The sequence below is a fragment of the Eubalaena glacialis genome, chromosome 7 (genome assembly GCF_028564815.1).
Source record: "Eubalaena glacialis isolate mEubGla1 chromosome 7, mEubGla1.1.hap2.+ XY, whole genome shotgun sequence".
Classification (NCBI taxonomy): Eukaryota; Metazoa; Chordata; class Mammalia; order Artiodactyla; family Balaenidae; genus Eubalaena; species Eubalaena glacialis.
In genome coordinates this window covers 35,032,827-35,104,915 of record NC_083722.1, presented here as the reverse complement: position 1 = coordinate 35,104,915, position 72,089 = coordinate 35,032,827, and the positions used below count along the sequence as shown (strand labels likewise).

At 48.0% G+C, this 72,089-nt stretch overlaps 1 protein-coding gene across 1 annotated transcript; it reads left to right on the top strand.

The window, feature by feature from the left end:
- Positions 1-31,158: 31,158 nt before the first annotated feature.
- Positions 31,159-47,195, top strand: LOC133095706 (GMP synthase [glutamine-hydrolyzing]-like). The gene is given in 4 exon segments (XM_061197442.1): positions 31,159-31,235; positions 43,468-43,496; positions 45,635-47,028; positions 47,031-47,195. Coding segments are annotated over 4 exon segments (1,665 nt in total).
- Positions 47,196-72,089: the final 24,894 nt, after the last annotated feature.

The following is a 72,089-nucleotide window of genomic DNA, read 5'->3' as shown; positions in this document are numbered from 1 at the left end:
GCAGCCTATGATAGTTTTACTTGACTTATGTTAAGTAGAAAAGCTTTAAGTATGGTAACAGAAGCCTAACCTAAATTACCAGGATGGAGAGTTCCAGTTCCTCAACCAATTCTCAGATTTGAACCAATTCATAGATCCAGAACGTCTGGAATGAAGAGGCCAAGTCCCCTTGAGGAAGGACTTGTGACTATGTGATGGGAAAGGGAAATAATCAGACTTTTCAGGGATTAATATTAGCATTAGTTCCTAGATTCCAGCTACCCCTGTGGAGCAGGGGCTCATGGCGGTGAGGTGATCACAGTGGGTCCAGTGGGTCCCCAAGTCCACCCTGTAGGTATTTCAAGAATGTATAACTGGAATAAACATGGAAGCTGGAAGAGTCCCCCACATTGGTTTCTGATCTGGGGAGTGAGGGCTGTCCTTGTAGGAAAAACCAAGTGGAATAGTCATTTGAAGATTTGGTTACTGCTCTAGCTGGGTGGCAACACCTTACAGGGCAGAGGCAATGCTCTCCAGGATGTAGAATATGCTTTAAATCACTAACTGATATATTTTACCTATAGAACGATTTATGGGGACAGGAATCCAGCAGTAGAGATGAGAGTGGCTTCTTTCACTGTTACCCCCAGTGAGTCACTAGTGAAATGTTTGCTTTCTCATCCCCATCCCTTTGAGCTCTGTTGCCAAGAGGAAAATGCTTATGCCAGGGACACAACTATGGTTCCATTAAACTGGAAGTTGGGACGGCGACCTGGCCACTCTGGGCTCTTCATGCCAGTGACTCAACAGACAAAGAAGGGGGGTTAGCTGGGGTGATGAATCCTGACTTACAAGGGGAAATCGGGTGCTACACAAGGTGGGTATGGAGGAGCTTATGGAATGCAGGCAATCTCCTGGGCTGCCTCATAATATACTCCCACGTCCTGTGATTAAATGGAAAATGACAACAACCCAATGACCCAGAATCTAAAGTTCTGAGTCACTCCACCAGGCAAAGAACCATGACCATTTGAGGCACTTACTAAGGGGCAGGGAATGTAAAATGAATCATGGAAGAAGGTAAGTTATAAATACCAGCTAAAACTACATAACCAGATTCAGAAAAGAAGATGCAAGGAGTTATGAATATTTTTCCTTATTTTGATATGAATATATTTTGTATATATTAACCCATTTTCCCTCCTCTCATTCTCATTCATTAAAATGTATTAATAGTAGTTAATTATATATCTTGGTGCTTGAGTTATACAATATCAAAGAGAAGATATGACACAGGCTGAAGGGAGTTAACATAACCCAAAACTGGGTAAAAGAGTGGTGTCTCCCCTTTTGAGGAGAGGGTTGGTGTGTTTTCATTTGAAGGATAGAGTTGCCTCATATTAGGCAGAAGCTTGACTTTGCTATAGTCTATATTTGGAAAGTCAGTATAGTTTAAAGAGCTGTGTATCCCAATGCCCTAATTTCCTTATATATACCTGATAGACTTGTTGTAAAGGTTAAAACGATGTGACTTAAGACATACAGGAGGCATTCAATTAATGGAATCTTATTTTTATTAGTCATAGTATATTGGGATCAAATGTGATCATGTATAGAAAAACACTTTGTCAACTGTTAGACATTATAAATAAAATGTGCTGATGTGTTTATGATTGAAAGAGAGAGAGAGAGAGACAGACAGACAGACAGAGATGTGTATTGATTGTCAAGTCCTTACGGTGTGGACTGTGGTGGCTTTGTCCTGTGTTAACTTAGCTGTGCTGAAAGTGCATTTCCTGGAATGTGTGGTTTCAGGCTAGAGTTGGCCGCAAGAGAAATTGAGTCAGGTTTGCAAGGCAAGTAGTCCTGCTTCCTCTCTGAAGGTCAGTGTAGGTGGATCTGCTTCTTTGGTTGAATCCTGACTGGTAAGAGTCCCTCTCTGTAACATCTAGCATATTTTTCTCTGTGGACAGGACAGGGGGTGGATTTTTCCTCCTCATTTCCATAAAGGAGACTCTCACTTTATTCTCCAAGATGACTGCATGTTGGAATGACGACAGTTTGTCTTTCTTCCCTTCATCCTGTTTAGTCCCCGCCCCCATGTAGAGGAGCAGCCAATCTGATTGGTGAGCACCAGACATCCTTTGACCAGAGTCCCACTGCTGGGTGAGGTCACTGTCAAAGGCCACTGCTCACATGGGGCACATTCTCTTACCCTCTCAGACAAACACACTCTTAGACTAAAGATACCCTTCTCCTCCTCTTCATGTTCCCGTTTGGTGTCGGTTACCAAAAGGGAGTTTCCAGGTGTAATTTTGTGAGGAAGGTTAAGAGATTCAGCCCCCTCATCCAACATAACAGTTACTGGAGAGGGAGGGAGGGAGGGAGGGATGGAGAGAGAGAGGGAGAGAGAAAGAGGGAGAGAAAAAGTGTGTGGTATGTGTATGTGTATGTGTGTGTGTGTGTGTGTGTGTGTGAATGGACATTTGTTTAGCAGTTAATAAATATAAAAGGTAATCAACAAAATTAAAAAGCATTCCATTTTGTCTAGGTTTCAAAACAGCAAATATCAGCTTATTTTTTTTTTTAAAAATCTCTTCTGCTACAGCAGGAAGAGAACAGTGAGCTGTTCATCTTAACCTTTTGGAGTTTTCATTGAGCTTTTTTTAGTATTGAAAATAATGCAACTTCAGAAAGAAGCTTAGGAAGCCTGACTGCTGGTTTATTTATATCAAGTGATAGATTTTTTAAATTGTGAAATGGATCTTCATACAGAAGAGTATAAATACATAGTTACTATAATACTATAAACCAACTATACTTCAATAACAAATAAAATAAAATGTCTAAAGAGTATAGTTTAAAAAACCACAGTTACAGTTTAAAGAATCATTATGAGGTTATTTAATGTTAAGAAATGCCAGTACCTTAGAAGCCCCTGTGAGTTACTCCCCAATTGCATAATCCCTCACCCACAGAGGTAACCATTATACTGTTTTGTTTTAATCATTCTTTGTTTTTACTTTTCACCACTCATGCATCTATCCCTAAACTAGTGTCAGGCACAAACCTAGCTATATAAGGACAGGGCAATGTGGCTCCTGTTAGATGAAAGCTCCCAAGGGAAACCAAGCTGAACTGAGTCTTTCGGTCAGAGTCTGGGAGCAGTTAACTGGGCACACAGTTAACACAAGCCTAGAGCAGAGGAGAAGCTGGGCCAAACTTGCCGGAAAAATCCCATCTGTAGATTAAAAAAAATAAGGTAGGCAGCTGGGATCCTTACGCATAAGTCTTCAACATATCATGAGTCACACGTATCTGGACCAAATGCCCTCTATGTCTGTTGTGCAGCTGTCATCACAGGACCTTCATCTATTATATTTGCCTCTGTGATGGGTCCCCTCTTGTATTTCATATCTTCCTCTTTCTGGATCTATTCTCTCATTTTTAGTGAAGCACACCCCAAAGCACATCGTTGAGAAAGGGTGCAAGGGAAGTACATTTTTTGATACTCTGAATATCTGAAAATATCTTATTCTGCCCTTACTCTTGGGTGATAGTTTGGCTGGGAATAGAATTCCACATTGAAGATAATTTTCCTTCAGCATCTTTAAGACCCTGCTTCATTGCCTTTTAGCTTCCAGCTGCCGTTGAGAAGTCAAAAGCCATTGTGATTCCTGAAACTTTATAAGTGATTTGCATTTTCTTTGGAAGCTCTTGGAATCTTCTCTTTGTCCCTAGTGTTCTGAAATTTCACAATGATATATTTCACCCTGAGTCTATTTTGAACTATTATGCTAGGCATCTGGTTATTTTTTTTTTTTCCAATCTGGAAACACAAATCCTTTACCTGATAATTTTGAACCATCAACTGAGAATAAAAATGAAGCTTCTACATACCTAGAAAAAGGCTGACTTTATAAAACCAGTTTAAATCTGTTTGATTAATCAGTGACAAATTGCCTCAGTCTTATATCAATGATAACTTGCTTCATTGAGCACACTTCTAAAAACCAACCAACCCGTGATAGCCACTGAAGGTTAGTCAATCAGTAGCCAACTTACTCTAGTGAAGTGTTGCCTAAGTAAGCACACTTCCAAGGCTAACATAGCCTACCCCCACCTCTAAAACCATGACAATCCCCACATTATCCCTGACTCCAAAACTTTACATAAATACTGCCGTCTGCTTTGCTTGGTGAGATTGCTCCTAACTAGCATGTCTTTTCATTACTTAAGCTAATAATGAAGCAAGCCCCTGTGTATAACTCCCTAATCATATATTCACTCACCCCCATTTGTCACTATTATTTTTTGTTTTAATCTTTTTTTAAACTGTTTACCACCTATGTGTGTACCCCTAAACTGAGTATCTGGCACCAACCTAGCTGTGTAAGGAAAAACTAACACAGCATCTATTATATGAAGACTCCCAGAAGTTGAGCTGGGGTGGAGTCTCTTGGCCGTAGCTTTCTGTCTCAACTGTTAAGTGGCAGCCTTTTTCTTATACATAACTATGGGTTTGAAAAACAATGACCAAGTGCTCACTCACACTTAAGATCATTCTCACATCAGACACTGATGTGGGTATGGATGTGTTACTGTTTACAACTTATGTTGGACATTTCAGGTACCATTTGTGGTTCTACACCTCCAGAGTCCCTGGATTGCTTGCCCCAGTCTTGGTTCTCCTCAGCTTAAAACTCCCCGCCAACATCATGCCAAATCTAATAACGCCTTCTGGAAGACATCCACCTCTTCATGGGACAAGAGCAATCAGTTATCCAAAGAGAAAGAGCGCTGAATTGGGTAATCAGGACACTTGGGTTCAAGTCCCAGTTCAGCAAATAATCAGTGAAGTGACCTTAAGCACATGTCCTCATGTTCCTAACTGTGCTTCTGTTTTCCTGTGAAATAAAGCTTGAACTAAATCAATAGCTCTCCACCTTGGTTGCACATGAGAATCATCTGGAAATTATTTTAAAATACTGACTCCTGAGCCATACCCTAACCAATTAAATCAAATCTCTGAGGGTGAGGCCTGGGCTTCAGTATTTAAATCTCCCACATGATTCTAATGTACATCCAGGGTTGAGAGCTTGGACCAGATGACTTCTGAGGGACCATTCAGGGCTTATACTTGGAATTCTAGGAAGTATTGTGATACATAACTGAATAAGTTGGAAATTATGTTGGTAGGACTCTGTTTGTTGGGTTTCAAAGAGAATAAGAAGCATGTAAAAGGCACAACACAAGAACATCTATGATGCAATTTGTCTATATGACAGTTGATGAGCAGTATGCATAATGGAAGCTTGTAGAAATCAATGAACACAAAGTGCAGACTGTAATCTTTTCTCAAGCATGCCTGTAACTGGTGACTGTAGTTGTGAGTGATAAACATGGTGGGTAACATCCATTAATCACCCTCTAGCTTACTGAGGCTCTATGTGTTGGGAGAAGGGGTAGCTCCAGCTTGTCAGAACCTCAGTCTAAGCGGCTGAAAGGCACGGTGACCACATCTCCAGGGTCTGGGGTCCCTTCTGAAGCAAAGGTTGAACCCAGACTTGGACATCATTAAAGACATCATCCTTGTAGTCGACACTAATTGAGGTGGCTTCCAAGTGCTCCCCAATGTCTGGCTCTGACACCCAAGAGGGGGCAGGCCTCCAGGGGCCATGTCTGAACTCTGTGATTTTGCCCTCCAGGAATCATTTTTCCAAAAGTGGTTTCTTGGGAGAAAGTCCACTCTTCCATGGCCTCCAGGGGCCATGTCTGAACGCTGTGATTTTTCCCTCCAGGAATCTTTTTTCCAAAAGTGGTTTCTTGGGAGAAAGTCCACTCTTCCTGTTTCTGAGATCCTTGAAGTGGTTCTGTCATGTGCCCGTCTTGTATCCAGGTTGTTTGGCTATTCCTTTGATTTTTGTGAGCCATCCCAGTATCCTTCAGACAAAGCTCCTTTTTCATTTAACTTAGTTTCTATTGCTTGCAACCAAAAGAATCTTAACTATTACAGGCCCCATCCTCAAATAATACTAACTTCCACTTATTGACTATCTGGTATTCACCAGGTACTTAAATATATTATTGCTAATTCTAAAAACAACCATATGTCCCAAGGTTGCCCAAATAAGAAAATTGAGTTTTGAGTAATTTGCTCAAAAACATAAAGCTAGTAAGCAGCAGAGCCAGGATTTGAATTTACTGCTAACTGAAAATGCTATTTTTTCCTGCTATTCCATGCTAAAAAATTTTTTTATTATCTAATGACTAGTCTTTCTACTACCAACTTCTACCCATATCCAAACTCACTCATACTAGTCTCTGAGTAAATCTCACAGAGAGGATGCGGAAGGGCATGGGAGATTAATCTGTGCCCCACATACACCTGTCCTTTCTCTTGATGACAGGAGCTTGTTGGGGTCAGAGCCAGGCTCTCAGCACCAAGGGCTTGTGGGTGCTTAGTCAATACTAATTAATGGAGATGATAGGAACAAAATTCATGTCCCAAACTTCAGCAAATGAAGATTCAGCATCAGGAAACTTGCAACTTGCATGGACATCCCAGAATAGATGTAGATGAGGATCCTGTGATTGATGAAGAATATTGCTGGAAAGGACCACAGGAGTTGTTTCCTTTTAACTCCTGGTTTTGTTTTGTTTTTTTCCGGTTGGGAGAACTGAGGTCCAGGAAGAGGGGGACTGAGAAGGAAAGGGTAGTCAGCTTGTCCTCAACGTGGTGGCTAAAGCAGTCAGACCTCTACATCTATGGTTTTTTCCCACTGGCTTATCCCCCATCGTTTGTCACCTTAATATCCCTATTTCTGATGGCAATGCTGCTTTTGAAAGGGAGTCAGATTTAGAAATTGGCCTATCTTTATCCTTTATCTTTGACCTGACTGTGTACATTTGTACCAGGTTTTGTCCTCAAGGCACCCTGGCTCTGAGAAGGAAGTCCTCATCTTCCCACATAGAGATCCTGTAATCATCTCTTTCTCTCTGGGGATCCTTATTTTCTTATTAGATTTCTGAAATGCAGGTGTTCAGAAGTGAGAGAAAACTGATGTAGTGGCATCTGAGAGACAAGAATCCCAGAAGGATTTGGATTTCAGATGGACACCCTCTGTGTCACAGGTGATGTTCCCCTGATGACCACATGCTGGCCATGCTGCTCGGGGAACCCAGCCCATCAGTCTCTCTGCCTCAGATGTTGGGAGACATGGAAGCTCCCTGTTGTCGTCCTGAGACCTGAGGGTGTACAAACTTCTCACTGGTGAAACCACCCAGTGCTTCCTTCAAAGGGTCACTGCAGATTGAAGGGGGTTCCCAGACTTGGGAAGATGTGACACACGCCCGCTCACCGTGCCTCCCATCACTGATTTCAGCATGTCTGTGGCAGACAGAGTCTTGTCTCAGGGTACAAAGGAAGCCTCTGCTTTTCTGCCTCCCGGCTTTCTCCGGGGCGGCAGGACTTAGTCCACACCTAGGCGCAGCCAGGAAATGCTGGAGAGTTAATAACCGAAAGGGCAATTCCCGACTACTGGGGGACATAAGCCAGTGGACAAATATCTCAGGCTTCCATCCTTCAAAGGGACAATTCTGAGGTATATTCTATATGGTTCCCTAGGGTGGTCCTTGCAGGATTGAACCTCAGTTTCCCACTGTGGTCCCCAGCTCACTCAATAATGCACTCTTTAAAAAAAATTACAGCAAATTATATATACACACATATATATGTATATATACTTTAAAATGGTTAAAATGGCATATTCTGTTTATACATATACATTTATATTATATATTTTAATATTTTATATTGTTTATATATTTTATATTATATATTTCAATATATGATAAACATGCCATTTTAACCATTTTAAGTGTACAATTCAGTGGTATTAATTTCATTCACAATGTTGTGCCACCATCACCACTATTGATTTCCAAACCATTTTCATAATAACCCTGTACACCTTAAGCAAGATATCCCTCATTCCCTCCTACCCCCAGCCCCTGGTAACCTCTCATCTACTTTCTGTCACTATGACTTTGCCTTTTTAAGATATTTCATATAAGTGGATTCAGGTAATATTTGTCCTTTTGTGTCTGGCTTATTTCACTTAGCATAAGGTTTTCAAGATTTATCCATGTTGTAGCATGGATCAGAACTTCATTCTTTTTTATAGCTGAATAATATTCCATTTGTATGTGCAGACCACATTTTGTTTAGCCAGGTATCTGTTGATGGACACGGCTGTTTCCACCTTTTGGCTATAGTGAATAATGCTGCTTGAGTCTCTCTTCTTAACTCTTTTAGGTATATATCCAGGAGTGAAATTCCTGGGTCATACAGTAACTCTGTATTTAACTTTCTGAAGAACTGCCAAACTATTTTCCATAGCAGCTGAACCATTTTGTATTTCCACCAACAATGTTTGAGTTCCAATTTTCCACATTTTTGTATTATTATTGTTATTACTGTCATCCTAGTAGGTGAGAAGTGGTATATCATTGCGGTTTTTATTTGTATTTCCCTAATAACTAATGATGTTGAGCATCTTCTCGTTGGCTTATCGGCCATTTGTATATCACCTTTAGAAAAATGTCTAAGTCTTTTGCTCATTTTTAATTGGGTTGTCTTTTTTTGTTGTGTTTAGGAGTTATTTATATATTTTGGATATTAAACACTTATCCAATATATGGTTTGCAAATATTTTTTTCTCATTCTGTAAGCTGTGTTTTCACTTTGATAATGTCCTTTGCACAAAAGTTTTTAGTTTTGATGAAGTCCAATTTACATACCTTTTTCCTTTGTTGCTCATGCTTTTGGTATCATGTCTGAGAATCGATCATGAAATCCAGGGTCATGAAGATTCACCCCTTTCTCCTTCTCTAAGAGTTTTATGGTTTTAACTCTTATATTTAGGTTACTGATCCATTTTGAGTTAATTTTTATATAGTGTGAGGTAGGAGTCAAACTTCACTCTTTGGCATTTGGAAATCCAGTTTTCCCAGCACCATTTGTTGAATTGACTATTCTTTCCCCTTGAATGGACTTGTTACCCTTGTTGAAAATCAACTGACTATAGATTTATGGGTTTATTTCTGCACTCTCAATTCTATTTCATTGGTCTCTATGTCTTTCTTACACCAATACCACTGTTTTAATTACTGTAGCTTTGCAGTAAATTTTGAAATTGGGAAGTGTGTCTTCCAACTCTGTTCTTTTTTTAAGATTGTTTTGGCTACTCAGGGTCCCTTGCAATTCTATATAAATTTGAGGATCAGCTTTTCTATTTCTGCCAAAAAAGACTTGGAATTCTGATAGTGATTGTGTTGAATCTTTACACTGCCATCTTGACAATACTAAATCTTCCAAGCCCTGAACAAGGGATGTCTTTACATTCATTTAGGTCTTAATTTTTTTCAGCAACTTTTTATAGTTTTCAGTGTATAAGACTTTCATCTCCTTGGTTAAATTATTCCTTGGTATTTTATTCTTTTAGATACTATTGTAAATGAAATTGCTTTCTTTTCAGATTGTTCATTGCTGGAATATAGAAACACAACTGATTTTGGTGTGTTGATTTTATTTCCTATAGACTTACTGAATTTGTTTATTGCTTCTAATAGCTTTCTTATTGTTTCTTTGGGGTTTTCTATATATAAGATATGTCATCTGTGAATAGGGATAATTTTACTTCTTCCTTACCAGTTTTGATGCTTTATATTTCTTTTTCTTGTCTAATTGCTCTGGCTAGAACTTCCAGTACAATGTTAAAAGTGGTGAAAGCAGGCATTCTTTTCTTCTTCCTGATCTTAGAACACTTTCAATCTTTTTACCATTGAGTATGATGTTAGCTGTGAGTTTTTCATAAATGCTGTTTATCGTGTCGAGGAAGCTCCTTTTCATTTCTAGTTTTCTGAGTTTTTATCATGAAAGGATATTGGATTTTGTTAAATGTATTTTCTGCATCAATTCAGGTGATTTGGGGTTTCTTCCCCTTCATTCTATTAACGTGGTTTATTACATTGATTATCTTATGTTAAACCACCCTTGCATTCCTGGGATAAATCACACTTGGTCATAGTGTATCATTTTTTTAATATGCTGTTGGATTTGGATTGCTAACATTTTGTTGAGGATCCCTGCATCTATAGAAGATATAGATCTATAATTTTGTTGTGTGTGATGAACCTTTATGTGGCTCTGTTATCATGGTAATGCTAGCCTCAAAAATGAATTAGGAAGTATTCCCTCTTTATATATTTTGGGAGATTTTGAGAAGGATTGGTGTTAATTCTTCTCTAAATGTTTGGTAGAACTCACCACTGAAGCCATCAGGTCCTAGACTAATAGTATATTCTTTATTACTTTTCTCTTATTCCAGTTTTTCTCTCCCTGTTCCCTCACTTCTTCATCCAGGGATCACCTTCCAAACAAACTCACTGCACCCAAATCTTGCTTCAGCCTCTGCTTTCAGGGGAATCCAAACTACAAAATATATATAATATAAATGAGAGATTTTATCAATATATGAAAAGGTAAATGTTGTGTGAAAGAACATTAACTCATTGGACAATCCAGGGAGATGGAGAGAAGGGGAGAGGGGTTTTCTACCCAACACTGGTGAACTAGGTATCATTATGATGGTAGAGATGGAGATTGACGGAGAGTCAAGAGAGAGAATGCTGAGACTTCCAGGAAAACTGGATGCAACAAGATGAGAAATAGCTGGATGTGCTACTTAAGAGTGGAAGAGCTGGAGAAGGGGTCAGAGCCCATTAAAAAGAAAAAAAGTAGACCACACAAGAGGAAGAAATTTCGGGGAAATGAAGAACACACTGGTCAAGATGGAAGACTTAGTCTCCAGCCACTGAACAAGGCAAAGGGTAAAGGCTAGTGGAGGAATTTCTATGGGAAGAGAAAAGGATGAGCTGGTAGATATGGTTGGGAGCCGCGGCAGACCTGAGAATATGCCCAGCAGACCTCCAACTGCAGGGAACTTAGTTGTCCAAGGGCCCCCACCACTGTGCTCTGAAATCCAATATCATGTTTGCACCAGGGCAATGCTGCATGTTTCAACAGGCTGCTCCCAACCCATGACTGAGTGCAGCAGGGATACTAAGGTAAGCAAGTCCCGAGAGACGCAGACTCCTCTGACAGGGGACTTTGGCTTGAGAACAACAGCCTTGCCAAACCCCCTTTAGAGTGCGTGAAGGCCTAGGGTGTTTCCAGCCAACCTTCCTTCTCTCTCTCCTTCATTCGGGGCCAGTCTTACTTTGCAGTCTGATAGCTCTCCTGGCCTCTCCTAGTTTCCCTCCTCATCTTCTCCTTTAGTAGGTGTCCCCCCTATACTAAAACCCTTGCACATTTAATTCTATCCTAGCATCTGTTTTTTAAAGGACCTGAACTAGACATTGTCTGAGACATGTCCATTTTGACCCAAAGTTAAGGAGGTGGACCTGGCGTCCAGGCAGAAAGAGGCCTTGGTTCATTAGACATCATGGGGAGCAAGGAGACTCTGCTGGCCTGGGACAGGAGAGGGGTGATCCAGCAAGAGAGGGCAGTGGGAGGACAGTCCCAAGGACAGACAGAGAGAGAGAGAGAGAGCCAGTGACTGGGAGGACTCTGGAAACAGCACAGCTGAGACAAGCCCACTGAATGCATGAACTGGTGCTAAGTCACCTGGGTGAGGTGTTTCATGCTCCTTATCTCTGTTTTGCATGGTTGGTGCCCTGAAGTCACCCACACTGTATTAAAAATAGCTGTGTATACTCCAGCGGCTGATCACACTCCTGTCCATCTTTCCATTTTTTTCAGGTGGTGGCCGCAGGCATTTACAAAGAGCAGAAATGCCAGGCACCCGGCCTAAGGGACACCTCCAAACCCCACCCATCTGCCTCAGGGATGCTTCAGGAACGTCTCAGACTTCTTCCCACCTCTTCCCTGAAGCGTTTTAGATCAGCCCTGTCTCTCTGTGCCTCTTTCTTTAGGTTGGCGGGAGATCACCCTCCATGGAAAAGTATTTTTTAGATCTCCAAGAAACACAAAGTCAGTGGAAGGCTTTTCAGATGCCCTTGAAGCCATTCCTTTCAACTTCTGAGGGTCAGGCTAGGCTGAGCATCCTTTGGAAAGATGTCTCCACAGGGGAATCGGGCTCCTAACCAGGCAGGGAGGGTTTGGCTTCTGAGGGCTCAGATGGGAGAGCTGACACCCTGCCGTTTTCCAGGGTTAGAAAGCAGGACATGGGACTTCCCCTGGGAGCTTCCTGTCTCCTCAGAAAGCCTTCTGGATCTCAATATACCCAGAAGGAAAAGGGTTACCTGATTAAGCATCTGAGGCTTTCTCAAGACTGACAAAACCATCCAATATGTCCACGAGACAGAACATTTTTATTTGTGAACAGGTGCAGATAACTTTGTAGAAATCACTGAGCCAAAGTGATAAATTGAGCAGGGTGCTAAACCAAGACTCAGCGCTGTTGGTGGAGTGAGCATTCTTGTTTGAAAGGGAGAGTCCTCATTGGACATGTGTAGAAGGGGGTTGGTGGCTCAGGGACAGAGGTTGGCGAAGGAACGTGTATCAGCCGGGTTCTGTGCAAGAGATGGAAAGGGATCGAACACATGGGATTAGGTGCCTAAACATCTCAGGAAGGGCTGGAACCATATGGGCTTCAGTCTGGGTGCAGGACCCTGGAGCTGACCTATCAGTGGAACTGTCCCGAGGCCACCACTGTTGGTCCCAGTTGAGTTCAAGATCACACCCACAGCTGTGAGGCAGGGTCCAGGAATCCAGATTAGGGAAGCCAGCCCTGCAGCTGTGCCCGTGTCATGAACCACTCTCGATGCTGGTAATCAGGTCTGCAATGTGGTTTTTCAGCCACTGTGTCCACCACAGCTGCTTCTCAACACCCAAGAACATGAAGAATGGGCATTTGAGTGCTGCTGCAGGGGGAAAAGTCACATCTCCACAACCTCCTTTTCCAGCAGGAAAACAGCCAAAAGCAGCAGCAAGGCAGCCTCCACCTCACCTTTGTCCCCCCAAGTCTTGGGCAAGAACACTGAATTAGAGAACTTAATTCACATGCAGAATAATAGCTACAGAGAAATCTAAGGAATGTAATTTTTAGCTTTCCAGCCTTTGCAGTGCAGGGAGACACCCTAGGAGTAGGGCTGAATGGGGGGTGGACAAGCTGCTCCACAGTGCCCCCCCCCCGCCCCCGACAGGAGGCCTCCTGCATTAGGAGGAGGCTGTGCGCATGTGTAAAGCCCCCTTGGGGGCTGCCCATTCTCTCACGCCTTCTCCATTCTCCTCTCAGAAAGGCTCATGGAGACCCAATATGGCTGGATCCAGTATGCCTCATGTCATATCAAAACCCACTGGACAATAAATTGTATACAGATTTGATTTAGTAATTTTATGGGGGGTGTGTGTGTGTGTGTGTGTGTGAAAGAGAGAGAAGGAGAGAGAAGAGACACAGACACTGGCATTTTTGTTCTCTGGAGTAATGTTGATATTCAACTGTTCAAATAATTTCATGTCCCCAAGATAACAGAGGTTTTGGATACACACAGACCTGGGTTTAAATCCCAGGTCTACCACTATGTGACTAGTTGCTTGTCTTTTCTGAGCTGAATTTTTTCATCTGTAAAGTGGGACTAGTGATATTGACCTCACAGGGTTATAGCGAGGGATAAAGAGATAAACCTTGGAAAGTTCCTGGCGCAGTGCCCCGCACACGCACACAGGGGCTCTAATGACTACCCTGTTGTCCCAGTTAATACATTTGGCAGGAATTGCCAATGCCTATGCCAGGAAATTGACTGTCCCTCTGATAAATATCAATTGTCTCACGGTGTTTGAGAAGGAGACGTGATGAGATTTCTTCCCTCGTGCTTCAGGGAGCCCTCCATAGACCCTCATCACCTGGTGTCCTAGGTGGCACACCTTTCCAGAGATCACCTCTTCCAAACAGAAGGGGTCACATGTGCAGCACAGTGAGGAGGCAGGGCAGTAAGAGGTTCTCATACAATCGTCAGGAGCCGTGTTTGTTTAAACTGTAGGTCAAGACCCGTTAGTGAGGAACAGAGGAGCATTGGTGGTTCAGTGGTAGAATTCTCACCTCTCATTAGTGAGAAGCAAAACCAGTTCAGTGGGTTGTGACCAGTATTTTTTCCAAATGGAAGAGGATGGAAGGAAAATAAAAAGAGAAAAGAGGAGATAAGAAGAGAGAATGTGGACATGCATCTTAATAAGAGCGCTGTTTGGAGAAACCGTTCAGTTCATAGATGAATGTGTGTGTGTGTGTGTGTGCGCTCACGCGCGCGAGCACCAGGTCACAATGTGAAATATACATTATTTGGATCTGAATCACGGCTAACAAGGTTGTGAAATAGTAGTCAAGAGAGCCAGCCCCTTACTTTGGAGTGGGGACAACATCGATAACCAACCTGCTATACAACTTGTCACGAAAAGGGATTTGGTTGAAAATAACTTTATTGCCCGGGAGATAAGTGTATACCTAGAAGTCTCTCAACAGCCGCACTGCTCACCTCCCAGCTCCTGTGGTCACTGTCCGGTGGCCGCAGGTGACCCAGTGTCAGGTTGTGGGTGTGTCTCGTTCAGAGCCGCCACAGTGGCTGCACACCCGCCCCCTGTCCCGGCCCCTCCCTTGCTGCCCTCCTGTCCCAGGTGTTCTGTACCCCACTCTCCTCCCGGGCTGCTTCCTTCCGCAGCTCCTCTCCTGCTGTCTCACCTGCTGCTTCCACTGCTAAACGGCTTTCTGCTCTCAGCCAGCAGACAATTCCCCTCACTCCACAGTCTGCACACAGCCATCACTGCCGACACTGGGCTGGGCCATCTCAGGCTCTCGGGCTCTCTTCTGGCCCCCATGATGGGACATGGGAGGCACCAGGGAGGCCTGCCACTTGGTCCTTGACCTCTCTGAGCCTCTGTTTCCCCATCTGCACAATGGGCATGATAGTCACACGTGCCCAGGCTGCTCATCAACACGATGCAAGTGCCACACAAGATGATAAAGCGACTCTCAAACCAGTGAGGTCCTTCCCAGGAGTTGTGCAGGTTTAAGGTGTTTTGTGCTCGTCACGACCCTCCCTGTCTTTCTGACTCCTCTTTGCCCCCTTTCCCCCTCTTCCTTGGTGCTGCTTAGAGCAGCCCATCTAAAAACTGTTGATTCCTATGTGCTGTGGTCCTGCATTTAGGAAACTTTTGTCTTAGAAGGAAAGGACCAGCAGGGGACAACCCTCAACCCCTGGACGCCCAACACCACCTCATTTTTCATGCTGTCTGTTTTCCTTACTTCGAATCCCCCTGAGTCAAAGAGACCCTCCACTCCCGCTTATACTTGGTTGATTGTAAGACAAATGGAAGTGTTTTAAAAATGTAATGGTATGCATATTGGGATATGTATGGTTTGACTCCCGGATGGATAAACAGCAACATCGCTCCCCCTCATCTGGCTTTGGACAATGGGGTGCCACATACTAAGCCTCACCACAGGCAAGGCTCTGAGCTAGGTGTTGCAGACGAATGTTGGGCCTGAAGGACCAGGGAATCTCCTGGGAATCAGACCAGGAATCAGATGCTTAAGACACAGGAAACACCTTAGAATGGCACTGTCCAGCAGAACCTTCTGTGATGATGGGCATGCTCTATTCATGCTAATACAACAGCCACTAGTCATGCGTGGCCACTGAACACGAATATGAGTGCTAGTATGACCAAGGAACTGAATTTTAAATTTTGTTATATTTTAATTAATTTCCACGTAAGTGTAAGTGTAAATAACCACGAGTGGCTAGTGGCTATCATATTGGACAGCATAGCCTGACGATCTCCTTCTAGTTCCTCCTCCTTGACTTCCCCCTGGGAATCTGGCCCGAGTCACTGCTTTCCACACAGGACACTGAGTCTAAGAAAGGTGAACAGGAAGGTCTCCTTGATCCCCTGGGCCCGGCCTCCTGCAGCCCTCCATCCCCACGGCCTCCCCTCCTCCAGCATTCAACAGCCTCTGAATCCAAGATGCAGCTATAATGACAGCAAAGACAGCAGCCCAGAGAAGGGGAAAGACAGGAGGATAAATACACATTAAGGAAACCAACATGAAGATTAAGTGATTAAGGGAACAGGGCTCCTGCTGAGACAATCCTGCCTAATGAAGCATCACAGACGTCAATCTTTGGACCACAACACTCTATGCCAGGGCCCAGTTCCCTCCCAGCCAAAGAGCTGCCACTTCTTCACTAGCTACCGGTCACCTGCAGCCAGGGACCCCTTCTCTCCCGATCAACCATCTTCCAAGGTGAGCTGGGAAGGTGCCAACTCATTTTTCCGTGAGCCTTTTCAAAATAAACAGAGGGAATCCAGGCTGCATACAACCACCATCAGGGGCACCCAGCCCGAAAGCAAAGTGCCGGCCTGGGAGACAGGAGGAGCCCAGGACAAACCAAGGGGCCCTGGAAGCCAGACCCACCTCTGCTGTGAAATCTCTCCCCCAGGTAGGACACTCACTAGGATCTGGCTTTCCCATTCGTTATGTGGAAATGACGATTAAGCTAACACCGGACAAAAATCTATCCCTAGTGCTCCACACGATGACTGACGCATAGTAGGCACCCAACGCGTGCCCCACACTCATGGCTTCATTGATTAATTCAGCTGTCCAACTAGTAATTATCAGAAATGGTCAGCACTCCAACCAGACACTGTATATGGCCCTATAGAGTCCCATGCAATAGAGGACCTGTTTCAGGAACTGAAAGGGATGAATTTTCATTTAGGAGTAGAAAGAATCTCATTTTTCCTGCTACCCACTGCAGGGAAGACTGATCTCTCTCGCCTTCCTGCTGGCACAGGGGCCCTCAAATATTCTGATTTATAGGCACAGTCTTGCACCCAGCACGCTTGGTAACTTCGGGCCTCAGTTCCTTCCTCCGTAAAATGGCGGTGGATTCCCCTCCAGCTCTGCAGCTCAAAGATCCCACAGCTTCCCTGCAGAGGGAGACATGCGTATGCTTGGGGACTCTGTTTGACAAAGATTTTCCATGTTGTCACATTTCCTCTTCCCTGTCTCTCTATGAAGATTCTGATTAGACTCCGGGGGGGGACCTCCTCCTCCCTTATTGTTCCTTCCCCCGCTCACATCCTCTCTTTCCTGCTGTTTCCAACTAGCCTCTTTCGTTCCTCAGCTCTGAGGGTGAATTTGCATATTAATTTGAAAATGAGATCAGTTATTAGCCATAACCTGTCATGTATCATCCAATGCATCTGGACCTGGATTAGATTAAATATTGCCACAGAATAAAGACGGGGGGGGAAAAAGAAAACTAAATAATTTAAACTCATTAATTTACTAATCCTCCCGCTTGGCTGGGCTCAGGAGGTAATTGAAAACACGGAGATTCGCTGAGAAGGCATTTGAGATGAACATGGCCAAGCCAAGCCGTAGAACGCACGGGACTTCATGGTTTTTCCCTCTCATTTACCCACAGGGAAGGAAGGAGCATGGTGGGGTGAGGGGGGGAGAGACCCCAAGAACACCAGGGAAGAGGGATGGAGTTTGAGGGCATAGGGTCCAATGCCAACGGGGCCAGTGACTTAGTTTCCAGTACAGTGCAGGGGAGTCTCTGCTCCCCCTACAAGGTTCCAGGAAAGGGGAAGAGGGAGGACGCTGTGAGCCCCCCTCCTGCAGACCCTTACCCACCCTGCTCCTTCTGTGCTCTTTCCAGCCTTATACCTAAGAAAGTGCTAAAGTGAGAGTCTGCAAAGGGGCAGCTCAGACTTGTATTCTGTTTGATCTGATTGCACAGTGTCTTTTTTAAAAGATGAGTTTAACGCCAACACTGTCAAATCAGGAAATTTCCCATAGAAATTCAGATTTCTGCTTCCCTTGACAATGCAAAGCTGGGTCCAGTTTCTTGAAACCAGTGTGGGCGGGAGCTGGTCAAGTTGCCCACTAACTTAGGTGGAGCTTGGGGTCCCTGGAGAACCACCAGGCGGGCTTCGTTCCTTTGTTACGCGCCTCAACCCCGCCCCACACATACGTCTGTGTTTGCAATCCCGTGTTTCAGGGGATAAAGGCCCTTCCCTTGCAGCTCTCAGGAAATGGATCAGTTGCAATGCGGATAATCAGAATCCCAGACTCATCTTCATCCAGGTATTGCAAGGGTCAACCATATAAGGGCAGGGGCAGGGAACTGATGTTTCTAGAACACATACTCGGCCAGGTGCTGGCCAGGTTAACAAGAGATGAGAGACATGGTCCTTAGTGTGGGGAGTCTTGGAGGGGAGATGGGTTGTGTCTGTATAAAGAAAACAAACCAAGAAAGAACTTTCTGACAGGGGTTCTGAGAAAGACTGAGCTGGGATTCCCTGCCCTGGTGGAGCTCCCTAGAGCCAGTAGCTCATGCGGCAGAGAAGACCAGACACAGCCCCCTGGGGACAGATGGTGCCCTGACCTGGGTATTCTAGGAGCAGAGCCTCTGCAGGGCTGGGGAGAGAGCCCCCGGGGTGGGCAGAAATCACAGTGGTCTGGGCTCCAGGGCGGGCTCTGCCAGCAATTTACTTAGAAGATTGCCCTGGGGCAAACTGCCCAACCGTTCTGAATGCCAACTTCCTCAACCATAAATGGAACGGAGTCCCATCCATTCCATGCGCAACCTCTTTTAAGCTACCCAGACCCTCCTCTCCAGAGTGTGGGACACCTGGCACCAGCCACAAGGGACCCCATCTCCTGTCACAAACCAAATGCTTGGATGTTAGCTCTGTTTATCGCTGCTGTAGGGATTAGCTGCTGCTTAATTAATTCCTTAACGAAGAAAACGGTGCGCATTCCTGCACAGCCAGACACATGGAGCAGACACTGCCCTCCCCCACCCCTCGCCCACTCCCGTGGGCCGGCACTATTATTATAAGTTCTCTTTTAAGGCTGCACCATGAACAAGTCAATTGTCCTCTCTGGGCCTCAGTTTGTTCATCTGTACAATGGGGAGTTAGAACATCATTCGCAAGCATATTATTTTCTGTTTCTTGTCTGTACATCATTCCCCCGCCCCCATCAACTCCATCATCCCCTGAATCTCAAAACAAAAAAGAGAGTGAGCAATAAAAACAACATACTCTGGTTTTTCATCAATTAAGCCCTCTACTCATTCGAGAATCATTTCATTAATCGTTTCCACCCGACCTAGCCTCAGCTCTGTGAAGGGGGGTAGAGAGTCCCTTGATGGCTCCCTAAGTGACTCAAGGAAATGAAGCCAAGTAAATCCCCAGCTCATATCTCACCACTGTGACTCTGGCAGGCTTGTTAGTGAATTTGGAAAATGACCTGTGGTTGACAAGATCTCTCTTGGGTTGAGAATGAATCTTACATTTGGGTTCGGTCCCCACAGATCAGATCCCATGAATCACTGCTGGATCAGCACCCGCGGTGCTTTGTACAGCCCTTATCACCAGCATCAGGCTTCTTCGTTTACCAGCCTGTCTCCTCGGGGGGAAGGGAGCGGCATACTATTGGTCCCTCCAATGTCTGCCCCAGAGCAGGCCCTCTGAGAATGATTGTGAATAAATAAATGAATGATGTGTAGTATCCTAGAACCATTAATTCACTGAGGATTAGGGCTGGGAGGCTCTGTCCAGTTTATCTTCAGTGTGTTCTGGCTGGGCTGTCCCTGCCAGGGGCTTCTGCGACACCTAGGGTTCTGGGCCTTCAGGTTAAGCCTTGGTTGTTCCCTTTGCCATGCTCCTCACCCCTAGGCCTGCTGTTCTGCATCATAAAACGTTGGTGATTAGGGCCAGGATTACAGTGAGGTGAGTGAGACACTTGCTAGGGTGTGAAATTTCAGAGGGACACCAAAAAAAGACCTAGTAACCAAGGATTTTAACACAATATTTCTAAAAATCAAAACGAATGCAAAAAAATATCCACGATGAACAAAACAACATTTTAAAGAAAGACAGGATCCAATCCTACACTTGCAAGACCCTGCCTCATTCACCTCCCCCTGAAAGAGTCTTTCAGGAGATAATGCCTCAAAAATAGCTCAGACTGGGAATCTGGAAGTAACATTTGCATCTACTGGCTATGACATTGGTCTCTTGGTTTCCTGAGAAAGTGTGGCCTGGGGTACTGGTTTTCAAATGGGGGGGCGGGATTCCAGTGTGTGACATGTGTCCCCTCCCCCACCAGCCCAATTAGAATTTGAACTCCCCAGACTAGACGGCCACTGAAGCCCCTGCCATCTAGTCCGGAAGACAAGCGTTTTAAAGAAAGCCAATCAGGGCCAGGCTGGCCTTGCAGTGACCCACAGTGCATGTGACGAGGCAGTCATGTACTACTCCATCCTTTGGAGCCAGGCCCTGCCATAATTCTGCTGCCCTAAACGCCGTGGGGTGGTGTTTGCTCCGTTTGACGGGATATGGGTGCTGAGTAGGCCCTTATGGATCTTCCGAGCCTCGCGGTACAGGTAGAGCCCCTGCCCCCCACCCCCAGGGGCATTTGGCAATGTCTGGAGATAATTTTCATTGTCACAATTGGGGAAGAGGATGCTATCATCATCTAGAAGATAGAGGCCAGGGATGCTGCTAAACATCCTACAAGACCGCCCCTCAACAAGGAATTATTCAGTCCCAAATGTGAATGGTGCCGAGGTTAGAAACCCTGAGGTAGAGAAACTAGGAAAAATGGGTTCAAAACCACATGGCTGGTGAGTGAGGGACAATCCCTGCTTCTCTGACTCCTCACTGAAAGGCAGCCACCTCTCAATCTGTCCCTCCGAGTCCTGAAAGCTTTGTGGTCAGTGCCTCTGCCCACACATAGGACCAACCCCAACTCAGGCATTTATGAGAGAGGATTTCATAATTTCCTTAGGTCCTTATAGCTTTCCTTGGCTTTCAGAAAGTCCTTCCTGAGGTCTAGCCTTAATCTCTCCTGCTGCCGTTCAAGAATGTTTGATTTCTCAGTAAGGGTAAAGCTCAGATGTCTCTCTCCTGCTCCAACCCCTTTTGATTGTTTGAAATAACCTACCACAATATTGCTGATTGAGGTTCCCCAGTCAAAGAAGGGAAAAACAGCTCAGGAATCATGAGAAAACGGCCGTTGTTTCCTTAACACCTTCTACATACTGAGATAAGCAAGCACCAAGGTACCTTTCACTTCCCCTAGGCAGCCTGTATCGGGTTAATTGTGATGACCCCCGGGCTCTCAAGCAGCTTGAAGAGAAATCCCTCTTTGGCTCAAAGTGACAAATCCTCAATACACAGATCCGATTTGAGAAGGAACCCAGGGAGAACCTGTATCTGTAGATTGGATGAAGAGGATCTGCCCGCAGGAGTCATTCCTTCCCTCAGTGAGCACTTCCTGTGTGCCCAGGCAGTGACACTTAACCCTGATGTGCCTTAGAATCCTCTGGAGCGCTTGGTCCCACACAGATTCCCGGGCTCACGCCCCTCCCCCGCCAGTGTTGTACTCAGTGGATCAGGGGTGGAGCCCAAGAGTTTGCATTTCTAACAGGCTCCCAGGTGAAGGTGACGTTGCTGCTGGTCCAGGGACCACACTTGGAGAACCCCTGTGCCCAGCTGTTCTGGATACTAGGGATAGAGCAGGGAATACACTAAGCAATAAGCCCAATACACAAGTAAACGATGTGGTAGGTTAGAGGTGACCAATGCTCTGAAAGAAAAGAAATGTAAGAGCAGAATGAGTGGGAATCAGGGATGTGGGGGAAGGAACTGGAGGGGTTGAAATTTTAAATGGAAGAGTCAGGTCTCTTTGAAAGAGGGTGACCAAACATGCCAATTTGCCTGGGTCTGTCCTAGTTTTAGCACAGAAAGTCCTGCATTCTGGGGAGCGTCTGAGTCCCAGGCAACCCAGGACAGTTGGTCACCCTACCTTGAGATGATACTGGAGGAAGGAAGGTTAAGAGTGAAGCAGTTGTCTGTGCAGACATCTGGAGGATGCACGTTCCAGGTGGAAGGAAGAGCCCACACAAACCCTGCAGCGAGACTTGCCTGTGTGTTCCTAGATCAGCAGAGAGGCTGGAGTGGCTGGAAGGGGGTAGATAAGAGGGAAAGCGGTCGGGCATGAGGTCAGAGAGTAATGGGGGGTCAGATCATGCAAGGCCTCCTAGGAGAGGAGCAGCTTTCCCAGCGTGGGTAACTGGCCCTGACTACCGCAAGCGTGCAGGGAGGAGCATGGCTAGAACTCCGGGCTTGGAGCAGAAGACTTGTGATCTAACTCATGTAAGGATCAATCGCTCTGGCTTCTGTATGGAGGGCAGCGTGTGGAGGGAGTGTCTTAGATTCTGCCTTGCGGGGGGTGGGGGTGGGCGGGGAAAGCATCTAAGACAAAAGCTTGCCGGCAGGAGGTTTATTTGACCTGTGATTCCATGGAGAAGAGTGAAGGACAGGAGAGTGGGAATGGGAAAGGAGGACAAGCGGGAAGGAGGATGCATCAACGAGTTGGCCACCAGCCCGGGCCAGCAGGGTTTGGTTTTGGCAGGGTCCTGGGAGAAAGACATCTCAGGACTCTCCGCTCGGACAATGCCAGGGGCCGGCACCACCCCACTGCCTTGCTTGCTCTGTTGGTCAAGTGTGGCCTCGCAGCCTTAACTACCACACACTGCTGGGTTGCCCGTGTGTGCTGCCGAGTGGGCTTCTGCCAGCATCCGTGTGCCTCAGGGCCCGAGAAGTCCCAGCACAGGAAGCAAGAGGTATACAGCATGACGTACATTATGTAAGTGCTGTTAAACTGCAACCTGCATGAAGCTGGCTGTAGCCTGCACAGGACCGATTGCCACAGCAGTGGCTGGAGTGAGAAGTGGGGATGAGAGGGTGTGAAGTGTCTGGTACAATCCACCCCTTGAACCACTCAGGCCTTCTTGGGCCTTCTGCTATGTCCAACCCATCATAGAGTTTCCTTCATGGTGGTGGTTGCCTACAATCTCTGCCAAAACTTAATACAGGAAGGTAAGTGGAATTCGCTACAGTCCCTGTGATTGCAGCTGGTCCTGAGACCAAAACTGATACTCGTCACCTCCCTCCTCCAACACACATCCTCGACATCCCTCTCCCTTGGCCAGCTGGTCTGGGCTGCTTGCCTGTGAGATACTGCTGAGCCTTATCTCCAGGGGTCTGAGCTCTCAGTTGCTTTGCCCTTGTCAGGCTGCGATTGCTGCAGTTGTCTTTACCACGACCAGGCACAGAAGCCCAAGAGACAGCTCAGTGAATTCTTGAGCTCTAGACAAGCTCCTCCCTGCCCTCAATGTGTAACAGCAACCCTAGCTCCTCGTGGGGGTCAGGGCCGATTACTTCCACATACAGAGCCACTCCTTTCTCTGCTTGCTGGTCCACTGGCAGGAGGAGCCCCGAGTGACCATGCTGTGGTCATAGCTTAAGTGCAGCATCCCCTGGTGGAAGCGTGTTCCCTCCCTGGGAATCTGACAGAGCTCAAGGTTATGAGAACAGGGAGCAAAAATTCCCTAAGTGGTTCATTAAGAGTGATGGTGAGAGGGGCACCATTTATCAGCCATTGGTTCAGTTTGTATCCTAGTGGATGGCACCCCAGATCTGGAGAGTATGTCAACTTAGCTTTTCTTTCCCGTTCACCTCCACACATGCTCATGCGTGTGTACACAGGCACAAATACATGTTCACATGCACACACACAGGCACACATAAGACCAGGGACAGAGGCCTTTCCCAACTCTGACATTCCATTCCATTCCATTTCCATGTCCCTACTTACCCCCCAGTTCTTTCCATCCTCTGGCCCTCTCTCAGGCCTACTCTCCTCCAGCCTGTGGGCAAACTCCTAAGAGCACATAGGTGTTCTTGGTGGCAGAACTACTACTGCCCTTGCCCCTCCCTGAGGATAACGTTCCACCCAACCCAAGACTAGGGTTCATCTTCCAACCCAAGGCTCTCTCTGCTTCATTGGCCAGTCCTTACTCCTTGTATTTTCTCAGACACCTCCATGTGCACACTCACACACACACAAAGATACGATAGCCTTCTAGGACATACCTAATGGACACAGAAGCTAGGCCTCAGCTAAAGCATGTTCATTTAAACCATATGTTATATAATAAAGAATTTGGCAGGTCTTCGTTTCTGGGTCCTGGGAGGGAGCCTCTAAACCTTGGAATTTCCCATGCTATTCATGGTGGGCCCTTAGACAACACCTGAGTTTTTATGCTCACAAGATGAATCAGGATGGGGGCTGGTCACTCCAGAAAGATGAAAAATGTAATTAGATGGGTGGGGCTTTGAGCCACATTTCAGCCCAACCTCCTGGGAGGGGCGGAGTACTAGAGATTGAGTTCAATCACATGGCCACTGTTTTAATCGTGCCCAGGTAATGAAATCCCAATAAAAATCCTTGACACTATGGTTCAGGTGAGCTTCTCGGGTTGGTAATACTCAACATGGGTTGCAAGAGTGTTGCATCTTGAGGACACAGAAGCTTCACATTTGGGACCCTCCCAGACTTCCTGCGTCTCTTTTTTCGGCAGGTCCTGATTTGTATCCTTTATAATAAAACTGTAGTTATAAGTAGAGCGCTTTTCTTAGTTCTGAGTCATTCCAGTGAACTATCAAACTTGAGGAGGTAGTGGTACCCCTGAATTTGTAGCCAGTTGGTCAGAAGTATCAGTGGCTCTGAGGACCCTTCAAAACTGGGGCTAGTGTCTGACGTGAGGGCAGCCTTGTTGGGCGACTATGCCCTTGACTTATGATGGAGTTTGACCTAACTCTGAATGGTTAACATCAAAATTGCATTGGACCAAAGCTGGGTGAACTGGGGTGGAACTGACAAACAGGTTATGGACAGTCTAAGAAGAATTAGGTGAGAGGGAAAGAACAGAAATGAATGATCCAGAAAAGGCAGATTAGAACCCACCCTCTCCCCAGCTGTTCAGAGCATGTAGAAGCAGACTTGATGGTCAGTCCTCTGCACTGTTGAAATATTAAAATGCTTTCACCCCCACCGCTGCCTTGAGCCCTCCAGCACCCCACCCTGCCTCTCTTCCAGGATACCCCCAACACCGACTACCCTAAGATCCAGAAACGAAAGAGTCAACATTGCCGGGGCGGGGGGGGGGGGGGGGGGGAGGAGGCGGGGCGCAGGTCACACCCACTCTCACTGGTCAGTGCCAGAGCCCTCCATTTCCTTAAATATTTTAAATTTCAGTCCCAAATTCCAGGGGCCTCAGTAGGGGACCTGTCAGAACAAACCATATTTTCTGGTCTTAAGCTCTGCAAGGACTTTTTCAAGAAAGACTGGTCTATATCAGGGTTTTTAGGCCAGAAAAAAGAAGTGACTGGAAAGTGAAAAATTCAGTCAATTTGGTTATTTGGCAGCTTGTACATTTAGAAGCGATCCATTGGTCGGATTGAATTCAATGTTATTGTGGGTTTTTTCTTTCTCCTTTCCCTACGTTCAGCCAAAATAAGAGTCAGCAAGCTCAGACAGCGTCTCAAAAAATCTCTCTGTGTAAAGAAGGAACTCTAATTGCTCTGTTCCCTCACTCGGATATTTTGGCCAATTTCAAGACGCATAAATAAGCCTGTTATTCAGGCACAGAGGAGAGTGGGATTTATTAATTTAAATGAGTTGATTTGGAGGTCTCTGGGGAAAGCCGCCTGCATTATTCACTTGTTAGTCCCAGGGTATAATTTACAGTGAGTTTTCCCTTTATGTTTTGGACCTAGTTGAAGCTAGGGCATAAATTTCCTCAAGTTATTATTATTATTATTTATTATTCATTGAATGTTGACTCAGTGTAACACAAGCAGTGGCAGAAAAACATGATCCTCCCAAAGGGCAGGAAAGCCATGTCCCCAACAATTCCAGAGGGACATGTAAAGAGCTTCTGGGATCAGAGGAGGGTTCCTTCTCCCCAGGACTGGGACGCCACCTGGAGCTTTTTGGTGTCCACTAAAGTCTCCCCAGGAGAAATAGGCTTTTGGCAGGGAGAGTGCACATGCAGGCTTTGTGGGGAATCGGCCACAAATTGGGCTAACTGTTGACCTTAATTCAGACAAAGAGTCCAATAGGATGGGAAAGGGCCACTGTACAGGACTGGGACAGAAGCGAGACCCTGGGGTGGGGTGGGGCAGGAGATGTTCCCACTTGGGGGCCATTCACTCACTTTTACTTCCAGGTGCTGGGTTAAGAAGCTAAGCGTTTGGGCAGGTGGAAAGCAACTAGGTGCAGGCATCATCCCCTCCCCCTCCCCCACCCTAGTTCACATCTGCCCCTCCTCCCTCTCCCACCCAGGTTCTCCCGTGGGGGGCAGAAGTATCTCTCTTCGATCCTCAATCACTTCAAACAATTGTGCAGCTTGGAGGCGCAGGCCCGAGTGACAGAACATTTTAGACCTAGCAACAGAAAGCAATTATGTGCTGTTTGGCGCTGCCTATAAGTACAATCGGAATTAGAGGGAAGACAAAAATGATTTCAGAATGCCAGACTGGGTGACTGGTGACAATGCAATGACACGCCTTGCTCCCTCCCTCCTTCCCTCATTTCTTGAGCTTCAGTTGTGCGCCAGATTCTGTGCTGTATCTAAGAGGCGTTCACTATTAGGTGTGGGGTGGAGGCGGGGGAAGGACACACAAATCAGTGTGTTCTGCCAAGAAGAGCTCTGGGGGTGCAGGGAAGTTACTTAAGCTCACTAAGCCTTAGCTGCCCCATCTGTAAAAGTGGAGGGCCACCCCACCTCACAGGACAGCTGTGAGGGAAACACGTGTAGCGGACAGAGCACACGGTCAGCGACGATTAGCTCTCTATTTCTGTCGTAACCAGTAAGTGTTACTCTGTTGGTGGGAATGTAAACTGGTGCAGCCACTATGGAAAACAGTATGGAGGGTCCTCAAAAAATTAAAAATAGAGCTCCCATGTGATCCAGCAATACCACTCCTGGGCATATATCCAGACAAAACTATAATTTGAAAAGATGCATGCTCCCCTATGTTCATAGCAGCACTATTTACAATAGCCAGGACATGGAAGCCACCTAAATGTCCATCGACAGGTGAATGGATAAAGAAGATGTGATTACATATATGTGTGTGTGTGTGTGTGTAATGGAATAATACTCAGCCATAAAAAAGAATGAAATAATGCCATTTGCAGCAACATGGATGGACCTAGAGATTATCATACTAAGTAAGTCAGACAGAGAAAGACAGATACCAGATAATATCACTTTTATGTGGAATCTAAAATATGACACAAATGAACTTATCTACGAAACAGAAACAGACTTACAGACAGAGAACAGACTTGTGGTTGCCAAGGGGGAGTGGGTGGGGGAGAGAAGGATTGGGATTTCAGAATTAGCAGATGTAAACTATTATGGGATAAACAACAACGTCCTACCGTATAGCACAGGGAACAATATTCCATATCCTGTGATAAACCATAATGGAAAAGAATATGAAAAAGTATATATATGTATAACTGAGTCACTTTGCTGTACAGCAGAAATTAACACAACATTGTAAATCAACTATACTTCAATAAAACTAAAAAAAAGAAGACAAAAAAACAAAAACAATAAGTGTTACTTATAGATGCAGTGTACTGAAAAGCTATGCTTCCACCAAGCAAGGGCTTTTATTTGAAATTGTCAATGAAACATACATACACACAAACACACACATATTATAAATGCACAGCTTGCTGAATTCTCACAATTCCATACCCAGATCGAGAAATAGGACATTACCAGGATCCCTAGGACCCTCCCCCTACTATCTTCCTATTCATTGCCCCACTCCCAAAGATAACAATTATCTTGACTTGGAATGGCATGGATTAGTTTTGCCTGTTTCTGTACTTACCATATAAATGGAATTTCATAGCATGTACTCTTTTTCATCTGAATTCTTTTATTAAACCTTCTGTTCGTGGGGGACGGGGGTCATCCATTTTGTGACTGACTTCCCTTTGTCAGTGAACTTTGCAACTGATCATATTTTTATGGAGCTGAGAGCCACAATAACGGCCCACTTCCAGAAACTCTACAGGATCCCACCGGAGTCATTCTGTACACTTATCTTGCCCTTGCTCCCCCATATTTCCCCATGAACTGTATTCTGTCTCCTTTGGTGAAGTGTAAGAATGTTTATGACTTGTCTCACATCCCATTTGGAATAATATATTTGGAAAAATAATAATTGAATGGATCCTTAGTTCTTCCTTCCCTAGTCCAAGCTTCCTCTCACTATACAACTGTTTTAGGAAGATGATAATAATGATGATGATGTTGATGACAGTGATGATGAAAGAGGCAGAGGGGAAGATGATGCAGATGAAGCTGACGCCGGTGATGATAGGTAACACATTTTACGTTGCTTCTTATGTACCCGGCCTTATTCTAGTCTCCTGACCTGTACTGACTCATGAAATCTTCATCACAACACACTTCTATCCTCATTTTCAATTAAAGAAACCAAGGCACAGAGAGGCTAAAGTATCTTGCCCAAGGCCATCCAGCTGGAAGGTGGTAAAGCTTGGATTAGAGCCCAGCCTGAGTGGTCTGGTTTTGGAACCCTGCTCTCAGCCAGCAGCCAGTACGGTCATTGAAGGACAAGGATGTCCTCTGAGCCATTTGTATTGTCATCCCTTTAGAGGCAGTTCTCCTGGCTTGCTCCCCTGATCCTCTGCATCTGTTACCAAAGCACCAAAGACAAGCCTCAGTTGCGGTCTTGCACATGTGTGTTTGCACGTGTGCACGCACACACACACACACGCACACACACGCAGGCACACGATGCTCCTGATTTTAATGCAAATGAGCACATACCACACAGCAGAGCAGTCTCCCTCCACACTTCCCCCCAATCCCACACCAGGTGTAATTATCACTGTCTTTCAGCAGAGCCATAGGCAGCCTTCAGTGGCATCAACAAAGGGAGAATCCCTGCAAATCAAGCTGACCTGCTTACAGAGGAAGAGCCATGGCTGCCTGGGGAGGATGACCAGAGCTGTTATCCTTGGGAGAATTTACCCAGGCCCCACCAGAATTTCCATTCACTGACTTGATCCAGGCTCTTTAGGTACTTATTTCTACACTTCACAGCCATCCCATAAAGCAGCAGTTACCATTTCCACTTGCCAGTTGAGGAAACTGAGGCTCCGATAAGAGGTAGTCAATTAATGGAAGCCTGAGCAGTCTGGTTTGATTTGCCGTGAAAAAGGAATCCCAGTGTTTGTTAAGGAGAGAAACACACTGATTTTTTTTTTTTTCCCCCAACAAAATCAAAGGGACTGGGCCCCCAGAGCAGGAGCAAGGGAGGCCTTAGGTTCAACCCAAGCCACAGTGCAGCGGCAAAGGAAGCTCCCTGGCTGTCTCTCCTCTGAGCAGATCAGGCTCCTCGCCTCCAGGAGCTGCCACTGCGAGTGGGAATAACTGTGAAAATATGCGTCGACCTCAGGCTCCCCAGGAAAGCTACTCCCGTTCTGGGTCCTTCCTTGGGCTTTAATCCTTCTTACCACTTAATGTCTCAGTAAATTTTGTTGACAACTGGTCTATGCTTTCTCCAAGAGCAGTAAACACCTTGTAATTTACAAATCATTTCATCAATAACTGCCTGCAGAAGAAATGAAGCACCCAAAGGCTGGGTGGCGAGGATGGAGAAGAAAGAAGGACCATCCAATACAAGGGTGCTGTTTAAAGAAACAGAGACAGGCACCCGGGTGCTTGGAAAGGGCTGCCTGTCCTCAGTGACTAATTCCTGTTGTCACGCTTAGAGCAAAGGAGTGATGCTGAACGGCCCAGGTGCCTGGCATTTCTCAGTTATTATTTCTAATCCATGTGACCAGCCTGCACAGCCAGCATCATGGTCCCAGCTCTCACACGTATGGGGGCTAAGGCTCACCTGGGGTGAGTAGTCTGTCCAAGGTCAGGCAGCCTGCAGGTGGCAGAGCCAGGATCCAAGCCTAATTCTGGCTGCCTCCAAACCCATGCAGGCTCCCAAGGCCGCCTTGGTCTCCAATGGACGATGGTTTTTAAGAGCACTTGACTGCAATCCATGGGAAGATATAGATGTGACATCTCCCTGGGCTGGAAATTGTCCCTTCGCCCCTTGGGATCCCTCTGCCCCAGGAGCTGTAGGGCACTGCGCCCGTGGCTTTCCTGCCCTCTGGTCTCTGGGAGGCTCTGCGAGTGGGTAGCTCCAGCAGGACATGGAAGGGTGGAGAGTGAAGCTAGGGGTATTTTTCCCTCCTGGCTTCCTTCCTGCTGGGTTGCAGCAGGCTGGCTGTCCCTCCATAAAAGGCTGTTGCTCCTCTCAAGGTGGCCTTTTCTATAGGACTCCCCTGTTGGGTTCTGGAAAGCACTCCCTCCCTACGTTCCTTCTGCCTCAGGGGTGGTAACAGCCCTACTGCTGCCAGCCCCGGGTCCTGCATCCATGGTTTCCCTATTCTCCACCTTTGTAAACAGTCCGTGAAGCCCGGCGCCAATTATTCTCATTGAAGTGTGTCTTCTGTTTCCTCTTGGGACTTGGACAGGCACAGCGACCCAGTAGGCATGCGTGCGCACACACACACCTGAAACAAAAGTGTCAAGGAAACTTCCTATTCTGCCATGCCTTACCCTGCCTCACCAAATAATTAAAATATTTTCATGGCCCGCATTTTGGAAAAGTCCATTTTAGACTACACCCATGGTAGCATCCATAGTGATCATCTAGCCCAATCCTGCCTTTCTGAAAACTGAGGTTAGGAAAAAGAAGTAACTGGTTTACAAGGACGTATTGTACAACACGGGGAATATAGCCAATATTTTATAATAACTATAAATGCAGTATAACCTTTAAAAATTGTAAATCGCTATACCGTACACCTGTAACATATAATATTGTACAGCAACTATACTTCAATTATTAAAAAAAAAAAAAAAAGTAATTGGTCAAGGAAACTTGCTCCAGGCAAAGTCCGGACTAGAACTTGGATAAGGTGACTGCCGATCCTGCTTGCAGCACCTAGACCAAGTCCTGCTGCCTTTGCTGTGGGGACCCTTGACTCTCCCATGACCTTCTCTCCCAAAGAACTGGCTGGAATATGGTCATCACCTTACTAACCAGCTTTCCCTTCTCATTCCTGGTCTTCTCCAAGGCCGCCACTTACTCTCCCACTCATGAATGGCGCCGCCATGGTCGATGGGAGCCTCGCTTGTCGGGGCTGGAAGGAGACCAAGCAATCACTCAGCCCACCCCTCTCATCTTACAGGTGAGGAAGCATGTCACCCAAAACAGGACTCGCCACTAAATCAGCACAGGCCTGATTCACAGCACAGTGGCCGGGATCCAACGTTAGAGAGAGAAAGGAGCGTGGCCTGCAGCACGTGCAGTCAGGGAGCACCTCGGGAGTCAGGAGGTGCCCCGCCATGGCTCGCCACAGCTCCCCACACCCTCCAAAGGCAGCAGAATCATGAGGAATTCACAGTGGAGGGAAGGGGAGCGTGAGGTTTCACCCTGATCATAAGCATCTGGGTTTCCTCCTGAGAAAACCTCCTGGTTTTCCTCCCATAAGGGGGAGATGACCCATGACCTTGAAACTGAGCATGACCCTATGGGGCTCCTGGGCCTGGAAACCTTTCAAACAGTTGCTAATCAGGGAAGGGAGGGGATGCAGAGACAAGGGAGGAGCATCCAAGAAACAACAGGGCAGCCTTGCAGCAGGGTCCTAGCGCTGCCTCAGGGGATACACATAAACATATCTTGGAGCTCTTTACAGATCTAAAACCCCCAACAAATGGAAGACATCAGCATTCATTCCAGAGAAGATCACAGTTTGATAACCTTGAAAAGCTCATCAGGAGACCACCTGAGACCAGATTAAAGGACTGTAGCAACCCCCCTCCCACTCTGATCCCTATCAGCAACTCCGCCCTTGAACCCTTGCTATAAAACTCCTCACCAAATTCTCCCAGGTTGGGATGCACAGTTTTTCAGGGCACGAGTCTGCTGTGTCCCCCTTTGCCTGGCAAAGCAATAAAGCTATTCTTTGCTACTTCACCCAAAACTCCGTCTCTGAGGTTCAATTCAGCACCTGTGCACAGAGGCTGAGTTTTTGGCATCATTCTCAGTGGTTAAATCTCCTCCCCCAGTCCCTGTGGCCATGGCCTCCAAAGTGGGGAGCACAGAGGGTTAGAAAGCAGAATTGAGGGGGGCAGGGAGGAGATATTACAATTCCTATTTGTATTTATTTTTACCTTTAAAAAATGTTTTCCTTCTATTACTTAATGTCGTGGCTTTCAGTATTACATGTATAAAACTTACAAATTAATACCCTTATTTTGGGGGTGAGAGGTAAAATGTGTTCATTCTTGGGATACAAATCTGCAAAGGCTCTGCTCTGGGGAACCGGGGACTCTCAGAGTATGGGCTGCATCAGAATCACCCGGGGAGCTCAGTTCAGGGCCCAGGCCAAACCCGCTGCAGCAGGTTCCCTGGGTGCAGGGCCAGCAATCTGCATGTCAAGCAAGCTCCCCAGGGAAATCCATGGCCACTAGCCTTTGCAGATGGTCACTCTGGACTTTGCCTCTGCAGCAGTTGGGAAGAACCCACTTAGTCCACAGCCATCCCTCTGTCCCCATCCCCAGAGCTGCGTCTCACAGAGCAATAGGTCCTGGCAGCCCTGTCTTCCACGTGCTGCATACAGGGTGCTTGGCCAAGTGGTAGCACGGGGCTGAAGCCCTTGGGATGTGCACCCTGACACGGGAGCTACCTCTACCTCGAAGAAGGGGCACTTCTTTTCTAGTTTACCCAGAGCTGCCCTGAGGGCTGGCGGTGGCTCTGGGCTGCTCTCCATCTGCCTGCTGGGGGAGCCTGACCTTTCACTAGGACCAGACTGGGATCACCACAGCAAGGACAGCTCCTGTGAGGGCAAGAGGGGAAATGTGACTCAGACACGCCAAGACCGGCCTAGGGTTAGGGAAACACCCCCCAGACTGGCCCCCAGTCTGGGTTTAGAAAGAACTTCCTGATGTGAGGGTGTTAAAATGGAAAGTCACGGAAGACCCACCTCAGGAAAAGGAGGAGGGAGAAAAAGATGGGATAGAGAAAAAGCAGATGACAGAGAATAAGACAGGCAGAGACTGAAAGAGGAGAATAGAGAAACAGACAACTACCCTTGAGGGGTGGGCACAGTAAGGAGTGGGCAGTAGGCACCGTAGCACATCTGCCCGACAGGCAGAGCTGGGGAGAGGGTAGGTGGTGGGTTATGGCTCATTTTAGGAAAAAAATTATGCCCCCTGCTAAGGCAGGAGATAGATGGGCTCCAGGCTAGATATTTACAACTGGCTTCCTGTTCACACTTCCTGGGGTGAGAAGAAGTTGGGCTTCAGGCCAGACATTCATTACCAGCCCCCTGTTTACATTTTCTGAAGCAAGAGACAAACTGGCTCCAGGACTACATATTTATGACCTGACTCCTGTCTATATCTCGAGATCTGTACCTTGATATAAAACCCAGCAACAGAAATAGGGTAAATAACCAGATGTTGGACATTTTTATGGCAGGGACAGAGTAGGACTAAACCCTGTTAAAAGATCAAGAGGTCATACATTTCCCATCCTTGGGGCTAGGGAGACATTCTGCACATGCACAGAAAGGCTCCTTGGGGGTCAAAAAGGAGGGGGCACCACCCCATAACATGTGATGCCAAGGCCGTCCCATACGCCTCTGGGCTGAAATCCATCTTGGAAAAAAGTTGCACACGTATGTGGGGGAGGGTCCTAGGGCAGGTCAGGTGTGGAAAAGGAAACCAGATAATTGGCCCAAGGTACACAAAGACCTGGAAGAACTGCCCTATATAAGTGACTTAACGGCCTCTTGACTGCACTCCTCCTCATTAGGGAGGACGCCCACACCCTTTCTCTCCGGGTGGGCATCTCTGCCTTGCTTCCGTCTTAACTAAACAAACGGTTTCTCTGTGTACTCTCCCACGTGTTGTTGCACTATGTCTCTAAAAATAAACTTTGTACCTGTTTTTACAGTTTTGCCTCCATGAGAAGTGCATTTTTCACTGGGGGCAAGAGCCAGGGGGTGTGGTGGCTAGGATTCCCGGTTTTCATCCAGGTTACATAGGTTCAGTTCCTGGGCAGGGAATTAAGATCTCGTTTCACACCACCACTCACTTGCTGCCTCTCCGAGATCACCGCAACCCGCCAGTCTGTATATTCCTTCACACTGGCCCAAAGTGGCTGGAGTAGGAGAGGAAGGCCAGGGATGCTCAGCGTTTCTGGGACTTTCCCTGGTGAAGGTGAGGAAAAGCATTTTGCACTGTCAGTGTTTTTCCATTGGCCACTGGAGCCTGTTTACATTCGTGTTTTAGCATCTGAGCAAATTACCAAATCAGCAAATTACCTGTTGGGCTGTTTTAGCCAGGATGCTTGCTGATGATGACATTTCCACTGCTGATATGCACAGGTGGGATTCTCCAGGGTGACTGCTATTATCACATCATCAGTTTATCTTGGGAGCTTTTGGGTTTTGCTGATTTAATAACCAAGCCCTGGTGTCTGTGCCCTCGGGGGAATGTTTAGTCTGATGAAGGGAACTGGTGAGTCCAGCATCTTCTCCCATAGGTCAGGCCAGAGCTTATTTAAGAGAGAGAAAGTAAAAGGTGCAAGGGGAACATTTGCTTGTTTAATTGGCCATAGACTTTCCTGGCAATAATTTGCAGCAAGATAAGGGACCTCGTCAAGGTCATGCATCTTGGCTAGCTGGGTAAGGAAAAGGACTTGGGAAATTACGGGTGCTTGGTTTTTTAAATGAGTTTGCTGATTTCTCTCGGACTCATCCATCAGCTGATGAATGTCTATTGTTTAACCGATGGTTCCTGCCCAGCTGGCCTGGCTCTCTGCCTGAACACGCTGTGTCTGGATGAAGGCAAAGATGGAGGACTTGCCCTGGGGTCTGGAGTGCCAAAGCCCTTGTATCCAGACCCCCAGGCATAAACCCTGCCCCAAAGTCAATAAGCCACTGAGCCTCATGGCAGAGAGGTAGCTTGGAGAGAGAACAGGCCACCTCTGCACGAAGTGAGATGGGCCACAGTGCCTGTGTCCCAGCTTGCACAGGTCCAACACCCTATTCCCGGACCAGTGATCTGCTGGAGCAGAACCTGTGATTCCTTGCATTTATTCCTGGGCTTAGCACATGGCTTGACACTCAGCAAATGCTAAGTGCTGGAATGAATGAAAGAATGTAGTGGCTTGCCCAAGGACACGTAGCTGGTGGTGGCACAGCCAGGATACCCAAGACTAGCGCTGTGCTCCTTATACCCCCCCCCCACTGTCTACCAAGGGGTTAAGTACACAGGCGTCTGGCCCCAGACCCCTGTAGTCTGAGTCCTGGTTTATTTCCTAGCTGTGAGGTGGCTGTGGAGGCATGCCTCTCAGATCCCTCTTCAAGGAGGAATTTCCTGTTCAGTGACAGGAGGGCAGTTAGCTGAGAGCCTCTGGTTATAGCACCTTCAGGGGCCACCTCAGTTCTGGAGCTCAGGCCAGTTCCTCCCAGTCAGGGCCAGCCAATGACCCAGCATGGCAGGTGCTGGGGCCTGGACATTTCTGCTCAGAGCTGGACTCGTCTATTGGGCAGTCTGCTGGGGAGCTCTCCATTGGGTGGCCTGAGATGCTGCCATTGTGCATGACCTGGTGAATGGTGGTCTGAGGCGTTCCTGCCCCTTCCCTCCCCCAGATTACAGGTCTGCATTATGGTCTGAAGGCTCTCTCTGCCCAAGGACCATAGTTTGCTATGTAATAAATATGATGATACTGCCCAGGTATAACTGATTCCATCACCTGGACCACAGTGATTGCTGGGGGAGGGAAGTAGAGGGAATACATAACCCAGTTTGGGCCAATGAGTTATGAGATGTTTGGAGGGGGGACTTCTCCAAAGCTCCTTCTTCTTTTATAAGAACCTCTCAGAGAGAAGCTGTTTATCTCCAGATGGTTCTGTAGCCACCAATGTGGTGGGATTGCGGGGAGGGTGGTCAGAAGAGAAAACTGACCCAGGAGTAGAGTGGAGCCCAGGGAATCACAGCAAAATGGGGCCAGAGTCCTGCTGACAAGGAGAAGCCCTGGATCAAACCATGCCTGAAGCCAGAGACTTTTCAATAATCTGAACTTTTCAATAATTCATTCAATTATATCACCTAAGACCAAGCTAAGTGTTCTATCTATCAGTTACAATGAAAATAATCCTGATTCAATTAGGGAACAAAAAAAAAGAGGGATCACCCACCCACCACCCCAGGCCAGGTCACAAAGAAATGAATCTCTAATGGTAAAATTTCAAGCACATGAATGGCAAGGAAATCTCAGGAAGAGGTTTGGGGACAGAGGATTCAGCAGATGTTCCCCAACCCAGATTTCATAGGCAGTGGATGCTCCAGGATCCACCTGTGGCCTGAGAGCTGGATAGACAGAGGCCAGGGTTACAGTGGTGGTATTCCCACCAAGTGGGAAACAAACCAACCCCCTGGGGCAAGAAGAGAGGAGAGCCAGTCCATCTGCCCACACAAACACACACACCCAAAATGAGAGGCGGGAACAAGGGCTGACCTGCGTAGGGAGCCAGAGTAAACCCCACGGTACGTCTGACACCCAGGGTGAGTTCAGGGTTAACTAGAACTATTCCAACACATTGCCCAGGATCCAGGGATCCTAATCTTTGCCCCTCTGCCCCCAACTCCAAAGGCCCAGTGCCCCCACCCCTTGGCTCAGCTTCCTCTCCCAAATGTCATGCAAACTGCCCTGCAGAAGTCTTTGACAGGTCCTGCTGAGCTAACTGCCCCGAAAATGCCTAAAACATGGACTGTCTCAATCAAAAGGAGAAAGATGCGCAGCTGATTAGGCCTGCGTTATTTGACCAAGTGTGCTGGCTTAATAGCAATTAATGACAGGGTGCGGAGGGCAGAAATGTCATTACCATTATCGACATCATCTCTTTGTGGGAGGTGGCTGTGGGAGGTGGCTGTGGGTGATGGGAACCTGAGAAACCGATCAAAGATAACGAAGTTCATCTTTCAAGCCAGGGCTGGGTGAGGGGGTCCTTCCTCAGGCTGGGAAAGGGGATCACAGGCCACACCCGGTGGCTTTTGAGGGACACACCAGTCCAGGGCTGCCAGCTGGCCTGACCCTGAAGGTGGTTCAAATTCTGGCGTGGGCTCTGCGCCGTGAAGTGATGGTCGAGGTGAGGATGTGGCTGTGGTCCTAGCTCTGCCCTGATGCATCAGGTGAGCCTGGACTAGTCACCTTACCTGGGACTCAATCCTCCCTCTGTTAATGAGGGGTCGTTCTGGAATTAATTGTTTCTCAAAACAGGGGTCTGTTGGCACTTGGGGTGGTCAAGGACCAGTCCACACATTGCCCCAGGGGGTACGTTCACTAGGAATCCCCACTGCCCCCCAACCCTGCAAGATGGCCCCAGCCACTGTGACAACCCAAAACCACACACTCGTATCTCAACACATCCCCTAGGCAGACAGTGCCACCCCTGGCTGTGGACCCCTCTCCGGTAGCTTTCCTGAACAGCTGGGTGGCCTCCCTGTACCTCAGTGTCCGCATTTCAGAAATGGGGATTATAACGTGCCTGCCTCATTGGGCTATGAAGCTTAAATGAGATACTGCTTATAAAAATGAAGAATGGTGCCTGGCACGCAGGACAATAAGCATTACCCACGTGATCAATGTACGGAGCCCCCTCCCAAGTATCTGTGATCCAATTTCAATCCTACATAGTACATGCCATTATTCCCATTTTATATCTGGGGAAACTGAGGACCTGAGAGGTGAAATAACTCGACAGACTTCAACAATGGCTCAGTGTGACTTCCCAGCCTGGCCTCTTAACAGCCCATTTGCAGCGGACATGACAAGGCCAGGCACTTACTGGCGTCTGTTATAGGATGTCTGTACTGTGGGGCTGGAGAAAGTCAGGACAGGGCCTGGGGCTGATTACCGTCAGTTCCAGAAGACGGACTGGAGGTGAGGGCCTTCCTGAATCTGCCCAGCTACACGCTTCTCTGGCACCCTGTCTGTAAATCCAAAATTCAGGTCAAGGAGATTTTCTCCTTCTTGCTTAAGATGGGTCTAAGGAACAGGACTCGAGGGGCTGAGCTAAGGGGACCAGGTCTGCAATAGCAAGGCTGGGTGCAGGGAGTCCAGAGTGTGGCTGGAGAGGCGGGCAGTCGGGGGCGGCTGCAGGAAGGGCATCGCGCTGGCAGGACACTTCCTCCATGATATCCTGGGGCAGCAGAGGAAGGTGGGCAGGGGACAGAGCCCACACCACAGAGAAGCCACCGAAAGCTCCGGGAGACCCCACGGGATGGCAGTCCGCCCCTTGCCTGCGAGCTCCCGCTCCTCAGCGTCTATGAGGCCCTGCCTCACCTCCATGTGCCCGCCCCCCAACCTCTGACCCATCTTGTGCCGCTATGTCCAGACACCCTGACCTTTCTTTTCCTCCCACCTCAGGGCCTTTGCCCTGTGGTTGGTTCTGCCTGGAATGCTTTTCACCCAGACTTTCCCACGCCTGTCTCCTCCTTATTGCTGGATCTCGCAGCTCAGAAAGGCCTTCCCAAAACACCCCAGGTGAACCAGTCACACAACCCTGCTTCGTAGCACTTAGCAATGGCAAGAATTGTTTGCTGTTTATCAGTATAATGTTCTGAGAGCCTAGAACAGTGTCTGGCACTAAATAGGTCCTCGGTGTATATCAAATGAACGAATGAAGGACGGAGACACACTTTCCGATGGCAGGGAAACTTCGGTCTGAGGGGAGACACAGCCCCGTCCTCAGGGAGCCCCAGTATGAGGGGAGACACAGCCCCGTCCTCAGGGAGCCCCGGTCTGAGGGGAGACACAGTTGTTTTTCTTGCGGCAATAGTTATCAGCAAGTACTAACCAAATACATAATCCTTGCAGGCAGTGTGGCTGAGGAGCCACACGCTTACAGGACTGTCAGGGAAGATTCCCATAGGAAGCTGCCTCTGAAAACTGGAGGCCCCACATCTTAGACCCGTCAAAGGGGTCTCTCCCTAGGACCAACACTGTCCTTTTAAATCAGAGCCAATCAAAGTGGTCATGCTCAGATGTGGCTGGTGAGTGTGATTAGTGACAAACCCCAGAGATCTCTCACCACAGGTCCAGACACACCTATGTGACCACCCCTTTTTGCAGTATAAATACTTATCTGCCTCTTGATTGGAGAAAAATGTGGTCACAGGCCACCCTCTGCTTGGAACTTCTCCCCTCTTCTCTGATCTCATGTCCTATCTGTATCCCCATTTATAGACTCCAGGACCATGGAATGGGATGCAGGGCACAGCTCACATTGCAGTCTGCCAGTGGCACCCACCTGGAGTTGTGCAGTGCACAACCTGTACAGCTGTGTTTAGCAGCACTGATAAACTCCCAGAGTCTCAGGACTGAAAGGGACATCAGAAAGCCTAAAGCACAGTCACTCAACTTTAAAATGAAGCGCCTGAGGCTGCTGGTGGAGACAAGGCTTTTCCAAGGCCATGCAGTGGTGCCTCAGCGAAACGGCTGGGCTGTGGATCCACAGCTCTTGGCTCTCAGAACGGCACCATGAGGTGTCCTCTGCCGTCCTCCCTCCCCTCCTCTAGGACTCTCAAAACACCCCCTTCCCTCCTCTTCAGCACACCCTGTGCGCCCACCCTGGTTCTGTGCTCTCATTCAGACTCAGTACATGCCATGCTTTGGGGTCTTCCTAGGTAAATCACATCACCAAGCTGTGGCACCCATCACTGGTCCGCTCAGAGTGGGGGGCCCCCGCCAGAGTGGGTCCGCATCTGTACAAGGGTTAGTAATGGGGTAAAGGGAATGATGAGGAGGTGGGGAGGACCCCCATGTTTCCTGGCAGAGTAAAACACAGAGTCAGACACACTTGGGTAGGAATTGCTCTGCCCCCCACTCTGCCCCCTGCCAGGGGTGTGACCTTGGGTGGTTCACTCAGCCCTTCTGGGCTCCAGATGTCTCGACTACAAAGGGGGGGTAAAAATAACCCTCATTTCTCCCCCCACCCCTCACCCCAGCCTAGTAAGGATTACATAAGGTAATTGATGTGAGGCACTGAGCTTGGCTCATGCCATGGCTGCACCTGCCCCTCGGAAACAAGCCCTCCTCCTAGAAGCCTTTCTCAGCCTCTGTTCTGCATGTGTGTTATGGCTCTTCCCCACGGAAGCCGTTTAAAGGCAGGAACTGCTACTGGGAAGAGAGAAAATCTTTGGCACAGCTCAGCCATTACCAGAGATGTTTAACCAGCCCGCGTTCAAGGCAGAAGGACGTGCATGAAAGCGTTTTATCTTCCTCCCACAAAGGGAGAGCAGAGCCCTGTGCCAAGCCGAAATGAAGGCCTGATTTTTTAAAATAGACATTTAGGATTCACTGATGCTTTGCTAACCCCCAGTCAAATCACGACATCAAGGAAGGAAAAACTCCATTGTCTGCTAAGATGCTGAAATGGCCCTTTCCAATTAGGCGGTGGGCTCTGGGAGGGGGAGCCCAGGCAGGCGGCCCAGAGCCGTGTCTGCTCATCTGTGTGTTTCTGGGTCTGTGAGCACCTCGGAGCTGAGCGCACGTGTCCTGGGTGAGGGGGCTGGCCTCCAAGCCATCCTGCCCTCTGGGTCTCCCACCAGGCTGGGTCCCTGGTTGTCCCTGGGAGGGATGTGAGACCTGTTAGTTAGTAGTCACTTACATGTTTTGCATATATCAGTAGGTCTGATCATCTACTTTGAATTAGCAAAGACCAGGACTCACAAAATTGCCCACAAAACACGACTACGTGCTAATAACACCATCCATCTGAAACCCACCATTCCCCAGCTCCCCATGGCTCCCTGTCTGTCAAGAGAACACAGACTCGTCTATTAAGACTCAGCCCAAGGGTGGTAATTAAAGCAACAACGACAAACACTTGTATGTCCCTTTTGCTGTCAGTCACTGCTCTAGCTGCTTTCCGCATATTAACTCATTTCATCTTTGCGTAACTGTGATGCTTCAAGAATGGCCACAAATCCTTCCCACTCCTCCCACTGGAGAGTTTGAGTCTAAGTCTTCTCACTTTGAACCTGGGCAGGCCCTGGGTCCACTTGACGAGTACAATGTGGTGGAAGTGATACTGTGCCAGTTTCTAGACCAGACCTGAAGACACTAGCAGCTTCCACCTCCAACTCTTGGTGCACTCTCTTTGGCAGCCCTGGGTCTCCATGGAAGAAGGCTGACTAGTCCAAGGCTGCCATGCTGGAGGGACCACATCCACGTGCTTTAGTGGACAGTCCCAGCTGGACCCAGCCTTTCAGCCATCCTGGCCGAGGTGCCAGACACGTGAGTGAAGCCATCTGGGACCCTCCAGCTGAAGTACCACTGAGTGACCTCAGCTGATGCCACGTGGAGCAAAAGCACCAAGCAGCCAAGCCCTGCCTGAGTAACTGCCCACAACATCATGAGGTATAATAAAATGGCAGGAGTACTTTGTTAGGCAGCAGTAGATAACCAGGACAACCTTCTGAGGCAGGTCCGATGGAATACCGTTCGACAGCTGAGAAAACTGAGACACAGAGAAGTTAAGTAGTTTGCCCATGGTCACACGGCTAATAAGGGATGAAGCCAGGATTCAAAACCCAGACAGCCTGGTCCCAAAGTCCATGCTCCCTCTTCTCTGAACCCGAAATTGACTACTACTCCACTGTCCTAACATCTCTTGAACTTACCCATTGGTAAATCTTCTCCCCTACTGGATGCAAAGGCTACTGAAAGGCAGATACCAGTTCTTAGTCAATGCAGAGCCCTGTCCTGGGACAGAGGAAGAGTGCTCAGTGTTTGCTGAGAGTGGAAGGGGGTGGGGGGTGGATAGATCGATGGACTGATGGATGGACAGATGAATGGGCTTGGATAGGAGAGAGCCTGGAGAACGTGGAGGAGCTAGAACTGTTTGGAGTGCGGGCTTATTAGAGGTGCCATGTGAGGATCAGCCTGAGGGAAGCAGAGGGGTGCAAAGACTCCCTTGACTAACTGTGTGGCTCTCCACCCTCTCTTCTGCAGGGCCTCACTAAGAGTTACTCTTTGAGGCTAAAGATTAATTCTGAAAAGCACTTCTATTTTAGTGTTATATGTTGCCTCCATTCTTTTTTCCCCCCAGCACAATTTTAACAAGGACCAAAAACTTCCACTAATAGATATGTCACGTGCCTGAAATGTCTAGTCACCAGCTGAACAGTAATTTTACCTCTGAATGTCCTGGTAGCCCAGACAAAAGGGAAAATACATTGTAGTTAAGAGTTCTCATTTGGGGAAGATTTGCTGACCTCTTAGATCCAGAACCAGCAACCCCAATAACTACCTTGCAGAAGGCTCACCTCTGACCCTCAGGCAGGGAGCCCCTCCACACTCAGCCTCTGGACGCATGCACCCCATGTGTTCACCACCACTCCGCCCTGAATGCAGTGGTGCTTCTTCCTAACTCCTCTGCTGTTCTCAAGAGGGCAGGGGCTTGAGTTCATTCATCTCTCAACCATGAATCCTCAGTTCTGCAGATGCTGTGCTTCTTGCCAGAATAGTCAGTGACCGCAAGGTCTTCCAAACCTCTGGAAACTTCTGGAGAAACAAGAGTCCCTGGGCTCCTCCCACCAGCACTCTTCTCTTTAAGATTCCAGGCAAACAAAAGGATTTCTATTATCTTGTCCAAGAGTATTTTTCCAGGAAGAGTGGTTACGCTGAACCTCAATGGAAATTTCCACTGGGGCTTTTCTGTTTTCTGGAACCCATTACACAGAGCAGCATTAAATTTACAGGATGCGATCCCTTAGATGTGGATGGTTAGGTTATATAGTTCACAGGAGCAGATAAAAAGAGGCCAAGAGGGGCTTCCCTGGTGGCGCAGTGGTTAAGAATCTGCCTGCCAATGCAGGGGACACGGGTTCAAGCCCTGGTCTGGGAAGATCCCACATGCCACGGGGCAACTAAGCCCGTGAGCCACAACTACTGAGCCTGCGCGTCTGGAGCCTGTGCTCCGCAACGGGAGAGACCACGACAGTGAGAGGCCCACGTACCGCGATGAAGAGTGGCCCCCACTCGCCGCAACTGGAGAAAGCCCTCGCACAGAAACGAAGACCCAACACAGCCATAAATAAATAAATAAGTAAGTAAGTAAGTAAGTAAGAGGCCAAGAGACTCATCTGGAGAGATGACAGTTCTCCTGCAAAGAGGGTGGTCTCTGCTCAGAGTTCAGAAAGAGAAGTCTGTCCTTCCAGGAGGGATTTATTGCATAGATGGTTCTTACAAAGGATGCTGGATAACATAACAGTTGACCCAGAGATGTTCATTGTCTCATTAACCTCCTGAGAGTGACCAGGACAGCAGATTCTGAGCTACTTAGAGAGAGCATCCAGAACAACCAGGCACAGCGGTCGCCCCTCCTACCCTGCCCCCACCAGCCTCTACCACTTGGCTTTGCTCAAGGCAGGTAATGAACAGACTTGAGGAAAATGCTTAATCCCAAGCCAGATGCCACATTCACTCTACCAGGTCTCCTCCCTGCCACCTCCCACCCCAGCATGCACACGCACACACGCACGCACGCACGCACACACAATCTCCCCAGTCTCTGTGTTCATGGAACTAATCTACTTTACTACCACCTTGAGGAACGTGTGAATCACTGAGCAAAGACAGAGAGACAGCTGAAGATAAGTTATTTTTGGACGGTTGTCATTTTGAAGCCCCACAGGCAGGCTTCTCCAGGGTGGGTGAGGCTGTGGAAGATGACAGGCAGGTTGGGCCATTTTCTCTTCCCTGAACAGCCCTTTCTCCCCCACACTCTGGACCTTTACACTGTCTGTTCCCTCCACCTGGGATGCCCTCTTCTGATCTCCATCTTTTCCTGGCAAAATGCCATCTGTCTCTCTCCAGGCCCAGACATTCCTGATCTCCCTACCCCAGCATAAGCTCCCCGAGCTTAGGGCCCTTACCTCTCATGTCACAGAGTTGCTTCATGGTAAACAGTGTAGACTCTGGAGCCAGTGGCCTGGGCTCGACTTAAGACTGCTACTTACTAGTTGTGTAATAGGGAAGAACAAATCTGACTCCATATTGGATCTGTTTCTTTTACTTTCACCTTTGTATTCCATTGCTTTTGCTACAAGATAAGAATGTTGCCTGTAGCTTGAAATATACAGGATAGCCCATTCTCAAGGCTCTGACCTTTAAAGGTATAACACTTTTCCATTCATATAGAGATAAAAAGTTGCAGAACAGACAATAACATTTGTTTTGTTAGAGGTTTATAGGACCATCCTGACTGGACCTACAGGGACAGCTGCAAGAACAAAGGATTCTGACACCAAGAGGTCTGCAGCAATCAATCACAGCCCCTCCCCTTTTACTATAAGAGAAGCCTGAATTCTAACGAGGGTAAGATGGTTCTCTGCGATGGTAGTCTATCATCTTCTCCATTTGCTGGCTTTCTGAATAAAATCACTATTCCTTGTCCCAACAACTCGTTTCTCAGTTTATTGGCCTGTCATGCAGCGAGCAGTACAAGTTTGGACTTGGTAACAGCTGTGCAACTTTGTGCAAGTTACTGAATCTCTCCGTGCTTTAGATGCCCCTTCCATGAGATGAGGAAGATAACCATGTCTACCTGATTAGGGTTGTTGAGAGAATTTTAAAAGCAATGACTGTAAATTGCTGTCATTATCATTATCCCTGGGGACTGCGTGCTCAAGGCTGGGGGGCACTCAAAGGAGCTTGGAATGCCTCCTGAACTGCAGCGTGGGAATAAGGAATTGGCTGCAGTCCGCTAGGGAAGTGGGGATTGAGAGACAATAATGCAGTCGGGGCAGCTCCAGGAGTAATACGGGGGCCCAGGGACGGGGTGGGGCTGGAGGTCCTGCCCAGCACACCCTGACTGCCTCTACCACACCCTGAGATTTTCCTCAGCACCAGCCTCCATCTCCTCCTCCAGACTCGGGGACCATCTGAGAGCAGACTTGAAAGGGAGCTCCTGCCTCAGATCTGCTCTGCAGGGAGCTGTAGCATTGGTAGGCTAGAAAATGTCCACAGTCTACTCTTCCGAGGAGGGGAGGAGCAGCTGTGATTTACAGTGTCTGCCAACTTCCAAGGTGTAAATACTCCCAGCATGGTGGGTTTCAAGCTCCTGACACGATGTCACTGAATGCAGAGTTGAGAATGGATAGGCAGTTCCCTCTATTACATGGCAATTTCACTATATGCCTACGATAGATGTAAATAACCTGAAGCGCATGGATCAGAGTAAAATACACAGAATTAGAATGTAGCTAAATAATTACAAAGTAATAGGTTTCAAACATATATTACATTTCTTTTTGATATTATAATTTAATATAATTTTAAATCATGGTTGTGTTTAAAAAGTAGTTGTCAGGATGCCTGAAACGGTTGGTTGGTTGGCCTGAGGCGACCCAGCACTGGAGCCTACCCAGGCTCTTTGGTGGGGCTAATGGCAGACTCTGGGAGGGCTCAAGCCAAGGAGTATTTCCCAGAACTTCTGCTGCCAGTGTCCTTGTCCCCACGGTGAGCCACAGCCACCCCCTGCCTCTGCAGGAGACCCTCCAACACTAGCAGGTAGAGCAAATGAATCTAAAAAGTTATATGGAGTCCAGTTCCACCCTGAAGTTGGCCTTACAGAAAATGGGAAAGTAATACTGAAGAATTTCCTCTTCGACATAGCTGGGTGCAGTGGGACCTTCACTGTGCAGAACAGAGAACTTGAGTGCATTCAAGAGATCAAAGAGAGAGTCGGCACATCAAAAGTTTTGGTTTTGCTCAGTGGTGGAGTAGACTCAACAGTTTGTACAGCTTTGTTGAATCGTGCTTTGAACCAAGATCAAGTCATTGCTGTGCACACTGATAATGGCTTTATGAGAAAACGAGAATGTCAGTCTGTTGAAGAGGCCCTCAGAAAGCTTGGAATTCAAGTCAAAGTGATAAATGCTGCTCATTCTTTCTACAATGGAACAACAACTCTACCAATATCAGATGAAGACAGAACTCCACGAAAGAGAATTAGCAAAACCTTAAATATGACTACGAGTCCTGAGGAGAAAAGAAAAATCATTGGGGATACCTTTATTAAGATTGCCAATGAAGTAATTGGAGAAATGAACCTGAAACCAGAGGAGGTTTTCCTTGCCCAAGGTACTTTATGGCCTGATCTAATTGAAAGTGCATCCCTTGTTGCAAGTGGCAAAGCTGAACTCATCAAACCCCATCATAACGACACAGAGCTTATCAGAAAGTTGAGAGAGGAGGGAAAAGTCATAGAACCTTTGAAAGATTTTCATCAAGATGAAGTAGGGATGTTAGGCAGAGAACTTGGACTTCCAGAAGAGTTCGTTTCCAGGCATCCATTCCCAGGTCCAAGCCTGGCAATCAGAGTAATATGTGCTGAGGAACCTTATATTTGTAAGGATTTTCCTGAAACCAACAATATTTTGAAAATAGTAGCTGATTTTTCTGCAAGTGTTAAAAAGCCACATACACTATTACAGAGAGTCAAAGCCTGCACAACAGAAGAGGATCAGGAGAAGCTGATGCAAATTACAAGTCTGCATTCACCGAATGCCTTCCTGCTACCAATTAAAACTGTGGGTGTGCAGGGTGACTGTCGTTCTTATAGTTATGTGTGTGGAATCTCCAGTAAGGATGAGCCTGACTGGGGATCTTCTATTTTCCTGGCTAGACTTACACCTCGCATGTGTCACAACATTAACAGAGTTGTCTATATATTTGGCCCACCAGTTAAAGAACGTCCTACAGATGTTACCCCCACTTTCTTGACAACAGGGGTGCTCAGTACTTTACGCCAAGCTGATTTTGAGGCCCATAACATTCTCAGGGAGTCTGGGTATGCTGGGAAAATCAGCCAGATGCCGGTGATTTTGACACCATTACATTTTGATCGGGACCCACTTCAGAAGCAGCCTTCATGCCAGAGATCCATGGTTATTACTTTTGATTTATTACTAGTGATTTCATGACTGGTATACCTGCAACCCCTGGCAATGAGATCCCTGTAGAGGTAGTGTTAAAGGTGGTCACTGAGATTAAGAAGATTCCTGGTATTTCTCGAAATATGTATGACTTAACATCAAAGCCCCCAGGAACTACTGAGTGGGAGTAATAAACTTCTTGTTCTACTTAAAAAAAAAAAAAAAAAGATGCCTGAAACTTCAGCAGTTGGTTCTCCCCTCATTAGTAACCCTGATACTCTTTGTAGCACATACCTACCTCAGGACCTTTGCACCTACAGTCCCCACCCACATGGTATGCTCTTTCCCCAGATAACCCTGTGATTCCTTCCCCACTTCCTTTAGCTCCAGCTCAAGCACCACTTTGTCACTTATTAAAACACATTCTCTGGTCATTCTATATAAATAGCAGCACCCTTTCCCTCAGCCCTTCCTAACCCCCAGCTCTGCTGTATTTTCCTCCAGAGCCCTTGACACCATGGACACTCTATTTGTTCATTCATCATCCATCTTCCCCCACTGAAATCCCCACAAGGACAGGGATTTCTGTCCACTGTGTTAACTGACCCCCAGTTAAATTATGTCTGATAGCAGGTACGAAACATAGATCCATAGAATAAGTATCTACAGCTGTCCAGAGTCTACAAGGTGCAGCCACAATTCTCTCATCTGCTCTTAGCAGCAGGGTGGTTATGACGACTCCCATTTTACAGAGAACTCCTTCCCCTACCACAGAAGGTATGAGGCTTTGGGATAAATTGACTTCCCCAAGATCACAGCTAGCCAGACAACCTGCCAGACCAGTATTCCATTCTTGTGACCACAAACCCGGGTTCTGCCCTCAATACTGCAATGCCTCTCAGAAAAGCAGGAGAGCTCCCCTGGGTGATGCACCCCTGAAGGCCCAGGATTCGCAGTCACACTATGTATTACCTCTCTTGAGCCCCCAGTGAAGTTCCTGCGACACATTAACTGCTCAATAAACAGGTTTCTAAGTTGAAGTCAGACAAGTTCTTTTCCCAATGCCCTCCCTCACCCTCGCCCTGCACGCTCCCAAAGTCCCATCCCTCCACCTACAAGATCTCCTCCACCGTTGGGAAGCTCTAATGAAGCTCTAGGGTGAAGCTTTGTCTGCTAAGGTTTAAGACATTCTTTCAGGTCAGATGTAATTGCAAGCATCCTCATCTTCTAGCACGCTACCTGGCACAAGACCATGCTCAATAAATAAATCTAATTGAATAAAGCATGTGTGTGTGTGTGTGTGTGTGTGTGTGTGTGTGTGTGTGTGTGTGTGTGTGTAGGTGAGAGGATGAAAAGACTGCTACACTGACGGTGGGGTTTCAGGTACCCTATGAGGCAGGGAAAGGAGAGAGGGTCCTCTGGAACTCCACTTCTTCTAGGGGAGCACCGGAGGCCGGGTGTGGAGGAGTGGATGCGTGTGCAGGTTGAGGTGGGGTTTTAATTATCTGCTCCCCACCTCTTCCGAAAATTACCTGCTTGTAAAGGGGAAATACTGACTGTTTCCTGGACACCTTTTTTTCTGGAGAGGACCAGAGGCAAGTTGGGGAGAATCCAGGCCTTCGGGCAACCTTGGGCAACAGGAGCTGGTTGTGTCCTCGGTGATTGCAAGGCTTCCCAACCTCGTCCAATGCTACCAATCACCTGCTGTAATCATTAAGCAATTCAAGTTCCAGGCTATGGTTGTCACATTAGCAGACTCACCTGGAGAGCTTGTTCAAACAAATGGGGGGCCTGGGCCCTGGCCCTGGAGATTCCGATTCAGTAGCGCTAGTGTGGGACCTGACTGTGCAAGTATAACAAATCCCCAGGTGTGCCGGGTGCTGGTGTTCCTGGGACCACACTTTGAGAATCACTGCTCTAGGCCAGCTCCCTGGACCAGAATCTCCAGGGGAGGGATCGGTGTTTTTCACAACTTCCCAGGTGATTCTCAGCACCAAGACAGTTCAGGAAGCTGCTAAAATGTGAGGGCCACCTGCAGCCGAAGCCCCTGGGACCCTTGTTACGAGGCAGATTCCCAGGCTCTGCCTCAGCTCTGAGGAATCAGAACCTCTGGGCGTTGGGGCCCAGGAATCAGAATTTAACCATTACAGTTTGAGAGTCCTGACCCTATATACAGAGGAGTAATCACTTAGTAATCAAAGTGAACGCCAAACCAGGCTGTTTTCCAATGAAAGAACAATCCAAGGTTCGGGCAAGCTCGAGTTGCCCTGGGAATCTCAACCTCCGCCCCCAACCCTCCCACCCCGGGGAAGTTTGGCCAGAGCCCTCTGGACTCTGGAGCTCTCTCTCTCTTTAGGTGCAAGAGCCACGGGGCACAATTCCCCAAGCACGCCGCCCTCCCCCGCGCTGCCGTGCCTTTGCAGCTTTGCACAACCTAAGGTCTCAACCAGGATGCTCTCTCCGCCTCCTGGCGTCTCTCACATCTCAGCCCTCACTCATCCCTCCGTGACGCTCAGTGACCTCCAGCCCGCAGGCACGCTCTCCCCGGACTCGCACTGACCTTGCACGATTGTCTACTACTGCTCTTGCTGCAGTGACGGGGCCAACGTATTGAAGGATCACAGCCGTCCCCACCTTCCAGGGCGTTGGTCCTGCTTGGTGATGCCTCGGTTGTACTGGCCGCGGATAACAGGCAGGGAGGAACATTGGGACGGTGCTACTGAAACCGTGGTTAAATCCACTTCGCTTGCCTTCACTAATCCAGGTCGTTTTAAGACTCGCCTGTCCTCCAAGCGGCATGTAGCCTAAACAGTAAGATGTTTGCTCCAATTGTGTCCCAGGAACTTGGAGTCAGTTGCCTAGTTCAAGCTGAGCAGGTTAAGACCGGAAGGGATCCCCGACCCTTCAACTGGGCATGCGCGAGCGTCCTTGGTGAACTTTTGCACGTGTGGAGGCATATAGTTTAGTTACGCCCGCACAGAACAAAGATTATCACACCTTTTTCCAATCACCTTTCCCCCACGCTCGCCACGCCTGAGACTGCCCTGCTTCCTTATTCTTTATCCCATAAATACCCCCGAGGCCCTTGCCTTCAGGTGGGCGCATTTGAGATTTCTCCTCCTGTCTCCTTGATTGGCTGCCTTGCAAATAAACCCTCTCTTTGCTGCAAACCCTCTGTGTCTCAATGTTTTGGCTTCCTGTGCATTGGGCAAAACAAACCTAGTTCGGTAACACTACCAATGGAAGCATTGTGGAAGCATGACACAGGTGGGCTGGAGTTCTGGAAAAAGCAGACCCATCTAGAGAGCATTTTCTAGAGGGAAGTGGAGGTTAAAGAAGACTTTTAAGGAGTTTGGGTCTCTGCTGTGAGATGTAATTCCCACCTCACTCCTCCCCCTTCCAGAGAATCTTCAGCAAAACTGCTCATTATTTGCAAAACCTTTTGGATGCAGGTTTTTCTGTATCATTACTGTGATGCTGTGCTGATATGTTCCTTAGATGGAGTCAAGAAGGCCCATTTTCAATGGGTCCTGACACTCTGTACTGTCCTGTATTAGTTATTGCTGCTTGACAAGTTACGTTAAGACTTAGTGGTTTAAAACAGCAATAAATATCTATGGTTTCTGGGTCAGAAATTTGGATGCAGCTTAGCTGGGTGGTGCTGGCTCGAGATTTCTCATCAGGTTGTAGTTAAGGTGTTGGTCAGGGATGCTTTCATCTGAAGGCCTGGCTGGGGCTGGAGGGGCCCAGGAGGAGAAGCAGTGGCTTCCCACGGATCCCTCATACGGCTGCAGAGCTGATGCTGGCTTGGCAGGAGGCGCTGTGCACCTCAGGGTGGCCTCTTCCTGGTTGCACGAGTGCCTTGAAGCTGGCTGGCTTTCCCCAAAGTGAGCAATTCAAGAGAAAGAGAGGCAGACGGAACAATGTCTTTTATGACCTAGCTTTGGGAGTCACACACTGTCACTTCCACTACATTCTATTGATGAGGAAAAACATCACTAAAGACATCCCACATTCAACGGAATTAGGCTCCCCCTTTTGAAGGGAGGAGTGCCAAAGATTCTGTGGGCAGATTTAAAAATACCCCAGTTGTCATGTATGGGAGACTGGGTACCTACTTCTGGTACATAGGAGATGCTTACTAAATGTCTGGTGAACTGGACAGACAGCCCATCTTTCCCTAATGCCACTCTGAAGCTGAGATGGAACAGGAAGCGGCGGTGACTGGATGGGGGCAGCACTGTCTGTGGGCACCTCTAGCTGTCCAACGCTGCTCTTGGCTGCCGGCCTATCTGGGACATACAGAGCAGCCTTTCGTGGCCTGGGTCTCTGACCAACAGTGTCCTTCCTGCCCTGCGCACCCCTCTGGCTCCCAGCCTCCTGTGTATGCCTCTTACATGACTCCTGTTGACTCTAAAAGGCCTGGACAGGCAGCCACTTCCACATGGGGTTTGCTTCCAGGCCTGGATTCCATCTAGAGGGAGACTATTATTCCACTGTGACATGGTAGGGACAGATCAAGGGGGTGGGAATGTCCTTCCTCCAAGGCTACTACAATATGGATATTAATCACACCAGCTCCTTTCCTCATAGCCTTTATATGTACATTTCAGCCTCCAAGACTTTGCTTGTGCTGTTCCCCCACCCAGAATGCCCTTCCTTGTCCTCTCTGCCCTGCTAGATCCTGCTCCCTGGGAGGCAGTGTGGCATAGTGGAGAGAACACAGGCCTTAGAATCTAAAGGCAGGAAGGAACTCAAGGCTCCGCTTCACCATACAGTACTTGAGCACCTTGGACAAGTCAGCCCATGACCTTTCTGAGCCTCGATTTTTCCCATTTGTAAAATGGGGCTATTATACCACCTTAGGGTATAATGAGTCGTTTCTAGGCTTAAATGAGAAAACAGAAGGGAGAGTGCTCTTTGTGCAGCATAAAGCACTATAGGTAAGGAATCTTTATTTTTCCTTTTCATCCTCTTGAACCCAGCTCCGTTCTAACTCTCCCAGGAGAACCTCTTCACATTTATGACTCTTTCTAGCAATCACGTTTCAATCACACAGACCTGCATTTAATCTGACACCCTCAAATTTTTCTTCTCATTTGTGTAGGGCTAGTTTCTGACATGGAGTGTTGAGTCCAACAGGACTTGCCTGTGTCTCTACCACAGCACACAGCACAGTGCGGGGTCCACATGGGTGCTCGGAGCATCCGTGCCCACAGACCACACAGGGGCATGCTGCTTTTGGGGGCTCCGTTTTCTATTCTGCTGTCTGTGATCCTGTTGATACCCATTTAGTGGAGATTCTGTGCAGCCGGTCTCCAGCTTCCATTTAGTTTCTAATGGCCCACGCCTGTTATTCTCATCAAAGAACTGCCTTTGGGAACTGCTTGGTCCACACTTGCAGTGGACCAAGTGCCTGGGAGTGTACACCCTCTCTGGCTGCCGGCAGTCCTTAGTCAATGCCAGACCTGTGCAGAAGTCTGAAAGCCCAGCTCCCTTGCCTTAGAAATGCAGAGGTATAATTTATGCTCCAGAGCTCCCGCTGGGATGTGGCCTGAAATTGCACCTTGCCTCGCCTTCCTCGTCCTGCTTCCCCGACTCCTTTGCAGCTTCCTAAAAACATCCTTTGCACACGAATCCTCAGCTCCGGATTTACTTCTAAGGAACCTGCCTAAGAGATCCCCATCCAGGCTCCCATAAGAATGAGCAAGGTGGCATTGATGAGCCACGTGGACCAAGATCTGCAGAAAGGAAAGGGAGGGAAGAAAACCACGTCTCTTTTCCTCTTTTGGTTGCTTCCTGATCACCACCAACGCCACAACTGGGGAGAAAAAAGAAGTGATTCATTTTCAGTTTACATTTTCTTTAACATAACAAACTCCCGCTTTTGGAGGCTTAATTGGATCTATTCTTGGATGTGACAAAAAGTTAGTGGGAGATGAAAGGGGCACGTCAAGGAAAAAAAAAACATTCCAAGTGAATAATTTAAGATCACATCCATAATTAATGGCATTTGGCATGTTTCCCCTGGAAGCCTAATCATAGCGTGGAATGTGCTAATTAGAGCGGTTTGGTGCAAATCAGTCATTGCAGGTGTGGAAAAGCTGCCTCTGTTCTTTTCAGCACTGGTGGCGGCTGTGACACTGGATCCTCAGGTGGGGCGGGGCTTGAGTAAATGATGGAGCTCCGTTTTGAAACGTCTAATGGTGTGAAATGAGTTTCTCTTCTTGTTGAGGAGGGGGACATGTATGCGGTATGTGGTGTTTGATGGCGGGACACGGCAAGTTGGAGCTGGAGAGACATTTTAGGTTAGTTCTTTCCCTCTCTTATCTTTGGGGAAGACAAGAGAATGAAACAGGGTCAGAGCTGGAAGGAGGGAAGTGAGGAGAGGAAGTAGCTCCCCCAGGCCCTGCACCTACCCAACACCCAGTGGGATAGGGGAGGTGACCTGTTGCAGGGCCAGGTGCACCTCGGAAAAGGTAAGGCACCAGGGCATCTTTGGTTTACTCTTTCGTGTCCACGCTCCACCCCAGGAGGCTGAAACCACGCACTCAGCCCTGCCTGATGTCTGACTTCTGGTCAGATTTAGCACACGGGAGCCCCTATTAGAGATTGGAGGGAAGGAGGGAAGAGATAGGGAGCTCAGGTGACTTACTTCCCATCTCCTCCCTCCTCCTTGCTGGGATCTGCCTGCCCCCCTAGAGCTGAGATTCCACTTGTTGTAGGTCAGCCCTCTACTCACAGCCTTCTCCTCGCAGGGTCTCGCTGACCTGGGCTTCAGGGCCTGGGGCATCACATCCCCACCCTTCCCAGCCTGGTCCACAAGTGCTCCCCCTTGTGGGTCCCTCTCTACCTGCACCTTTGTAAACACCCCTTTAATAAATTCTCCTCAAATGATCCTTAATTTGAGGGTGACATTTCTTAACAGCTGTGTCAAGACCCTGAAAAAGAACTAGTTCACAAGAGTGACATTCTTTTTAAATGGAGCTCTCTCCCTTAAAAGCCAGTGTTTTGGCCAATATTCTTTGGCAGTCTTTATTAAATGCGTCCGTTATTTCCCTGCCGTCTGAAAGAGAAGTAACTACACATGATTGAAAAGCTACCCTTGCTAACTCTTTATGAACATCAACTGTTGTCCCATGGTGGGCACTGCAGGCTTTGGTGACTGTTATGGTCTGAATAGTGGCCCCCCAGATTCATATGTTGAAGCCCTAACCTCCTAATACGACTGTATTTGGATACAGAACCTTTAAGGGGGTAATTAAGGTTAATGATGTCATAAGAGTGGGTCCCTAATCTGGTAGGACTGGTTTTCTTAAAAGCATAGGAAAAGACACCAGAGCTTTCTCTCTCCTCCTGTGCCCACAGAGGAAAGGCCACGTGAAGACACAGTGTGGAGAGAGCAATCTGCAAGCCAAGAAGAGAATCCTCACCAGAAGCCAACCCTGCTGGCACCCTGATCTTGGACTTCTAGCTTCCAAAATTATGAGAAAATAAATGTCTGTTTAAGCCACACAGTCTATGGTATTTTGTTTTGTCAGTCTTGAGGCAGGAGATAGATGGGCCCCAGGTTAGACATTTACAACTGGCCTCCCATTTACATTTCATGGGGCAGGAAAAAAGTTGGCTTTGGGCTGGGCACTAGCCTCCTGTTTGCATTTCCTGAGACAGGAGATAGATGCGCTTCAGGTTAGACATTTAAAATCAGCCTCCTGGGACTTCCTTGGTGGCGCAGTGCTTAAGAATCCACCTGCCATTCTGACCGGTGTGAGATGATACCTCATTGTAGTTTTGATTTGCATTTCTCTAATGATTAATGATGTTGAGCATTCTTTCATGTGTCTGTTGGCAATCTGTATCTCTTCTTTGGAGAAATGTCTATTTAGGTCTTCTGCCCATTTTTGGATTGGGTTGTTTGTTTTTTTGTTATTGAGCTGCATGAGCTGCTTGTAAATCTTGGAGATTAATCCTTTGTCCGTTGCTTCATTTGCAAATATTTTCTCCCATTCTGAGGGTTGTCTTTTGGTCTTGTTTATGGTTTCCTTTGCTGTGCAAAAGCTTTTAAGTTTCATTAGGTCCCATTTGTTTATTTGTGTTTTTATTTCCATTTCTCTAGGACCTGGGTCAAAAAGGATCTTGCTGTGACTTATGTCATACAGTGTTCTGCCTATGTTTTCCTCTAAGAGTTTGATAGTGTCTGGCCTTACACTTAGGTCTTTAATCCATTTTGAGTTTATTTTTGTGTATGGTGTTAGGGAGTGTTCTAATTTCATACTTTTACATGTACCTGTCCAATTTTCCCAGCACCACTTATTGAAGAGGCTGTCTTTTCTCCACTGTATATGCTTGCCTCCTTTATCAAAGATAAGGTGACCATATGTGCGTGGGCTTATCTCTGGGCTTTCTATCCTGTTCCATTGATCTATATTTCTGTTTTTGTGCCAGTACCAAACTGTCTTGATTACTGTAGCTTTGTAATATAGTCTGAAGTCAGGGAGCCTGATTCCTCCAGCTCCATTTTTCGTTCTCAAGATTGCTTTGGCTATTCGGGGTCTTTTGTGTTTCCATACAAATTGTGAAATTTTTTGTTCTAGAAGAGATGACAATGAGGTATCATCTCACACCGGTCAGAATGGCCATCATCAAAAAATCTAGAAACAATAAATGCTGGAGAGGGTGTGGAGAAAAGGGAACACTCTTGCACTGTTGGTGGGAATGTAAATTGATACAGCCACTATGGAGAACAGTATGGAGGTTCCTTAAAAAACTAAAAATAGAACTACCATATGACCCAGCAATCCCACTACTGGGCATATACCCTGAGAAAACCATAATTCAGAAAGAGTCATGTACCAAAATATTCATTGCAGCTCTGTTTACAATAGCCAGGACATGGAAGCAACCTAGGTGTCCATCATCGGATGAATGGATAAAGAAGATGTGGCACATATATACAATGGAATATTACTCAGCCATAAAAAGAAATGAAATGGAGGTGTTTGTAATGAGGTGGATGGAGTTAGAGTCTGTCATACAGAGTGAAGTAAGTCAGAAAGAGAAAAACAAATACAGTATGCTAACACATATATATGGAATCTAAGGGAAAAAAAAAAAAAAAAAAAAGAGGTCATGAAGAACCTAGTGGCAAGATGGGAATAAAGACACAGACCTACTAGAGAATGGACTTGAGGATATGGGGAGGGGGAGGGGTGAGATGTGACAGGGTGAGAGAGTGTCATGGACATATATACACTACCAAATGTAAAATAGATAACTAGTGGGAAGCAGCCGCATAGCACAGGGAGATCAGCTCGGTGCTTTGTGACCACCTAGAGGGGTGGGATAGGGAGGGTGGGAGGGGGGGAGATGCAAGAGGGAAGAGATATGGCAACATATGTATATGTGTAGCTGATTCACTTTGTTGTAAAGCAGAAGCTAGCACACCATTGTAGAGCAATTGTACTTCAATAAAGATGTTTAAAAAAAAAAAAAAAAAAAAAAAAAAAAAAAAAGAATCCACCTGCCAATGCAGGGGGACACGGGCTTGAGCCCTGGTCCGGGAAGATCCCACATGCCACAGAGCCACTGAGCCTATGTGCCACAACTACTGAGCCTGCACTCTAGAGCCCTCGAGCCACAACTACTGAGCCCACATGCCACAACTACTGAAGCCCGCACACCTAGAGCCTGTGATCCACAACAAGAGAAGCCATCGCAATGAGAAGCCCACGCACTGCAACGGAGAGTAGCCCCCGCTCACCGCAACTAGAGAAAGCCCGCGTGCAGCAATGAAGACCCAAAGCAGCCAAAAATAAATAAATTAATAAATTAATAAAAAATAAAATAAAATAAAATCAGCCTCCTGTTTACTCTCCAAAATGGAAGAAACTACAGAGACAGGGTAAATAGCCAGGCTTTGTCTCTTGTGGATGCCTTAAGATAACAGTCATGGCAAGAACAAAGAGGGGCAAAACCTTGTTTGAGTAAAGGATCAAGGGATCTCTGCTTCCCTCCTCCTTGGGGCAAGGGAGACACCACACATGCACAGAAAGGCTCCTTGGGGGTCAAAAGTCAGAGGACAATGCTAGGCCATAGTGAGTCTTGCTTCTCCCAGATGCCTTCACGTCAAGATCCATCTTGGCTGAGAGGGGCGTGTGCACCTAAAGGGAGGGTCCTGAGACAAATTAGCCAGGAGGACAAAACAAGATGATTGGCCAGAAGGAAGACAAAGACCTGGAAAACTGTCCCTTTATAAAGGATTTAAACTTCCCAAAGGCATGACTCTTTCTGAGTTCGCCCATGCGTCTTTCCACATGTACTCTGCTTTTCCACTAAACTTTTTACATTTCTCTTTACCTTCTGCCTCCTTGCCTGAATTCTTTCCTGACAAGGCAGGCAAGAGCTGGGGGTTTAGGGTGTAGCCTCTGGCCTCTGTGGTCTAGCAGTTAGGACTCCCGGTCCGGGAACTAAGATCTTGCTTCCAGCTACTGCTTGCTGCTGCTTGCTGCAAGCTGCTGCTTACTGCTGCGTGCGTCCAAAATCAGTCTGATCACAGACTAATACAGAGACTCCAGAATATAGGACAGTTTGCCCTTGCCCTAAGTGGTTCCAAATTTCATGCCCACCCTACTCCGGTCTTATAGTTTCTTTGCCTTACCTCTGAGCTATTACCTCTTGTGGCCAATAACGTCACTACCTTTAGCATAGCCATCCCTTACTCACTTAAATCTTACTTGTTTCCTAGTACTAAACTGTCATGTGAGACCAGAAAAATAAAGCTCATTAGAATCATGTATAAAACAAGAGTTAATAGGTTCTGAGTGAGGGTCTGAATTGCTCTTCCTTGAGTAGCGCATGTATTTTAATGCAGAGACTTTATCATGAGGACTTTTTAAATGCCCGGAAGCCATTTTTTTCTTACTCTGGAATCCTTGTTATATTCTTGTACAGCTGAGGTTGCCAAATCAGTGGCCTAAGGAAAAAACGTGGTATCACAGTAACTTCTCTCTTTTCTTTTCTGAACTGGTTAGAACACAATGAAACTTCAAATCTTGTACGATCAGGTCTTACCTCACACCTGAGGATCCTTTGGCTTGAAATTATTAGAAACTTGGCTCCTGGCCCCTGCTACATGCCCCCTGGTAGGAGAGGGGCCTCTGGATTCATTTAGCCCAGTGGGTTCCTGGAGAATTTGATTAGCTCTCAGGCCTTGCATTAGCCATCCTTTGTCTCAGCCTGGACGGCCCTGCAGCCAGTTGATACGGGGCCGATTTTATGAGGCAACTCCCCTCCACCCTCCTCGGCTTGTAATGCTCATTGGCAGAGACAGCTAATCGATTGCTGTTCCTTGCCAGCCCCCCAGATATCGACTCAGGTCTTGGGAAGACTTTATAAAGAGTCGTCGGGGGGAATCTTCCAGTTCAAATTGAATTGTGGGCCATTAAATCTCTTTAGTGAAAGACTGTGCCTCATATCATATGCCAACGCACCTTCTGAATTTTTAACGTGCGCAAGAGAACAACCGCCTTTCCTACAGCCATCTCAGCAGGTTCCGGGTTTTTTTTTTCCCTCCAGTAGATCTAGTTAATTGTTATGGATTTTCCAGCAGGTAAAAGAATTTGGAGTTTGGAAAGAGCAGGCTTTGTTTTCTCTTCTAAAGAAAACCAGTTCAGGTGGCTCTGCCTAGAGACACAGGAAGGAGGGAAGAAAGAAGGAAAAGGAGAGAGGATGGGACCTGGGGTGACTGCCATCCGGGGCATCGCAGACAAAACTGGCTATTGACCAGATGCCACACGTGTGCACCCCACACATGCAGCTCAACACACACAAGCAGACCCACATGCGTGCACACACACGTCCACGCCAAAGGCACATATATGTACACAGATACACACATAACACACATGTTCATGTGCACACATGCATACACACGATTGGCACACACACTTGTGCGTGTGCAGATGCCCAAACATACACACATGAATGTACACACACCAGCTTCATCATTGTTAACATGTGACATTAGGTGAGTTATGTAACTTCTCCCAACCTTGATGTTCTCATCTATAAACCCAGAGGTAATCTGGGTCATCGTGCAGAATAAATTAGTCCATAGGTGAGAATCCTCAGGCATGTAATAGGTATTAAGCGTCTGGCCCTGCTGCCTGCAATCCTTGGTGAGGTCTGTCATGGAATCAGAGATGGGAGGAACTTTTAAAACTCTCATTTTATCCAGGAGGACACAGAGGCCCCCATAGAAGACATACTTTGTCCAAGGTTACCCAGCGAGTTAGTAACAGGTGGGACTAAACTCCTGGTCTGCTTCTTTCTAGTACTGTTTTCTATTACACTGCCTCCATCAAGGAGAAAGAAGAGGGCTGGCCAGCCACATGCTCAACCCCAACAAGATCACTTGTTTTTATTAACAACTCCCATTTGTGTAGCATTTTACTCTTTTCAAAGAGCCGAGGCTAATTAAAAATTGCAGTCCTCAGAGAGGCTGCCCTGGGCTTCCTGCAGGTGCCCTTGCCCAGGGTGAAGGGAAGCGAAGCTAGAGAATAGGTCTCATTTAATACGAAGACGTCACTCCCGGGTCTGACCTCCCAGGCCTGTGTGTGTGCCTTGAGAGGGCAGGGTCACCTGGGAACGGCCTCAGGCTCCCCTGCCCAGCAACACCATTGACTTCAGCAAAGGCAGCAGTGCATTATGGATGCAGGTGCAGGCCAGGCTGGGAACCAGAGCCCAGACCCAGACTCACAACACAACATGTAGTCAGGAGTGGAGGAGGAGCTAAAGTCAGGAACACCGGGGTCGGAGTTAGGACAAGAATTTGATTTAGTAAATATTGCCAAGCACTCCGCCCTGTCTGGGAATGGTTAATAACACACACAAGGTGTGTGAGGCTGGAAACGCCCCTGGCCTTGCGGGGCTCACGGTTTAGTAACATTTGAGCACTCACCACTTGCCAGGTACTATTGTCAGGCTCTCCATGTAATCATTCATCCAATCTTCAGAACAACTCTATGAGGTAGGGTCTGTCATTATGCCCATTTTACGCACGAGGAAATGGAGGCAAAGAGAGCTTAAGTCTCTGACCCAAGGTCTAAGTAATAGAAATAGGCTCTGAATCCACCCACCAATGATGCCACTGTTCATTTGGGTTCCCCTACAGAGGCCTGAGTAAGGACTTGTGTGCAAGTAGCTTATGCAAGAGCTGATCCTGGAAAACTCAGGAGGAGGAGTAGGGAAGTGGGGCAGGGAAGGGAAGGAAGCCAAGACAGTGTGCATTGACGATCAGATCACCAGCTGATCCTGCTTCATCTTGCTAGGAGCTCTAGAAGCCAGTGCAGAACCTGCACCTTGGACTTCTGTGCCCATGGAGGTGAGGGAGCTGGGGCATTTATACACCTGCTCCCGTCAATCACGGGCTGAGCTACTCCCGGGTTGTTTATTCCCCAGCTCTTCTAGCCCTCCATGAAGGGGCACAAAAGGCTTCCAAGGCCAAGGAACGCTCTCAGCCAAAAAGTTAAAAGCATCTGGAAGTGGGCTGTCGTGTACCAGAGGGGATATGGGAGGGGGGCACTGACAGTTCAGTGTGGCCACCCCAACATTCTAGATGGCAGAAGAGGACAGGGATCCTCGCCTCCAGCTCAGATATTGAAGCAGGTAGACCCAGAGGCGTGAGCGATTAAAGATCTGAAATACCTGGTACATGGGGTGATGTCCCCACCTCCCCTCATCCCAGCTTACAGATCAGCCCCTGCAGCCTCATTCCATGAACTTCCCCAAGTCCTAGCACAGAACCTTCCCATCAGGCCTGAACATGGGGAACTTAAGTTCAAGGATGAGACAAAGACCTCACCTGATCCAACAGCTTCACCTGTCCTACCCCTGCCCCCACCCTTGACCTCAAGAGGCACAACAATACCTGTGTCATGTACATGTCCCTAATTCTCCCACCCTGGCAGGGGAGCTCCCGCAAGGCAAGGCGTGTAGGCAGGAGAAGGAAGGAACTGGATGTCCCACTGCAAAGGGCCACTTGCCCCCAAGGTTGTGAGCCCTGATACACTGGAAGCAGCAGCCTGGCTCGGGAGAGGAGAGCTGGCAGCGATGAATATATACATCCTTGTCTGCTGTGAATTGGTGTAAGTGGGCTGTTCTGTTGGCTGAGTATTGGAGAATGCCAGTGGAATGTGGAGACAAGTCAATAGACATATGTAAAAAGAAATCATTGCATTTAAAATGATCTCCCCCTGCAGGCCTTGGGAAACTGTCGCTATCAAGGAAAGAAGTGGGCCTCCGCTGAGCCGGGAAATGCTCGTGGGCTTGGGCGGCTGTGCGATCCTGCAGACCAGACTGTCCTTCCTCATCTGCTCAGCAATGATTTGTCAGGCACCATCCAGGGTGACCTTGGTACTGGGATGTGGACGAGGAGCCAGCATGTTCACAGTAACTCCCTGCCTAGGGAAGGGTCAGAGTTATTCTTGATCTGCTGGAGTTTACATATATTTTTTTTTATTCCAAGCACTCAGGGCAGCACTGACATCCAAAAGCCTGTGGCCTCATGGAGATAACAGTTTCCTTACCTGTAGGTTGGGGATAATAATGACCCCCAGAATTGTTATAAGGAATAAAGTCTATGAAGTATCTAAAATACAGCACAGGACTTCCCTGGTGGCGCAGTGGTTGAGAATCCGCCTGCCGACGCGGGGGGCGCGGGTTCGGGCCCTGGTCTGGGAGGATCCCCCGTGCCGCGGAGCAACTGGGCCCGTGCGCCACAACTACTGAGCCCGCATGCCTCAACTACTGAAGCCCGCGCGCCTGGAGGCCATGCTCCGCAACAAAGAGAAGCCACCGCAATCAGAAGCCCGGGCACCACAACCAAGAGTGGCCCCCGCTCGCCGCAACTAGAGAAAGCCCGCGCTCAGCCACGAAGACCCAACGCAGCCAAAAATAAATAAATAAATAAATTTAAAAAATAAAATAAAATAAAATACAGCACATGCCTGGCGCTGGGTGTTACTGTAACCATCACTGAGCTGCTCATTGTCTGTCTCCCATCTGGAAAGGGGGCTCCATGAGGGAAGAGAGGTGCTGTTGACTTCCTCTCCACCCAGGCCGTAGGGCTTGGCAAATTGTGGTTTTCGGTAAGCGGTGAATGAATGAATGAATGAGTGAGTGAGTGAGTGGAGTTGTGACAACTCCTGATACATAGTAACCTCGAGCTTTATTGTGTAATAAGATTTTAACCCCAGATTAGGTAAATTCCCCTGTACTTTTCTCTCGAACATCCATCCCAATCCTATTTACTAATATTTTCTATCGTCATTTGCTTACTATCTGTCTCTTCTATTAGAATCAAAGTCCATGAGGGTGGGGTTGTGTCTTCCTCTTCACTGTGTATCCCTAGGGCTGAGCATTCCTCCAAAGCTGGTGCTCAATGATCGATGGAAGGGAGGAGAGGAAGACAGAGGGATGGAGGAAGGGAAGAAGGGAGGGAGAGAGGGAGACAAGGAACATGAAAAGTGGCAGAGTGACTTGGAAAGTTGTAGGCGCTGAGCACCAGAGGCTTTCGCTGCCCTTGTGATGGGAAGGCGGGGTCCTCGGCTGGGACTAGGGGTGGGGGTAGAACAGATCTGCGCGAATGAGTCTGTGATCAGGAATGAGGCTGCCCTGCTTGGACTCTGTGAACCTCTCCCTTGCTCCAGCCCCCAGCTTGGCATGCTGTTCCCTCAGCAGCCTCTGTGTTTTCCCAGGGAAGAGAGTTGTGGTTCGGTGCCTGTTAATGCCGGTTAATGATGCCTGTTAATGAACCTGGCCCGTGGAGGGATTTCATTTCCTCCCTGCAAAGGTCACTCTCTTCCCCCCACCAGGTGGAGGGGTGCACAAAACAGAGGGGACCAGGCAGCGTCTCGGGGGAGCCCCACTGCCCAGCTCCCTAGGACCTGTGCCAGCTTTGCACATCCCTGGCTGTGCTTGGAAAAGGCACCGAATGTCCCCGTTTGTCTCTTGGTAAAAAGCTGTGTTTTCCACCTTGTAATTAGCATGGCTCTGCTTGCAACACCATGTTCCTTTAATCACCAAAGGGTAAGCTTGCAGTTAGCATAATGCAACATGTTCCTGCTCAAACACACAGGCAGGAGGAGGACAGAGAGAGAGAAGGGCTGAGCAGTGGACCCACAGGCAGCATTCTTGCCTGGGAGAGAACAGCCATCTTCTGGGGCAGAAAGCAGACTGGAACATTGCCTGGGGCAGGGCAGGACAGATGCTGAGGAGCCAGAGGAAGGGATAGGGAAGCTCCTGGCCCTGCCCTCAGGAGCCCCAGTCTGAGGGGGAGACAGGTCCCTTGACCTCAGGGGATCCCCAGACTAACGGCAGAAGGAAGGGAAGTAAACTCCATTAAGCTCCTACTGTGCACAGGCTAGATGCCCCCACCGCCTCACTTTACCCTGTGGTATAAGCAGAGCTACGTGTCACACACCAAGGGGCATCACTTGTGTGGAACACAAGGAGGGTGGTGCCCTGAAAGTGGCTCTGGGTATAAGCATGCCTTCCGCCAACTTACAGACAAGAGGATGGGAAACAGAGGCTAAGCCCAAGGACTCACAGCTGAAAGCTCGGAACCAGGATTTGAACTTGGTCTCTGAACTCAGGTCAAGTGCCGCTTGGGCAATTCCTGGTGTGTGAAGGAAAGTGGGACAGAGAGAGAGCAAGGCCTCCCTGCACATCCCGTGTCTCGGCTGACTTGCCCTGAGACAAAGGCTCACAGGCCTGTGGGCAGTTTCCTGGGAAGTGGTCCCTGCAAGTGGGATGGAGTGAGAAGGGGAAATGGCACCAAGAAGGGGAAAAGCAAAGCCAAGTTTGCATTGTCGGATTGGCCACCTGTGTGGGCAACTGGTTCTGGACCCCACGGGTCATCTCAGGAGTCTTGGGGCACGTGTCTCAGAGCTGTACACCAGGAGATGAGTGGGAGGAAAAAAATTCTCAGTGGCCGCCACCCCCTCTTGACCAAGGGTGGCCGGTGCTTCCTGGTTGCAGTTACCTGAGTACCAAGCAGGTACTCCCAGCAAGTACTCCCATGATGGATCTGTTTCTTTTACTTTCAACTTTGTGTTCTATTGCTTTTGCTACAAGTTAAGAATGTTGCCTATAGCCTGAAATATACAGATAGCTCATTCTCAAGGCTCTGACTTTTAAGGGTGTAACACTTTTCCATTCATACAGAGATAAAAAGTTGCAGAACAGAGAATAACATTTGTCCTGTTAGAGGTTTATAGGAACATCCTGACGGGGACCTACAGGGACAGCTGCAAGAACAAAGGATTCTGACACCAAGGAGTTTGCAGCAAACAATCAATCACACCCTCTCCCCTTTTAGTATAAAAGAAGCCTGAATTCTAACTGGGGTCAGATGGTTCTTTGGGACACTAGTCCACCATCTCTCTGGTCTGCTAGCTTCCTTGGTCTGCTAGAACAATGAAGTCACTGTTCCTTGCCCCAACACCTTGTCTCTCGATTTATTGGCCTGTCGTGCAGCAAGCAGTATGAACTTGGACTCAGTAACACCGGGAGAGCCACACTGGGGCCTCAGAGAAGCCCTGGGCAGGAAGCAAGAGATGCAGGTCACCGGCAGAGATGAGGGCTGCAGGGCTGCACCTGCAAGAAGCTGGTCCAAGCCTATCCGAGACCCTGAGCAGGGGCCAGAGAAAGGGGCCTTGCCAAGCAGCTGAAAGTGATGAACAAACAGTGTCTGGGAAGCAGAGACTGAGAAGGAGTTAGGAAGTAAAAGCCTCATTGGGAAGTACCACTTGAGATGGAAAAGAGAGAAAGCAGACTGGACAGGGGAGTCTGCTTTGGGAGATAGAGCCTACAAGGACCCAGTCTTCTAGTCCCTAACAACAATCTGAGATTCTGTGATGGGGACATATATCACAGTCCTCTTGGCCCCAAACAGATGCAGTGGTAGAAGTTCCTAGCTCAGAATTCTTCCATCCTTGGCCAGGAAGGATTCTGATTTGTGGTGGAGGCTGCTAGATGTCCTCAATCTCTCTTTCTTCCATCTTCCTTAGTGATAGCATCCCAAATTTTTTGCTGGGCACATAGACTCCTGGAATAAAGTTTATATTCCCATCTGTCTTGCAAGTAGGTGTGGCCATTTGACTGAATTCTAGCCAATAGGACATAAGCTAAATCAGCAGAGACAGCTCTTTGGAAGTCTTCTTAAAGGGATAAGTGCCCTTCTCTTCCTCATTTCCTTTACTTTGCTGTCTGGAATGTGGCTGAGATGGCTGGAGCTCCAGCAGCCATAATGGATCACACAATGAAAGCTGTGTGCGGAGGGTGAAGGGACAAGAGGATGGGTCTTAGATGCATATAGAGCTGCCATACCAGCCCTGGGCTACCTACTTCTGTAATTGATTAATGTTAGACAGAAATGAATGTCTGTCTTGCTTAAGTGACTATTTGGGGTTTTCTGTAATTATTTGAATATGTATCTATCTCCCTAGTGTGGGGACTCAGGGAAAGCAGGGACCTGACAAAACGTATTTCTCTTTGTGGCTCTTGCCCCTAGCGTGGAGGCTGTCACAGTGTTTGTTGAATGACACACTTTCATTCCCACCTGACTCCTGCAAAGGTGACCTAACAGCCTCCCTCTAGTCTCATATTGAGAGGGCAGAATGGAATCCTAAGCTGGAGGCCCAGGGTCCAAGCACCCAGTTTGGGCCACACCCTGCACCACTCAGTTCTACTATTCAGGAGGCCTAGGGGCAAGAGACAGAAACCATGACCCTAGGTGGGGAACCCCTCCAGAGGCACATGGCCCAGTGAGCAGTAGCCTGCTGCAACAGGCTGAGGGAGAGGTGTCCGGAAGGGCTGGTAGCTCTTGAAACTGCCCTGCTCTCTCTTGCCTCGTGGACTTTGCACCTGCAGGTCCCTCTGCCGGGCATGTTTTTTCCTTCCCCCAGCCTCCCCCATTTTGCGTGCCTGGATTACTTCTCCCAGATTTCAACAAAACTACTCCTTCCTGGAAACTTTTCTTGAAGCCTCACCCCCGGTGAGCGCTCCCTTGGCTGTGCTCACCCCATCTTAGAAGTACTTTCCATACTGGACTGTGCCCTCCGTGAGGTCAGGGACAGCATCCCCTTTCTTGTGGAACCTTGTGCAGGTGGGCCCTCAGGGAGGGCTCTTTGCGCTGCCTCTGAGCCTCCCACAGGAGGAGAGCTTGGAAGTCAGGTGGCTTGGAAAGGATCGGACAGCTCAGTGCCAGCCACGAGTCACAGCCCTGTGCTTCCAGCCCTTCCGCCAGCGCTTCAGCCATCTTCTTCCCTCCCTCCCCTCTCCCCCACCCCCCTCAGCAATGCCCTGGCAAGACTGAGTGTTTTCTGCTCTTGGTAACCTGTGACCAAAGCCACTTGCAGCTAATTAGCACTGGCTGTGTGTTTGACCCCTGCCCCTGGCTGGCGCACACCACCCCAGCTCATTCCCATTTAATGGGCTCAGCACCCGCCTGGCAACACCCCATCTCTTCCCCTTCACATGATTGAGCTTCTAGCCTGAGGATTTTTTCTTTTTCCTTTCTGGTTTGCTTCACTTTATAATTAACACTTTCTTCTGGCTGTTCTCTTCCCTCCTCCACTCACTGTGTGTGTGATGCTGGCTTGGGTCCCCTAAAGACAGGCTGAGGCAGTCGTGGGCCCTGCGCCTGGGGAACCTTTAGTTGGGGCTGACACGATGATGTGGAGGGACAAGGATGGGGCACAGGGATGCACAGAGGGAGGGACCCCAGAGAACATGTGGTCCAAGGTCTACCCACTGTGCAGAGGAGAAGACTGAGGCCCAGAGAGCGTGAGCAAGCAGATCAAGATGACTCAGTGATCTAAAATGTCTTAGCCCGGGTCCCCCTAAGCCCCAAACAAAGTCTGAAACAAGGTCTATGGATATGGGAAGAAACAGAAGTAGGGAGCCGGGAAGAATGAAATAGGAAGGGGAATAAGCCAGTTTGAGTGCTTTACCATCACACTGGGGGCCTCTAAGTGCTTCTAAAATGTCTACTCAAGGTGGGGGTGGGGTGGGGTAAGAGGGCACTATTTATCCTTCAGCTTCTGGCCATCACTGGGCAATGGCTGCCTCATGCCATGGCGGTGTCAACATCCTTGCACTTTTTAAGGTTGTTCGTATGTCTGCATGCTGGGCAGGTTCTAGGCAGCTATTGCCAAGGTCGGGGGAGGGGTGCTGTGAATAGCTGATTCCCACAACAATGGCTATGATGAAAAGTTGGGCTGAGAGGTTGGGCACACGTTGGAGCTGACATATGATGGAGCTGTGCAAGGACAAGAGAGCATGGCCAACTGCCTCAGTCAGGAATGTGTTGGGCAGCAATGATCAGAAAACCCAACTTCAGTGACCAAAAAAGAGAAAACTTCATTTTTCTCCCATAATAAGAATAGGTAGGTAGCTACTGGTACAAGTTCGAGGACGTCAGCCCTGAAGTCTGAGATTTTCTCAGTCTTTGTGTTCTCAGCCCAGGATGGTTGCTGAAGTTCCAGCAATCACATTTGCATTTTCAGCAGGCGAAAGTGGAAGTATGGTGGAGGGGAGAGAGGCAGTATCTTTATTAGGTCAGCAAAAGCTGTCCGCATGATCCCTCCAGCACATGTTGATTGGCTAGAAGGGTTGTCACTTAGTACCTTCATGTGGAAGGGAAGGGGGCTGGAATGAGGGCTGAGGCAGCCAACCAGCCATCTGCCATCCAGACATGGCCCCATTTTCTTTTTCTTTGTGCAGCTGCTGTCTTGTTCCCCTGTCCCCACTACACACTTCATTTGTTGCTTCTAACTCATGGCTGGCCCTGGTCTTTGGGACAATTTAGGCATATGTTGGATTTTTTTCACTGAGGCCAGACAGATGAGAACAGATGGAAAATAACCATGAGTTGCTCCGTTTTTTTCTTCCTCCACTTTTTTCTCCCTTTGAAAGAAGGAGAAGCCCCCGGGGGAGACGAAGCGAGCATCATCTGATTCCATCAATGACTGAGCACTGGCCGTCATGAGGAGGGTGTATTTTCATGTGGCTGTTCCCCTCTCCTGGCCAGTGGGTGATTTCACCCAGTGATGAGCCTAGAGGAGGGTGCTGAGGGGAGAAATGAGATCTGGGCCCCCGCAGCTGTCCCTGTGTGTGCTCGGGACACGGGGATGCTGGGCAGTGTGGGGTCCCTGCCAGCTGCACACCGGACACAAGCACCATCCATCTGAGGGCTTTGGTTAAGTTCAAAGTCCCGAGCAGTTATTCAGACTCCTCCAAACTCCAGATGGGCAGGGGCACTCATGTCCCAGCATCTCTAGACAGCTTAGCCTTTGTCTGGACTCCCCAAAAAGCCAACCCTGAGATAAGAATTCGAGTGACAATAAGGGAGCTGAGAGTAAGACAAGGAATGGAAGGAGCCCATGGACAATGATATCATCCTAGGTCCCACTGTGGGCAACAGAGTTCTCTGGGAGACCCTGTGGAATGGAGCTCAGAGTTACCCACCCGAGGGATAGGGAGCTGGGGTATGTATACACCAACTCCCTCAGTTACCGGTGAGGGCTGCTCCCAGGGCCTGTTCACTCCTAGCATTCTGGCTGTCAATGTGAGCAGGCAGAACAGAATCCAGCTGCCAGAGAAAGCCCTCTGGTGAAGAAATGCAGGTGGTGCCAATTGGGAGCTAATCTGGGAGTGGCTAAAATGGTCAAGGCCGGGGCCAGCGGGTGGAGCCCCAACAGTGGCTCCTGCAGACAGGCGGATGTCCCAGCTGGGCACATCCCAGTGGGCACTACCAGCATTTTGGTGGAACGATTTTTCTTGGGTAGAACAGTCACTCTTTGCAGGATGTTGGCATCCCTGGCCCGTCACACTTCCTCGTCACTGTGACAACCAAAAAGGCCCCCCCCCCGCCACATTTCTAAGTACTCTCCCTCAGTTAAGAACCGTTAAGAATGGTTAAGAACCGTCAATCCAGTCCAACCCCTTTGTTTTCCAGATGAAGGCAAGTACTCGCCCAGCAACACACAGATAGTTCTGAGAGGCGGAGTCAGACCTGGAGGGCAGGTTTCCTGAGTCGTTAACTTGCTTGTTTCCAAAAATATTGGGACGGTTCAGCACTCACTTACTCATTCAAGCATTAATCAAAAATGATTGAAATGTTCTTTCTGAGCTCTGGGCCCAGTGTCCCCTCACTAGCCTGGCACCCTCCTGCTGGGACCCAGACCCCTCCGGCTTATTCCAGCCTCCCTGGAGGGGGCCGTGTGCCCTGTGGCTGACGGGCTCTGTGTGAGGGGAGGGCCGGTGGCTACAAGATGGGCTGGCATGGGCTGTCGCAGGATGGGAACTTCACTCTTGAACAAGGCTTCCCCGATGCCCTTCCCTGCTGCTGACAAGGGCCCCACAGCTGCAGTGATGGTAACGAAGCCCTTAAGTAGGGAACAGAATGCTTTGGGGATGCTTCCCGGCAGCCCTCTCGTCCCTGTCTCCAAACCATCCCTCTGCTGTCTGCCCGCGGCACCTGCAGCCAGGCTCCTGGCCACTCTCCCCACTCCAGGCCCCTGGCTCCTCTGTGATTGGTGGCCCTGCTCAGCCTGGCACAGACTCCTGGCACCAGGTGCCCTGTGAGCACAGCGCCAGCCTTGGAAATGATGGAGGGTCCCTGGCTGCTGCGCCGAGGGGCCTGGTTACCCTCCCTCCCTGTCTCCAGCCAGGATCCGCCCGGCCTGGCTTCCTCTGCTCTGCTAAGGGCCGGGACCAGATGGCGACTTATCAGGGCTGATTTACAGCCACAGCTAAGTCGGCTGAGGATGAGGTGTGGATGCCAATGGGCCATGCCCTGACAGAGGGGCCTGCAGGGTAGCGATGGGGGACAGAGTGGGGAGAGACAGGACGTGCCCCAAGGAGAGAAAGTAGGACAAAGAGCGAAGGAGAAGCACGGGGCCATAAGAGGAGAGAGAGGAGTGGGAGAACAGAGTCTGGGAGACGCGAGGGAGGAAGCAGCACAGCCGATGTTTATGGGGTACTTACCATATGCCAGGCCTGCATTTTCTCATGGGCTTTGCGTTAGAGCCGGGCTGTCCAATCTGGTAGCCACTAGCCCCAGGTGGCATTTTAAGCTAAAATTGAAATTAATTATAATTAACTATAATTGAAAATTCAGTTCCTTAGTCACACGAGCCACATGTCAAATGCTCCATAGTCACACGCGACTGGTGGCTGCTGCTTCGCACAGTGTGGATACAGAACATTTCCACCGTGGCAGAAAGTTCTATTGCACAGGCTGGCAGAGGGAAGGCCGATATCAAACAATAGCTGAAACTTTCATGTTGCTGATACACACCTATATCTCCATCCATCCATCTACCCATCTATCTATCTGTCTACCTACCTATCTACATATCTATCTAACATCTATAGCTAATCTATATCTATATAGATATCAGGCACTGTTCTAAGAACTCTACATGTAATAATTCATTTATATCAACCCTAGATGATAGGTATTTATCTCAAAGGTCAGCAAATATTTTCTGTAAAGAACCAGATAGTAAATATTTTAGGCTTTAATATTTTAGGCTTTGTGGGCCCTGCAGTCTGTCACAAATGGCTCCATTCCACTATTGTAATATGGAAGCAGCAGTATGGGGGTGGCTGTGTTCCAATAAAACTTTATTTACGGTCACTGAAATTTTAAATTTCATATAGTTTTCACGAGTCACAAAATATTCTTCTTTTGACTTTTTTCAACCATTTAAAAATGTAAAAGCCTCCTTAACTTGTGGGTCAGTCAAAAACAGGCAGTGGATTGGATTTGGCTCATGGGCCTGATTAGATCACCCCCATTTCACAGATGTGGAAACTGAGGCACAGAGACACCATCTGGGTTGTCTGAGGTCACACAGATAGAAATGGCAGAGCTGAGATTTGCACCCAGGTAGTCGGGCTCCAGAACCTAGGCTCTTAACCTCTTGACACATTAATGAACAAAGTCATTTCAGGTAGTGATGATTGCTGGGAAAAACTATAAGTGTGACATGGTAGCAACCGGGTGTGGGTGGGTGGGTGGGGTGGACACCTGTATGTGAAGAACAAGGAAGACTTTGAGAAGATGCCTTTTGACTCAAGACAGGGATGACCAGAAGGATCCAGCCACAGGATGAGCCAGGAGAGCAACCTAGGCGTGGAAGGGACAAATGCTATGCCCTACAGCAGGACCACAGGCCAGTGTGGCTGAAGCACAGAGGCACAAAGGCATAGAGAATGAGAGCAGAGACGGACGTGACCACAGTTTCATGAACCATGATAAGAAGGCAGTATCGTAAATGTGATGGGTCCTTCGGCATCTTAGCGGAAGAATGATTGACACGATTCACATATAAAACCAAAAAGAACCCTGGGCGCATAAAAGAGGTGGGCAGCTAGTTAGGAAGCTACTGCAACCACACACACAAGCAATGAGCGGCTTGGAATGAGGCAGGGGCTGTGGAGACATAGGTACAAGGATAGTTATGGGTTATGTTTTGTATTGGAACCAACAGAATTTATTGTTCACACGGATTTGAGAGGAGAGGGAAAAGCCTGGAATTGCCTCCTAGTCTGGGGGTTTGAGTGACGGGTGGAAGGTATTGCCATGTAGAGGTTGGAAGGACAGGACAGGAACAGGTCTGGGGTGGGGAGATCAGGACTTCTGCTTTGGGACATGCTAAGTTAGAGATGCCATTGGACATCCAAGCAGTGATGTCAAATAGGTGGTTCTGTATTGGAGTCTAGAGCCCAGTGGAGAAGCCAGGGTGGGGGATATAAATCTGGGACCAAGGAAGATATGGGCAACAAAGAACAGTGGGTCCCAGAACTCACACAGCCTCTGTGGGGGGCGTCGAGATGGAGGCTCCAGCAAGGGAGAGAGAAAAGGAGCAGGAAGCAGAGGGAGAACCACGAGTGTGAAGTCACAGAAGCCAGGAGAAGAGAGAGTTTAATAGATCTAAGAGAACTTAAGAATATGTCAAAAGATGCAGGATGGTCCAGCAAGATGGAGATAGGTGACTAACTAATGGGATTCAGCC